At 38.5% G+C, this 60,948-nt stretch overlaps 2 protein-coding genes across 7 annotated transcripts in view; both read right to left on the bottom strand.

The window, feature by feature from the left end:
- Positions 1–5,469: 5,469 nt before the first annotated feature.
- On the bottom strand, positions 5,470–30,353 carry tbx5a (T-box transcription factor 5a). 5 transcript variants are annotated; one of them, XM_080874788.1, is made up of 9 exons: positions 30,214–30,353; positions 23,663–23,836; positions 22,777–22,871; positions 21,225–21,344; positions 20,111–20,258; positions 14,367–14,519; positions 11,486–11,577; positions 9,808–10,040; positions 5,470–8,203 (listed from the first exon to the last, which is right to left on the bottom strand). In XM_080874788.1, exons 2-9 carry the CDS (start codon positions 23,804–23,806, stop codon positions 7,611–7,613), a joined length of 1,578 nt encoding a protein of 525 aa, XP_080730914.1. In that variant the 5' UTR covers positions 23,807–23,836; positions 30,214–30,353; the 3' UTR covers positions 5,470–7,610. The 5 variants fall into 5 exon arrangements, with proteins under 5 accessions (XP_080730914.1, XP_080730912.1, XP_080730913.1 ...); XM_080874786.1 differs by lacking the exon at positions 30,214–30,353 and adding an exon at positions 24,534–25,931; XM_080874787.1 differs by lacking the exon at positions 30,214–30,353 and adding an exon at positions 24,534–25,931 and having other exon boundaries at positions 23,663–23,833.
- A 24,285-nt stretch (positions 30,354–54,638) lies between these two features.
- The window catches only part of tbx3a (T-box transcription factor 3a), an 8,690-nt gene continuing 2,380 nt past the window's right edge, over positions 54,639–60,948 (bottom strand). The window contains exons 2-7 of one of the 2 annotated variants that reach the window (XM_080866566.1): positions 60,751–60,948; positions 60,223–60,369; positions 59,148–59,224; positions 58,700–58,857; positions 57,508–58,151; positions 54,639–56,576 (exon numbers count right to left, since the gene is read on the bottom strand). The exon at positions 60,751–60,948 is cut by the window's right edge and continues 85 nt beyond it. In XM_080866566.1, coding sequence (XP_080722692.1) covers positions 56,130–56,576; positions 57,508–58,151; positions 58,700–58,857; positions 59,148–59,224; positions 60,223–60,369; positions 60,751–60,948 — 1,671 coding nt within the window. In that variant the 3' untranslated portion in view covers positions 54,639–56,129. The remainder of the gene's footprint in view (positions 56,577–57,507; positions 58,152–58,699; positions 58,858–59,147; positions 59,225–60,222; positions 60,370–60,750) is intronic. The other variant, XM_080866567.1, reaches the window with a different exon arrangement.

Below are 60,948 nucleotides of genomic sequence, written 5' to 3'. Positions count from 1 at the left end.
CTACTTCGGGGCCTAAAGTAGTCTGTGTTTAATATGGCTTTTGTGTTGTTAACATGTTTAATGCTTTGTATTTTCTTCTATTTTATCTCAAAAAGCTCCTAAAAAAAGTCAGTGATCACCGTTGACCTCCCTCGGCTTTTATTACCACTAATCATTTATTTAAGCTCAGTTTTTAAAACCTTAGGATGTAACTACAGCCCAGCCCATGCAGCAGTATATGAATGACTAACCTCGTATTGTGGATGGATTATCTCAGTTGTTCTCCTGGCTGAAGTTTGGTCCTTTTACAGCATCCTGCCATGCGATTACATTTGTTCCTGACCACTGAGAACACTCACGTTAACTTTTATCGAGTGAAAAAAAAGTTAGCTTGTTTATATTATGCTAACATAGCTGTGTCGCTAGTGGTCACGTAGCACATCATTATATACAAGCTCGCCAAACTTCAGTAACCCTACAAACATCACTGCTGTTTAGTTTTCTGTCTTCATTTATGTTGGAAGTGATAAGAAAGCTGTACGTTTTAATTTGTTTCCAAAACCCGCAGTCAGGACATGCTATATTGTATTTAGATGGAAGCTAGCGAGCTAACTTCCTGCTAACTTCTAACTCCGTTAAATGTCATAAATTCCGTTTTCATGGATGCCTGGATGTTAAACTCAGTTGTTACACCTGGTAGAGCAGAACGCTGATCATTTTATTAAAGATGAAAGACTTAAGACAGTGTTTTAACTCTCAGTAATGCCACAGTGATCATTTGATTTATGGACCAGCAGCAGAGTTTAGGCCCAGACACGGCTAGTGACGTCAGACTGAACAATCGGATAGTTAGATGCTATTTATGTTTGAATAACTCACAGGCCAATGTTAAGTAGTTCAACAGAGAAAAAAACATTTCTCTGAAAATGGTCAGGTAAAAGAACCGGACTGAAAATGAGTGAAAAAGCAGTTAATGTCCAAAAGAAAAACCTTTAAAGACCTTCAGAAACCCTGGCAAACTATTTCTCATGACTGGCTGCTTGGAAGGAAAATATAAGGAAAAAAAGAGTGGCTCAACTTTTGGGTAGTCCTGTACATCCTAACTGGCCACGCATCGCTGAAATAAAAATTACTTTCTATTTCTACAACTTAAGTGTCTGAAAATCCCCTGCTTTACTTGAAAGCAGAAATGTACAAATGTGTCTGTGTCGGAGTAGAAAAACCCTTTATTGTCACTGTACATGTACAATAAAAATGTGAGTGCTCCACACCAGCTGTGCAGGAAAAATAAATAGTAGGATAATAGGGAAAAATAAAAAACAAGAGAATGTATACAAAACAAGAGAGAGGGACACATTAAAAGGACAAGTTGCAAAATGCTTGAATTTGGTGCAAAGGACTTGGTCTGAATATAGAGTCTTTGTGTGAGTAGCCTGAGGGATGAGAGTTACTCAGACCATAGCTTAGATTTGTAGGCGGGGGTGGAGCAATGGCCCGTTAGAAGAAGCTGTGAAGAAGATGCAAATAAACGCAATCAAACAGCGATCAATTTCAGACTAAGCTCAGTCTAGCCAGCTAAAATGAATTCAGTCAGTTTGAGGTTTGGACTCAAAATGGCTCATTGCAACACCTTGATTCATTGTGCTGTAAATTTACTGTGCTGCTTGGGATCATTGTCTTGTTACAAGAGGGACTTGGGAATACTATGGTATACAGAGGAATTCATTGTTGGCTCAGTGCAAGGTACCCAGGTCCTGTGACTGTCCTTTTTTCTCTGCCAACCCTTCAAAACAAGCCAAACTTGTTCGCTCTTTTTCTACTTTAATCTTTAATTTGCTAACCGAGGTCTGTAGAAAGATTTTGCATGGTCTGATCTTGTGGTGAATTTTCTGGGAGGTCCACTCATGGGAAGATTGTGACATGGGGCACAAAAACAATGTTGCAGTCTGAAAGTGCCTTTTGACTTAAGTGAGTCCCTGACTTTAATCAGATATTTATGAAAAGTCTTTACAACTATTGGATGGATTTATAATGTAAAGACTGGTATGTCTGTGAAGGTTCTCAGTAGAGATGGACCGATCCGATATTACGTATCGGTATCGGTCCGATACTGACCTAAATGACTGGATCGGATATCGGAGAAAAATAAAAAATGTAATCCGATCCATTAAATATCACGAAAGCACCTCACAAAACTTGCAACACGCCGTAACTCACCTCAGAACGTTAGCATGTCGGAGCAGTATGCATCACGTGATAGAGCGGCTGTGGCATGCGGGACCTGTGGTCTGGATAGCATTTGGAGCTTCGCTAGCAACCTGGCATTTCATCTCCGACAAAGTTATCCCCGAGAGAAGTAAAGCAAGTGTGTAAGTCCATCTCTGAATGTTTGTAAAGCATTCCTGCGTTAAGCTTAACGAGCGACTGCCTCTCGCTCTCCGGCTGCTACTTCAATCGTGAAACTGCTTAAATGATCAGCTGATCGGCTTTTCTGTCGCGAGTCCGTCTTTGTTTTTGGCCCACTTTGCACCAGAAAGAGGAAACCAGCGGCTGAACAACAGCAGCACGTTTAAGCTTGATAAGCTGTTGTTAGAATTTATTTAATATTACTTTCTACACCAGGATCTTTTTCTACGCAGCTGACGCTGGTAACTGTGCAGGGGCGGATCTAGCAAAGTTTAGCCAGGGGGGCCGATAGGGCATTAACTGGGAAAAGGGGGCACAAAGACATACTTTTCTTTCTTATTCTCATTTAAAATATCTAGCTTTTAATAAATAATTATCTGACACACAAAGTTTTAATTTGATGTAAAATGAATAGAAGTCAATTACTGTATATAGTGACTATTAAGTCTAATATATATACCCTAGTAAGCTATAGTACTTTTTCCTTTGGGAAGGTACCATCTGTGCAGTCTGCAATTTTGTTGAAGAAAGATGTTGAATCTATTTAATATTTCTTGAAAAATAATTGATTTCTGTGCATTTTTTTTCACACTGCATCAAATTAAGGTTGATTACGTCGATTAAGCATCATGAGGTGGCGCGTGAGGGGTGGTTCCCTATTTTTTATTTATTTATTTTTGTTGTTGCTGGGAGTTGGAACCCTATTAGTTAGGTTGCTTAATATTTACGCTAAGTACTCTTTAAAATACCAGAATAGGGAGGATGGTGTAGGTCTAAGTTTATTAGATTGATCAGTATTGCTGAACTATGAAATATTTTTTTTGTATACAGGTATAACAGAATAGCTTTAGTGTAGTTGTTGTTTTAAACTTGAGTATGAACTTGCAGACTTGCAAAATGCAGCAAGATATTTTAAAAAACAGTTTTGTTGATTAAAAAACACTATATCGGATTCATATCGGTATCGGCAGATATCCAAATTTATGATATCGGTATCGGTATCGGACATAAAAAAGTGGTATCGTGCCATCTCTAGTTCTCAGTCATCCAGGTCATCGTAGTCAAAGGAGCTTGCAAAGAAAAGCATCTGGACTTCTTTAAGTTGCTTGAAGACGTTTCACCAGTAAAGACTGGTACAGTATATTCCATATAATGAATTCTAATTACATCAATCATCTTCTGACAGTTTTTCTGTAGCGTTATCAGAAGGTCTCAGAAATTCTTCCATTATTTGGTAAAGACAAGCAATGTTTTATGTTGATGGGTGACTTTATCTTTACTATCACTAAGAAGTTCACATTTCTGTTTTATCAGAATTATTTGCCATGCCATTTGCTTCAGGCATTCATGTTCCCCTCAGGATGTGATGCAATCAGCTGGGATGACCCTTTGACTTTTCTCTGTCAGGTTAATAAAAGTTCAATACTTTATGATGAAATTTGCAAAAGAAATTACCTTTCTTGAGGACTCAGTGATAACAAGTGTTTCCTGCTAATGATATAATTTTGGAAATGCTTTGCAAATTTGAAATAAAAGAACTGTTCTGTCTTTGTCAGGTAAATCAACCAATCTGCTTGTTTGATAGTAATCTCACCAGGACATGCAGTTTCTTCCCCCATTCTTTGTTTGGGATTTCTGTTTCATTTATTTTAAAGGCAGACAGAATAGGTAAGCCATGTATGTACTTCTTAGACCAATAAAGCATATGTTAATATACCCTTCTCTTTGGAGATTTACATGGATAGGTATGTGACTCTTTGCACATTTTTGTCACCAGCCAGAAGTCAACCACAATAAAATCACTATACATGGAAACTGCAGAAAATGTACATAGAGGAAACCTACACTTTGACTTACATTAAACATAACCGGTAAGTGAAAGAGCAAATCCCTAAAAAACTAACAACAAAATACCATTTGATTGGATAGTTTATATACCAAAATTTATGAAAATGGACTGACATTTATAAAGTGCTTTCCTAGTCATACTTACCAAGCAAAGTGCTCAAGTCACGTTTAACCAAACACTCGTACAGCATTTGATTCTATGAATCTTAAATGCTTAAACTACATTACATACTCAGTCAGGAGGCACAGGAAAGACCATGCAAAATCTTACACAAAAAGGCCATCCCCTTAATACGAACAGAGCATCATTTAAACATCTAATCTACCCACATAACTGCTTCCCGTAGGATATGGTGCCATGTCACAAAGCTCAAATCCTCTCAAACTGGGTTCTTGAACATGGCAGTGAGTTGACTGTACTCAAATGACCTCCACACTCATCAGATCTCTATCCAATAGAGCACCTTTAGGATGTGGTGGAACAGGCATCTATCCACACCAACTGTGTGATGCTATCAAGTCAATCTGGACCAAAATCCCAGAGGAATGTTTCTGGCACCTTGTTTAATCTGTGCCATGAAGGCAGAAAAGCTGTATAACCCAATACTAGCAAACTGTACCGAATAAAGTGGCCAGTGAATCCATACGGTGGCCCCTAAATCCACACCTGAAACAAAATGCAACCAAAAAATTTAAAAACAATCCAGCAAGTTTCTTTTTTTTTTTTTTTTAATTTATTGCAGGTATTCTGTTATGTACATGTTTATTTACAAAGATATCCACATTTTCATGTTTTCCATTCTTGTTTTGATACTTTTTGACAGCTGTATAGTAATCTCCTGTTTTCTATAGAAGCATGATTAGAAAATCCTATACAATCATAAAAAGCCGGCTATAAAAAGAAATTGAACCATCTATCTTTGATACATGCAGGAGCAAGCTGATTTCCATAGTTGTTAAATAAATACTATTGACAAATAACATTCTATCGACTACAAGCACTTAAAAATTAGCCTTTGTCCACATGTGAAACAGGCCGCTAACCCACGGTCATTTTTATGATGGAACTGACATTTGCTTCATAATGAAATCAAGTATATTTTATCTGCATTCTCAGATTTACATTCCATTTGATGTCTAACTGCTACTTTACCTGTCTCCTTGTCACACGTTAAGCGCTTACCAGATAATGGTGTTGACTGTGCATTAAAACACACAATCAAAATTTGACCCCCCCCCCCCCCCCCCCCCCCAAAAAAAAAAAAGATTTGATGGTGTTGCAGTTACAAAAAGCTTTGTCAAATTATCTGATGTTGTAGTGCTTACTACAGTAAGTTTCAACATATTCAGATGATTGTGATGGATGTGAGTGAGGCACAACAGTTCACCATCAACCAAGAACCTTATTTTTTGTAGTGTAGCTTACGCCAAGTATAGGCTCCACAGTCCAAATAAATAATGAGCTCTTCCTCCATGAGTACGTAGACTGTGGCATGGGTTTGGCAGCATAACAAAGTGCTGTGGAATGAGCCATTCTTGACTGTCAGGTAACAAATGGGTAAAATATCAAACACTTGAGTGGAGAAAATGTTTACATTTTTTGATTTCTTGACAATGTAAATAAAAAATAGTATGATTTAACATATAGAGAACATACAAACACATTCAGTGGAGTGAGTTCCACTATAATATTGTGTGTCCGGAGCACTGGAAAGACATTTTGGACATTCTTTACTGATGGCAGAATGTTAGCCCTCTGCAACAGGGATTATAACTCATAATGATTTTCCTGAAAGTTGTAATAATGTAGTTATAATAGTGTGTAGGTCCAGAAGAACACTTTAATTGCATCAGTCATAATATTGCTGTTGTAATAATACATTTGGTGGAGAAAGAATGCTGTTTTTGTCTGAAGTTGTGAGTTTGCGTATTGTAGAGCTAACTACATCTCGATCTCCAACTGTTAAATAGCTGTAATCAAACATTTAACACATTCAACGATGCATTAATGAGGCTGAGGCAAGAAGAACTCCACAAAAAAGGCCACAAACACACAGCATGAATGAAAAATGATACTGTAGGGTTGTGTTTTGGCCATGTGATTACTCGGGGTCAAATTCTTTTAATTATATTATGTAACCTACATTTATCATTAACAAAAATGTATATTTATTAGTGGATGCTGACACAGAATTTTGGATTTCTTATCATTGTTCTGTTTTTGCTAGTTTTTCGATCATGCCACGTGGGAAAAACAGGATGATATGTTGATACATTTTCATTGTCTTTTGCGAGTGGAGTTTATAGTAGTGAGTACACACCTGTGGGCAATGTGGGTGTAAAGATTTTTTAGGGCTTTTCCTGAATTCTCAACACTGGAGTGCTGTGCACATTGCAATGAAATTATACAAGTTCCTGATTAAATCTTGATTTAATTAGCTACCAAGGTCAATCACAATCATTACCAGAGTAAGTTCTGCGGTTCTGCTTCTCAACATGGTCAGTATCAGTTTTTCAGTACTGCTGCTTGGTTGTAACACCGTTGCATGTGGTGAGGGCAGTTTCTGCCTGAAACGTCTGGGCACGAATGAACAATTATTCTGTCACGTTTCACATCATTAAATTAATATAAGGTTTTTGAAGTGCATGTAAATATGCGAAAACGAAAAAACAAAGCAAAACAAAGCAAAAAACACAAAAACAAAACAAAAAAAAAAAACCCTTTTGACAGATTTAAGAGTAAGCAAGAGCTACAACAAAGGCTCACACTTGCTTATTCATGGTTTAAGTTATAACAATTTTACAATGTAACTTGTTAACTACAAAAACTATTTTAAAAATGAGAACTTGGGCTAATATAACAGAAGACAAGTGTCCTTTTTTTGTTTTGTTTTTTTACACAAATTTGTTATATAGTCCAAAAAGAGCTTTGTACTTGTGGTTGCAAACACATTTAATGGTCTGACTAAAAATCCGGACATCCAAGAAAAAGCACCGCCACACGAGTTCGCAGTCGACCTGCGGACCACATGCTTCTGAAGCATTTCTGACCTTCGCTTTTGTGTCTGCGTGCTCTGCTCTTGAGCAGTCTTTGCTTCTGCTTTTGTCCAGCTCCTCTTTGTTTGTTTGTTTGTTTATAAGTGCACATGCTGTCACAACAAGGTAAGTGATAAGATGCCTTCTCTTCTAGTCAGCACCATCCTACTATGCACATCCACTGTGAACCAACACTGGTCTCTTTAGGATGAACAGCAAGACCTTTTAAAAAAATATAAATATAAATTCATCTACACACTGCCTTGTTTTGGTCCTTTGTTGTGTTTTTTTTTTGTACCGTATTTATAGAGTGGGGGGGGGGGGGGAGAGAAACAACTTCTTTAGCTGTTCTCACTCCACTCTGGCATGATGCTTACACTATGTACAGAGTGGTACTGGTGTGGTGATAGTGTACGTGGTATGCCATGTGTATACAGGTACTCATTTCCCTGCAGACTGGCTGCTGGTGATTGGATCCCAGCCCCGGGACTGCATTGGCGGCCCAGAGTCTGATGGGTCATAGAGCTCTGGTACATTGCAGCGTGGTGGCCATCACCCAGCTGTGGAGAGGCGTGGCCTCCCACCCCACCTAGTCTGGACACCAGAGACCCTGAGGTGAAGTGAGCGGAGAAGTGTTGGTAGGGCAGTCGATCCATGGGCTGCATGGTGGTGACAGAACAGCTACCATAGGGTGATACACTGGCCCAAGTGTTGCAGCTGATGTCTTCCAAACTGGGAACAGGCTCAGCGCTTTGCGAGGCACTGGCATACATACAGGCCTGCCGCTGGCTAGACTCGCTGCGGTAAGGCCCACCGGAGAGACTGAGGCTCTGAGCGTAGCCAACAGGGTGGTAGTAATGGTCCTCCTCACTCGATGAGCTCTCCAGATATGCTTTCTTGTAGCTGTGATCTCCTGAGTGACAGTCATCATCCACTGCAGGTGGAATTAGAAAGGTGAGCAATTGTGTTATTCAGGAGATGGAAAATACAAACTGTTATCAAACAGAATGCAATGATTTGCAGATCTCATAAACTGGTATTTAATTTACAGTAGAACACAGAAAACATATCAAATGATTAATTGAGAACATGTGCCACATTAAGAAAACTATTAAGAAAAGCTCATTTTGAATTTGATGGCAGCAACATGTTTCACAAAAGTTGGGACAGGGCTATGTTTACCACTGTGTAGCATCCCCTCTTCTTTAACGACAGTCTGTACATATGAGGGAATTCAGGAGATCAGCTGCTGAACAAGCCCGGTTGAGCAGCCGGACTCTTGTTCTATGAAGCCATACTGTTGCAATAGATGCAGTTCGGGTTTAGCATTGTTGTGCTAAATATATTGGAGCATAATTGCTGTAAAACCTGTATCTACCTTTCAGTACTGATGGTGCCATTCCAGATGTGCAAGCTGCCAATTATAGGCAGTGATGCATGTCCATACGATGATAGATGAAGGCTTCTGAGATTTGTACCGTGCTTAACACCTAGGCTTTGCCTCTACAGCCACTCTCCACCTTCATTCACAGTATTTGACGTCCATGTTTTCCAAAAAGAATTTCAAATTTGGATTCATCTGCCCACAGAACACTTTTCCATTTTGCCTGGGTCCATTTTAAATGAACCTTGGCTCAGAGAAGACAGCAATGCTTCTGGATCATGTTCACATATGGGTACTTCTTTCCATGATAGACCTTTAACTCTGGATGGTGCAATGAACTCTTTTCACAGAAAATGATTTCTAGAAGTGCAATTTTTTCCATGACTGAATCACGCCTGTTTTAATGCAGTGCTGCCTGATGGCCCGGAGATCACAGGCATCCAATTGATCTTCTGCCTTGTTGCTTGCACACAGAGATTTCTTCAGATTCTACGGATCTTTTGATTCAGTAGGGCTGTAGATGATGAGACTTTTAAAGTCTTTGTAGCCTTACATTCAGGAACACTATTCTGAAATTGCTCCTAATTTGTACATGCATTTTGTTGCTGATGTGGCTTCTCTGCCTCTCTTGGATGCTCTTTTATTTTTTTAATCTCCACTCATGTTACTGACCTCTGGCAATTAGCCTAATTAGGATCTTATGTAAAATTTTCCTCATTTTCCTTTCCAGCTGTTTCTTTTTTGTAACACTTCCATTTCCAGCCTTTTGTTGTCCCATCCCAACTTTTTAGAGAGATGTTTCTGCCATCAAATTCATAATGAGCTTGTATTTTTCCATGAAATGTTGAAATGTCTCAGTTTAAACATCTGACATGTTTCCTATGTTCTACTGTGAAGAAAATGTAGCTTTATTAGACTTTCCAATAAAAGCATTTTGTGTTTATTTGCATGGCATTCCAGATTTTCTAGAACTGGGGTTGTACATGACATATAGCAATATTAAATAGCAGACACTATATTTTAAATTACTCTTTGTTTAACGTAACACATCTCACGTCATTTGTTTTAGTTTACAAATCTTCATGTACACACATGATGTGTTCAAGAATAAACATTTATTTAAAAAAAATATTATAAATAAAAGATTCACCTACCTTTCCTCTTGATACAGTGGTACTCTTGGCCATGCTCATGAGGCAGGGGGTAGGAACCCGACTGGGGCAGCATGTCCTGTGAACTGCTTGTGACACCATTTTCACACTGGGAGTACTGGGAGCTCAGGCTGTTTGGTGTGGCCAGGCCTTGGACCTCCCCGCTAAATGGACTCTGGCTGGAGCCCACTCTCTGCCGCACTGTACTGCGAGGCACTACTGGATACTCCTTGGTACTACGTGCACACACAAACGATCACAGTTGTTAGTTATTATCTTCAACTATAATTTGCTGTCAACAAAGCAGAACTATTTTAATCTTCCGCATTTCATCATAAGATCATTTGTCAAAGACAACCAACGAGGATCACCATCAGTGATTTACTTCCACTTAGGACACAGAGAAAAACGTCTGGGGGGTGGGGGGGGATATTCAGTCCAAAATATTTTGCCCCTATAAATCCTCAGGATCCATCAATAGATCATTTTGCTACTTCTAGTTCTTTGATATCAGGGGTGGATTCAGTTGAAAACCTGACCTGGTTTTGCAATAAGCTCTCCCCTTGATATTGTAACCAAGAGCAGACGTGCATTGCTTACTGTCCTCTGCAGGATTGGACAAAGGCATGAAAGATTGATAGTGTGGTTTGGACTCTCACCAGCTTCTATAGATTTACAAGTTTTGATAGCTGAAATGCATTTCACTTGAAACGTTTCATTAGCTCGTGGAACGCACCTACTTAAAGAAATTTAACGTGCGTCTAGTACAATCAGGCATGCGGTTTTTTATAAAGCTACTTCTTTTTTTACTGCAACACGGATTGTGAGGTACTTGATCATTATTCTGTGCATCAGAGTAAAGGTTTTAGAGTGGATGCATTCTTCTAACACCTTATGGAAATGCCAAACAACCTTTCCTGTTTGGTCTGATTTGGGATTTTTTTTCCCTCCTCATTTGAATTCACATAGAGTCTGAACTGGCTGCCCAAAGGGGGTTGTTTTTTTTCAAAACCAGATTTTCTCCTTTGAAAAAGTGTTTTCCACGCAGTACGGACTCATACTCCATTCCTCATCTGGACTGAATAATAGAGCGAGGGAGGGGAGAGATCAATGTGGTCGTGTAGTGCCTTGGCTGCCTGACCAAGAGACACCACCAGTTCAGCACAAATGCGTGCCCCCCCCCCCCCCCCCCCACACACACACACACACACACACACACCACCAACACACACATATATACACTGCACACACACACACAGCACAGTCCACATAAGGAGTTGGAACATCCTGGTAGAAAGAGCTCTATGGAAGAGAGATGTTACATTTGTGTTTCAGAGGTTCTGCCAGATCAGCCATAAAAGTCTTCAGCATGAAAACTGGCTGACTATCAAGAACTACACTTACATCATTGAAAATAACACTCACTGAAAATAACACATACGACTGGTTTGCATTTGGGTGATTGAGGGATTAAAGTGGGGCTCGTTAAGTGACAGTGTGACCAGGATGTCAGTAATCCCTGCCTAATTGAGGTAACATTTATCTACTCATTTCACAACATTTAGTATGGGTCAGTATTTCCATATATCAGAAGCAGGATCTATGAAAGAAAAAAAAGAAAAGAAAAAGAAAAGCAAGCAAGAATAACGTGTATTTTGATTGTTTTTTTTCCCACATTTACCTTTGCATTCTGGACATCCGGTGTAATTCCATGTCATCGCTACCACGGAATCCTTTTGCAAATGGGTTGTTCTCGATCTTCAGCTGGGTTATCTGTAAGAGCAAACACACGAAGTGTCAGTAACATACACTGTTGCAGTAAGAGTCAATTGTTGTGCTGCTTATGTCATTTCATTGTCAGCTGCGTTTAAAAGCACCCAATTACAGCCAACCCACACATGCATTGAAATAGCAGCTATTTAAAAGCAGCATTTCGCTGTGTGCCAGACTGTCAGACAAGACAAGTCCTCTTCAACTCAGGGGCTTTATGATGACAATATTAAACATATATTTTTGGAGAAAACCGGGGCTTTACAGGTTTTTTTTGGATGCATGTAAGTGTTCACAAGTTACCCAAGAGTGAAATAACAGATCATATTTCCAGAAACCTGAGATACTTTCTGAGCTGAGTTCCTGAGTGCAATAGTTCAATAAAAACATGTCTATATAAATCATCTTTCATTGCTTAATTTATGATGTTACATTAGATGATGTCTAGCTTAGGAGATAGCTGGCTCGTGCATGACAGATACAAATCATAAGACTTATTCTATGACTTAATGTTTTGGTAAAAAACGTCTCTATCAATACCAAACAAATAGAAGCAGAAATTACTTTCAGAGCCACCCATAAACAATAAGTTAATCCCAGAGTGGTTTAACCCAGTCCCGGGATATCCCTCTCGTGAGCAGTGGTTTCTGGCAGGTAATTAGCTGGCAGCTCTCGTGTGCTTCCAGCTTTTTGACAAGACTGGAAGTTTGTGTGCACGCTGGCTGACACTTTCAGCAAACTTTGTAAAATCTCTCATGTGACACTTCGCTAGCTTCTTGTTAATACGAGCTGTCTGTCAGATCATTTATACACTGTCTCATCATTTTAAAAGTTTGGCATTAAAAATTCAGAGTCTATTTCGCCCTTTTTATCCCCCTGCATGTCTTCCAAAAATACACCTAGACCAATAATTATCCAGTCCAACAATCTTATTCTCAGCTGAGTTTACAGAGAGAAAATTAAATATTTTACAAAAGATTTTGTTCTGACTAGAATTAGCAGATAGGAGGAAAAAAGGAAAAAATAATTTGAGAGTCGAAATTCAAAGGCTGTAGTTTGACTAGGCTGTGTCCAAACTGTTCTCATTAAAATAACTGAGGCTGACATAAACACATTTCCAGATGCAAAATGAAGTGAAGTAGTTCAAGTAAGATTTTTTTTTTTTTTTAAAAAGAAAAGAACAAAAATATGAGCTGGTCTTAATTCATCTTCCCAGTTTCACAAAAATCTTAAGAAAACATACCACTCCAGAAACCTCAGTTTCTGGAGAAAATGCTTTAATTACAGCTACGACAGGAAAGAGCTGAAACCAAAGACTTTGACCATTTCATTAGCTGAGAGTCTAACAGGTGAATTGGACAGATGCCTGCAGCTCGTAGCCCACTCCTTTTGGCAGGCTTAAAACTGTTTGATTAGACAAATGTGGCAAGAAAAAAAAGAGCCTCGAAACCCGAAATGCCCCTTTCTTTCCTGCAGGTCTGGAAAGCCCTAATAATTAGCCCGCAGTTACGATCTCAGCCCCTAGTAACAGGCTCAAAAATAATGAATGGTTTCTACAGAATGTTGGTCATTTGTGCTTCCTGTTCCCAGAAGCCCGGAGACCTGGATTGGCTGCGGGGACATTATGAGCTTTCGCCCCTTTCTCCCATATTCCCCAAACTAAAAACATATAGGCCTGCATGGTTAAAGGATGTTAAACAGATGCTGTTTGCAGATATTTGTATTCCCAAGATTTTTTTCCCCTCGCCCAGAAATGTGGACAGTGTAAATATTGAATTTTATTCCTGCTACTTTCACAAGTCTGAACACGCAATGGCGACTTAAAAAAAACAAAACAAAAAGAAAATACGAGGCTGTGCGGCTCAAGAAATCACATCTTTAACTCTAATCTGATGTTATAAGTTTCCAGATTCCAGATACGTGAAAAACAAGGGTGATTCCAAGGTTTTCTGTTTCCAATTAAACACGGTAAGAAACTTAATTTATAACTCAATAATGTTAATTAAAGCTCGTTAACCGAGAAAGAGAAGCTTAGAAAATAAATGGAAAAAGGCAAACATTTGAATAGCATATGTAAAATCTGGTTTCCCTTGTGCGGGTATATGTAATTAAATCTTCAAAGTTTTTAGACTGAGATCTGTTTTTTGCGCGTCTATATACGAGCAATGCGTAAGGAGAGCTTCGAAATAAAGCATGCAGTGATAGTCTCATCTACACTGAAATAGACTGAAAATCAAACACCAACAAATGAATTTAAAAAATAATTACTAGAACTGTTTCAAAGTAGGTAGTTATTTATCTCCAACAAAAGCCTTAATAATAAAATCATGCCACGGACTTGGGTCTGTGAAACGTGTTCTAGTCAGGAATCTGAAGTTTTCCTGCGAGCAGCTGAGTTTAATATCAACGATTTTTAGTGAAAAACTTTAAACTCTCAAAGAGCTATTATTTCCCCTCTCCTTTAATCCAACAGAAGACCAAGAGCTGCATAAAAAATTGACAAAAAAATTATTATTAAAAAATAATTTGTGCAAAAATTATAAACACATTTTAAAAAATAACTTCAATGTGAAATCGACCTTTGCGCAATCCTGCATTTGCACCGGGGGCATTTTTGAGAGTGCAACAGACTGCATGGTTCTGTTTGCACAACTGATTTTTTCCCTCTTTATATTTACCTCCGTTTGAAACACTGTGTAATTTTAACCACCCCATAAAATACGTAAACCTAAAGCTGCCCCTTTCGCGACAATAAATGAATAAAAATATCCAAAAATACCCCAAGGTTTTACCTTATGGTTCTGATAGGATGTCACCGCAATGAAAGATGTTTCCGGAAAGACGTGAGTGCAGAAGGCCGTGTTTTTGGAACCAAAGCCATTATTTTCATCCGCTTTCACGATGTGAATCCTTGGTTGATACTTGTGCATCGAATTGAGGATGATCTGCAATAAAGAGAAAGTGGCGTTACACACATATATTTGGCGTCATTTCTAAAAATAAAATTAAACAAAATGAGATACATTCTACCAGTCCTCAAATGTGGGTTTTTTTTTGAGTGCGCTTTTTTTTAAAGATTAAAAATCTCCTTTTGTAAGAAAACACTTTACCATATATTTGTTATAATAAACATAATAAAAATAATAAATGTTAGTAAGACATTAGCCATTTTTACGCATGAGCAACATGCTGACATGATAAGATTACAGTCTATTTTGCAAAAGGTCTATTTCAGTACTTTCACCAACGCACTGGTCTGCTTATACTTCTCAATAAAATTTTTTTGTCCCTGTAATTTTACGAATTCTGTCTACTTTGTAATGGAATCCACTTTTCCTCTCAAAACGTCTAAGCTGAGCTATAGTTTCTGAAAAACACTTGTTTGGCTAAAACACTTTCATTGAACAACAAATTGTAATGAAAGTTTTATTTTTTACCTTTTTATAGATATTTAAAATAAAGTCGACCAATTTGCATTCTTCTTCTTCTTGTTTTTTTTGTTTTACAGCACAGTCATTTAAACATTCCTCGTGTTTTAAATAGAATAAAGATTTAAAATGTTCTAATTAAACCCTTTAAAAATATAAATTGTCTCTCACTGTAATTATTACTGCAGTGACAGTGATTTACCGTGTTATTTATACAGCACTTCTCATGACAGTCACACAGATAAATGCAGGAGATAGACATATGCATGCCCTCTTCCTTTATATTCTGTTACCTTACTAAACCAGCCTATGAGAACTACAGTGAATAGAATGAACCTGTCTTTTGTTAGTCAATGCCATCAATCTTGAAGAAATATTATTTATTTATTTTATTTTAATTCCCATTAAATTCTTCTAATAAAAACGACGGCAATTGCTTTTTAATTGACTTATCCCTGCATTCGGTGCCATACCCATTCCTTCTATACTTTATCTGAAAGAGTGTTTTTGAACCTGCGTCTCAGTGCTAGCATGAGAAGAGCCGGGGGATTGCCCTGACCTCCAGTACCTATGGGGGCATCCTGCAGTATTACACAGACATAACCCAGAGTCTTTTCTCAGAGGCGAATGAACCATAGAGACCTACATAGATAATACAATAGTCATCCATTATTAATTCCCAGTTGAACTTGATCTCATTTCATGCTGGAATAGGTTTTTGTAATGGGCAGGAGAAAGTGTTTTTCAGCTGCCTGCCATGCACCTTGTAGATGCAAACTATTTAATGGAAGTAAGTGACAGAAAACATCAGTCAGGATTTGTTTAGTGGATCACTTCAGTTACATAAGCAGGCGCAGCTTTTTGTTTTTGTGGATTTTTGCAGTATTGCAGTTTTGTCATGGTGTATTTGAAAAACAAAAAATAAGCAAACAAAAAAACTTCTTTCACGTGTCTGTTAAGCAGCAGTCCCTATGTCTTAATATTTAGAATCATTAATGAGGCTTCAAAACACGACTCGAAACTATGTAAACTGTGCAAAGAAAAAGCAGGGTAAATGGCAGATTTTCTCATGCATTCATTGCCTGCTTATTTCTTAGTTTGCATATATGTCCAAGATTGGAACAAACCACAACAACTAGTCCACTGATGCAAACATGTCATACAGCACCCTGTATGGTTTAAGAGGCTAAAAATGTCCGTCATGAAGACATATTAGAAGTTGCATAGATGTCTAAATGCACATTTCACCATGGAAAATAGCATGGCCCACTAACCGTGGGTTCCTAAAGTCCAGTATTTGTGCTATTAGGATGGGATGTGGTAGTGAGGAGGGGGTAGCTGTAGACCACCCACTGGGGACTCAGCATACACCTCAACTCCGTGGCCCAGTCACTGCCCTGCCTGGTTCCCTGTATCTCTGCCTCAACCCCCCCTAGCTTCTGGATGATCGCATGTAATGATAGTGAAGGATCACTTTGGGTCCCGGGCTGCTGCCCTTTTACTTTCAAGTTCCTCCACATCAGAGAGTTTCCCCAAGCTTCAGGATTAGCAGTCTTTGTACACCACCATCTATTGCTCATCACACACTGCCATTCAAATATAAACAGTGTGATCCTCACACTCCACCCTCATGCACAAAACATGTGTGGGAAGACTGGGAGACGAGTGCAGCAGCAAACTGATGGGTAAGACAAATAACACTGAGAAATATTCTGGGAGTTGAGACAGACATCAGAGCAAAAACTACAGATTGGTATGAAACAGAAACAGAAACAAAAACAAACTATTCAGGAATTCAGATACAGAAAAAACACCACTTAATTCTGTAATTTTGTGACCAAACTAGTGCTGTTGTGGAGGTTTTGATATGTATCGACAGATATGAATAACAAGCAACAAAGCAAATACACTTTGTTAAAGCCAAAGTACAGAGGGATTAAATTTAATATACTTGAATCACAAATAAAATTACTTACAACAAAATAGCACTTGTTACTAAATATGCTATATACAAAAATTATAATGTTGCAGATGGCAAAGTTTAACCTTTAACTAATAAGAATACAGAATTTTTACATTTTGGGGCAGTTTAATGTATAACTTTTTTTTTTAAAGAAGATATTTATGTAAGTAGAATCTCATGGAAACTAAAAACCAAATAGCTAGCCAAAACTGTTACCCTGTAATATAACTAAAGTCAGTGAGTATATATACTTAGTTACTTCACAAAATTAGAACATTATGATTAATAATTGTATCTTTAAATAAATCTCTTTTAAGATACACACTTCTTTAAAATGCATTACCTAGCTTCGGTACAACTAAAACACATTACCATTGAAATAAACTGCTTAGTGAAACAGACCTCAGCCTCAACACTTTCATACGACGAATATGTAAAATATCAGAAAAATGACTTATGTGTGTGTAACCTATACATACTGTGTATAATTTAAAAATCCTGTTCCTTGCAAATATCCTTCTGCCCACTTCAAACCACTATTCTTCACTATATTTCTACACAAAACTTAATAAAATAGCATATCTACAAGATTTTCTCATAACATTTCCAAAGCTCCTTAAACTACCTTCTTTCATGATTCTCACTAAAATGTTTGTTATAACAAATTTGTTTTAAGAGTGAGGGTTACACTCCACGGTTATGCAATACAGTTCAATGGGTTATAAAACTGTCACAAACCAAAAACAGAACAATTAACCTTGCATTAAGACAAAGGCACCACATCCTCTGAGATTAATTCCTAAGCTGAGCTCAGTCCTGCCCGGCCCCCTGACGTGTATGTTTTACAGACATTTCTAGAAGAAAACCTCAGGCCAGTCCTGTATTGGTTTAATCAGCATCAGCAATATGTTTTAGTCTCATGTCTCACTGCTAGTAATTATAAATCATCTACAAGTTATTTCAACCAGCTGGACCAACAAGCTGATGGAGTATATTTCTGGACAGCCACCAGTGCTTCATTTATGAATCCCATGGAGCTCTCTCCCAGCACGAAAGAGGCCGAGCCAGGAACCACTGCAACCAATCAAACTTTACTTTAACCCAAAATTCACAGTGCTGCTCACATTCCGACTGAGACTCAGTTTCATCTCACCGGCTGTGCTTTGGCAAGGGAGCAGTTCCTTTAGGTGCCATGTGGACAGATAGTAGCTTGTGTGTGCTAGAATTCATATTAATTTTTCCGTGGGTAACTTTGAAAGCTGAAACCAGCTTCACTTTGATTCATTACCACACTGAAACCAACACCTTAAGTGGATGCAGAAGTATAAGAATATAGTATAATGGCAACAATAATATATAGTATAATAATTGGTGTGTGGTCATAATAATAATTGGTCATATGCAATGAGATCGTGTTTTTTGTGGACTATCGAGCATTGTGGAGTAATACGTCTCTAAAAGCAAAACCAAACAAACACAGCTTGCGTTAAGGAATGTTTTCTCATGAAAGCAAACCAGCTGTTGAGGTAACCTTTGCCAAATTTATAATTGTGTTTTCCTTTAATGGCTAAGCCTGTTAGTAAGAAAGTTTCTACAAAAAGACATCTAATTAGGCCTAAATGTACCCATCGAGATACCTTTCTTCATGAAAACCTGCTGCCAAAGGGCCCATTTGTTGATGAAGTAAGTGATGTTTGTACTTTCTGCTTTGGGTAAGACAGGAATCACAAAAGCCTGAGGCCAGATAGGGAGTTTAGAATAATGAGGAGTTAAAGCTAGGAAATAGGTACCATACAGCCTCTTACTGCTGAGAAGGGTGAAGGAGATGGTGGGTGGTGGTGCAATTGCCCTTTTCCTTTTTCCTAAAAAAGTTCCCAGTTGATCTCTTCTACTCATGCAAGCTGAATTCCAGGAGGTCCATGGCTAATGCACCTAGGGGGTGCTATAATAACACTGTGCTACAAAAGGTATGTTACTAACACCTTCATAGCAAACATATTACATATTAAAGAATAAGATGATGGCACGATAAGAAAGAAATATTTGTCTCAATCTGGAATATTTATCTAAAGATCACAGAGACTCTTCAAAACATTACCTTTACATCATTATGTTCAATAGTAAAAACAGAATATCACCAAACTTTTTTGTAATCTCAGGAGATTCCACTTTGGAAAAGTAAAGTAGAAAAAACCTTCATATGGCACAAAATTTCCTCTATATTTCTTTTTTTGTGTTTAAAGTATATCAGGCTTACTATTATTATTATTGCTATTATTATTATTATTATTATTATTATTATTATTATTATTATTATTATTGTTGTTGTTGTTATTATTATAGCAGTAGTATAGTAGTGGTAGAAGTATTTGCATCTAATTGAACACCACAACTATTTCACTATTTAAAATTAATTTTGTGACGTTTTCAACATCAGAATGCATTTCATTACTTACTATTTTCGTATTCATTTTAACACTGCAAGTTACATTTAACAAAAAATGGAAAAAAAGGACAAAACATAAAAAATATAAACGTATCTATATAATAAAACGTATACCCTCCACCAAAGCGATGGATGGATGGTTAGATGGAATTTATCAAACGATTTACTTTCACTAAAACACATCTTTACAGAAGCAACTTAATAAAGTTTGGGCTCCACAGGTGCAGTGAAAGAATGACTGAAAGATTATGTTTAAGTTTTAATGCACATTTAACAGATCAAATGCAAAGTTTTAAGCAAATAAATAAATCAATAAACTGGTTGCCTCTCTTTAAAAAATATGACCAGGCAGGAGCATTATCTTTAATCAATTTAAAATGTGTGTAAAATATTTAACCTCAAGAAAACAATAAAACGTACTTTTAATTAGCTGCGAGTAGCAACAACAACAACAACAACAACAACAACAACAACAACAACAACAACAACAATAATAATAGTAATAATAATAATAATAATAATAATAATAATAATATGTTAGGGATTTTTATATAAATGGCGATGCAGAGACCTGCAGATAAGCATTTAGTGCCATCATGTAACACGTCGGGCCTTAACGGATTCTCGGGATTTGGGTCAGTGCAACACCAGGTTAGCAATCATGTGGTTAAATAGTATTGATGACAGGCAGGCACCTACGTGTCCGAACGGGTCCAGGTGGTTGTTGGTCAATTTCAGCTTCTGGAAGGAGACGAGCTGCCTCATCCAATGAGCCCCCGTGGCGGGAGAGTCCGGGTGAACGTAGAGTCTCCCGGGCATGGCAGGCTCTGCCTTCCCAGTCACAGACCTGATACACAGCAACACAGTCACACGCTTTGAAACTTGCTGGACTAACACTCACATGCTAGCCGCAACTGAGTCGGTCCTAACAAGTCGAAAGAAGCAGAAGATAATGACTGTGGATAAAATGTAATAATAAATTAAATTTTTATTATAAACGGAAAACTTAAATTAGTGGGGCACTGTTTCTAATTATTACGCACAAAATGGCGCAATATGGGACTTTCTGCACTTAAAGTTCTAAACTATGGGTGATTACGTCTTTTTCAAAACTTTGCTTTATTAACTTTAAACTTCAGTACATAAGGAAGCCTTCTGTATCGTGCCATTGTCGGATATTGATTGCTTCTAGTCACGTTAGACGTTAAAGGCACTGTTTTGCAACATATGTGGAACGAGGGGAGAATTAGTTTTAGGCCGTACTTAATGCGTCTTCAGTGGCATCATTGGCATGTAGCTAGCAATATTAAAGGCTCTGACACAAAGAAGAAAGACCCGCTTGGAGAACGACTCTAGACAAACAGCCGTGTGAAAAAAATCTTTGATGCAGTGCAAGGAAAAGTTTATCTCGTTGCTTTCAGCGCAGAAAACTCAGCACTGACAGAAACATTTCTGCCTGCTGACTTCATTTCTTGGCAAATATTAGAAAAAACACAGTTAATAATTCTCCCGGAAATAATATATTCACTTCCGATTCCCGTCCATCACGACAATATAACGCTCCCCGCTGCAAATAACTCCAGAGAGAGCGAGAAAGCGAGAGACTAGCTGAGATCCCCCTCCCCCAACCCCCCCCCCCCCCCAAAAAAAACAAAAAACAAAAAACAAAATCAAAAACTAAAAAAACACACACACCAAAAAACAAAAAACAAAAAAAAAAAACAATGACCCGGATTTTCATCGGTGCGTAAAAGTATATGTTGGCAAGGCAAATCCTTTTAGAGAAGCGTTGCTGTGTTATGTTTTTACGTACCATTTATTATCGGCGAATTTGTATCGATGGTCGTCAGCTGGAACAACGTCCATAAGTAGAATGTATTTCGTTTTAGGGTTTAATCCTGTGACCTTCACTTTGAAGCTGGGAAACATTCTCCTGTACAGGAAAATAAAGTGTTGTGGACACGCGAGAAAAAAACAAGTACATGACTACTCACACCTATTAACACACACACACACACACACACACACACACACACACACACACACACACACACACACACACACACACACACACACACACACACACACATATGTATGTATATATGAAATCAAATGCTTTCGTAATAAAGCCTGTGCCATTCACTCTTTAATAAGCAAACCAAAAGTAAATAATATTTTGAAGCATAGAGAAAGGTTAAGTGGGAGGATTTAAAACATATAAATATCCGTCTTTGGTGTTTGGAGAGGAAAATCTTACTTTCAAGGCAGGGCGTTGGATCTGAGAAGAGCCATTATAAAAAATTTTTTTCAATATGTTCCAGACCTTTTTTTCATACGTGCAACATCCCTCTAGTAAATCTTTTGGATATTTGGTAGCTGTCATATTGCAGAAAACACACACATACACGGAGAGAAACACTAAGCTCTCCCACGAGTGAAAGGGAAGGGCTAACGGACGAGGATGGATGCTGTGTAATATCATCTCTTGCCAAAAACAGGAGTGAAATGATTGACGGGAATATAATGGAGACTTTTTGCAGCTGTAAGAAAACAACTGCCTTCTGCCCGCGCTGGAGAGCACATCGAAATGCAGCAATATTCAACTGTAACTATTACTCATTTGTAGGAGCCTGTGCAAGCGGTGCTCCGAAGCTATTTGACATAAAAAGTCATGGGCGCATATAAAGGTTCACACGCAGGCGACATGAGCTGTTTTGACTCGATACAGTCTGAGGGCGACCGTGGAGCTGACAGCAGGACACATTCACTCACGCGGTCCCTGCACAACATGCTGTTGCACACGTGTTGGATCACAAGAAGTGTCTGCACGCAGTTACACACACACACACACACACACACACACACACACACACACACACACACACACACACACACACACACACACACACACACACACACACACACACACACACACACACACACCTGCAGCGGATACAGAGAAAACGGCGCAAAAGGCAGCCCTTATGCTCTTTAATGTCTTTATTTCAACGCAAAGAAACAATCGGTAACATTTTACACAAGGGGGCACGTTTTGCACGTTGGCTCTCTCGCTGTATCGCATTTCCCAACAAGGCCACCCAGACTAAAATATGGACCGGTAGTGCTGCAGAACACTAAAGCGTCCACCAGATGCTCTTGTGTTTTCTCTGTGGTTCTGTACGGTTCCAGATCCCCACGCAAGAAAATTCCAGTCTGGTTTATAGTTTATATTTAAGCTCGAAAATCGGCCAAGATAACTAAAAGCCTCATCGACAAGCAGACACGCAGTCAATGAACCATTAGTTCTACTGAAATCTTTCTAATCGCGATAATAATAATAATGAAAATGTTTTAGATGCTCCTACCGTCCCGCTTTGGTGATGATCATCTCCGTCCCCACCTCGTGAAACTTCGTCCATAGTTCCCTTTCGTGCAGGTAGACCTTTATTCCCTCCATTCCCTTCAAAGTAAAACATTCTAGTGTGTATGGTTTTTCTAAAGTTGCATTATAGATAGAGGTGTCATGCACTAGTCTGCATGCATTTAAGGCCTTCTGAGTTCAGAGGTTGTAAAAAATCAAAACTGTAGGTCTAATATTTAGTGTTTGATTAAAACACTTTAAAAAATAAAATGCAAATACTTTGGACAACCGAGTTGTACGCTGAGGGCTAAGCTGTAAATAATGCAGAGGATAATAAGCTTATGAATTAACAGTTTAAACCAGCCATAATACCGTAGCCTTTAACTTGTTCAGCCTTTGCCGTGAGAACTGAAGCAGCAAACACGATTTTATAATAGTCAAAGCTAATGTGCAATGAACATAAACCCACACAGAATTGATCTGTATCCCCTATATGACTATAAACTATAACACACACAGTTACGCTATGAAGCTTAACAGAAACGAAAAATTTGCTGAGACTTTGCTGAAGTTGTTTCATTTCACAAATTTAAAAAAAAATCACTAGTGGACTAAATATCAGATCCAATCACATTTCTATCTCCAAACAGCGTAAATATATACGCCGAAAGAACTAAAATTAGCAGAAATACTCCATTCACTGTGCGGATATTTGTTTTTAAGTCATGATTTATATTTTATATTTTTAACGCCAAGAACAACAGGGTATCTGCCTGCTTCTGACAAAAACGCCTAGGCTATTTTTTTCCTGCAAATGAGTGAAAGTGACCCCTAAATCCGCAGCTTCCAGCCTGAAGCAGTGAGTGTGAGGCCTGCAAGCCGGCACTGACCTGCTGGATGTAAGTTGTCTGTGATGACGGGGATTTGCTTGAGGTCCCGTTCTGTTTCTCTGATTTATTATCGCTCTGTAATTCTCTCGAATCCGAGCCACCTGGAGAGTTTTGGAGGACAAAAGTCTCCTCTTGGTCCGCCATGACCGGAGCTCCGAAAACTACACGTCGCTGCTGGGAGACGGAAACAGAGATGTCAGTGTGTGCAGCCCGACCTTCTTAACTAACCGGATAACTGAAGACAGACTTTCAGGACATTGTGTTAATATGAATTTAGAGACACACAAATAAGCTTCATTTGCACTGTGTAATCACATTTATTGTTCTTGCTGTTACTATTTTGTCAAGTGAAAATACTTTTTTGATAGCTCAGAAATGAAAGCATAAAATATGTAAATATAACACACATGATAGAAAGCCTTCATGTTAATGGCATGAGCTAAACGTTTAAACCCAAAGCATTTTAATACTCTTAATAATTGCTTAGTGCAATGTGTTTTTCACAAATACAGGTCATTTTATTCTGCATATGTTATTCTTAGGAGAATAACTTCAATATTCACAACATTACTAAACTATTAGGACTTTTATTGTGACACACTGAAGCAGGCCCTCGCCTTTTTCCCCCTGCATGCTCCCAGAACTAAACACATGAGCTGTATTGCCCTGCGAGGCGGCGATCGAAGCAAAAATAAATCGCAGAGGTGCCTCCTAAAGAAAAGAAAAAAAAATCATTTACACTCAGACGGTGTCACTTCAGCAGACAGCTGCGATTCCTGCAACGTGGAGTAGCATTTACTACGATGTGGGCGAGTTATGAAATGCAGTCACGGTGGGTACACGCAGTCGGTTCAGATCAGCATCAGCTTACCTAAAAACCAAAAACAGGTCGCAGGCTGCAGCTGGCCCAGCAGAGAAACGCAGTGTCGCCTTGAAACGTCCAAAAAATAAGAAATCAATCAAAAATCAGATAATCCAGGCGTTTTTCTCGAAGAAGCTGCACAAACTCCCCATGAATCCCCACTGTTTCTCCCCTCAGTTAGTTCCTACACAGCGGAGTCAAAACCACGCAGATCCTCGCGGAGCTCGCTGACAGCTACACGGCGCTGCTCTGTGCCTTATTGTTGCATTTTACAGCGGAGGTGCGTTTTGTGAGCCTACTCTGCCGATGGCACTTAGCAGTAAGCTGTAGCCTATTCCCAGCGGAGCAGGTCTGTCACCTCCTCCGTCCCTCCTCTCTCTCCCAGCCTCTGGTTTTTCAGGAGCTCCCTCTCCAACTCTCCGCTGCGAGTCGCTGACCAACCGTGCGAAGCGGAAACTGAGTCCGCTACGTAGAAGTGCCGGTGTGGGGCTATGAGGGAGGAGGATGGGGAGGTGGGGAGGTGTTGCCTTTGCAGGAAGAGCATTGGTTTATGTCCGCGGCAATAATTCCTTACTGGTACACACCCCAGTTCTTCTTATTTATCCACTCCAAACCTCTTCTTGATCCCAGTCTCCAGCCTCTAATTCATTTGATATTGACATATTCGTGCGCCGTTAAGCACCAGTCTCTTCTCCGTAGATCTACACACAATAGAATCAAGTTCATCAAGCGTGACGCTCAGTCATGCATGCATTAGTAGGCATAGGCCAACAGGTTGCCCTTCTTTATTATTACAACTTACTAATAAAAGGATCATAAGCTATGTTTTGTCTGTGCTTGCACTGATGTCTGGGCAATTAACAATATCAATTTACCGACCGAATTTTGTCTCTGGGTAGGGGAGACCGGGGATAGTTGTAACGTGGGTCAGTTGTAACACTTCCAATTTCTCCAATCAGGGCTAAGTTTCAAATGATGTGACTCATCCTGTGCATGCCCAATTCAGTTCTGCTATCACATGTGAAAAATCAGCACATTTTGTCAAACACAGACAATTTAACACGAAAAAAAGTAATTTGTATGCCAAAAAGTAAGTTTTTCTACTTTATTTCAATTTCTAATAGCATTATCTGCTTTGCAGTTAAACTCATCAAACTTAAATTATGTTATTTGTATGTCTATGGGGATATATTCTGTGTAGGTCTTTAGTGCTAATGTTTTAGCCGTTGGCTGTAATGTTAGCTAGTTCATGGCTATAGGAGTCTGGGTCAGTTGTAACAGCAACAGTCTGGGTTAGTTGTAACAATAATGCAGATGTTACAACTTACCACACTATTACTTTAACTTATATTAAACAAGTTGGGGCAACGACATCAGCAGAGAGAGGTTCACTGGTCGCTTTTGTATGTGTGGTTAATGCCATTGGCAACACAATTCCTCCACTGTTTGTGTTCCCACACATACATTATGCAGACCTCTGTGTCAGAGATGGACCAGTAGGAAGTACTGGTAGTGGAAATAAATCAGGATGGGTGCAAGAAACAGATTTCCTCATCTTTCTGAAGCACTTTGCAAACCACACCAAGGTAAGCCATGATAAAAAGTAATGGAATTGCGATGCTGGTGAACAACTACATTTTTTCAGCTTCATTGCTATGTTCAAAATTGGTGCAAGAGTTGTAGGTTATAATGCCCACTGAGCCAATGAGGCCAAACTCAAGGAAGACCAACCAAAATTAATTAAATATTCAGTTGCAGAAAATTCCATAATTTGTCTTTTTTGGGGGGTTGGAATATGTTCAAAAGCTAGATTTCTGCATTCTGTCACACACACACAGAGCTACATAAATGGATGTAAGTGCATTCATGTGTTGAATAAACAAAGATTACATGTTAATGTTTTGTTAGTACCCTTATTTCATTGTGTTACATTTTACCCCAGGATATGTTACAACTAACCCAGACTATGGGGTTAATTGTAACATTTCACTCTTCGTGTTTGAGACCATACCATGCAATGGGTAATTGTGCTGCAGAGAAAATAGCTGCACTATTTAATAGCCGAGACATGTAAATACTTTGCATTACATTTTGAATCCACTACCTTAAAAGAGCTCCAATTTACAGACAGAAATGTCAAAAATGTTACAACTATCCCCGGTCTCCCCTACTTTAAACCATTATTTTACTATTCAGTTAATTATTCAAGAAGAACAAGGAACCAAGCTGGGTTCATAGAACCGAGGAAAAAAATAAATACATTTGGGATATAGTTATCTCTCTTTCTCTCTCTCCCTCTGTGTGTGTGTGTGTGTGTGTGCATGTTGGGGGGCGAACATGAGGAAGTCTAGGCCTTTGGCTTCACACAGGTTTACCCCGCACACCACAGAGGGATTAGATGGTAAAAAAACAGCATTTTCCCCCTATATTACATCAAATTGTATTGCACCATGTATACATAATACTGTACATCACCCTAATGCGTATCTATCTGACTTTATAATGGCTTTGCAAGTACACAACAAACTTACAGTGCCAAACTAGTAACTTTTAAGCGTGAATTTTGCAGATGAAATCCCTCTATTCTCATGTTCCTCCTGAAATAAGACCAAAGAAGAAGAAGAAGAAGAAGAAGAAGAAAAGAATAACGATTTAACTCGACCATTAAGGACAAAATTTAGTTCTGAAGAAACACGGGAGCAGTAATCTGCAACTTTCCAAACGCATCATTTTTTGCAGTGTGCCCACTTAAATGTCTCATTTGCATTTTAGGCTGTTATCTCATTACGTAGTCACCCCCAGGGTGACTTTCCTCACCAGTCAGTGTTGCACACGGACACCACTCGAGCTATGTGTTTGTTCCGTAGCGACTCGGCGATATTTGCACTACTTTAGCAGTGCTCACAGAGGCCTTTGAAAAAGCCATAAACATAATTAATTTGAATTTGTTCCTGATAAAAGCGAAGGTGGGCCTATGTGCTCACTTACCCCCATTTTTTTGACTGAAAAAAGTGCTAAATTTGGTTCGTCTTTGCCATATGATAAAATAATATACACATATTTTTGGGATGTAGTCTTATGCCATAGCCTTTGTGTAACAACATTTTCCCGCGGAGAAAAAACGAATCGTCTAAACTTTGTAATCATAATTTTCCAGTTTTCAAATGTATTTCTGTGAAGTTTTTGCAGATTTCGTGAAGCTGTTTATTTGTTTACATTTTAAAGACAAAACAACCCGGCAAAGAAATGTAAAATAAACAAAACATTTTGGGAAGCTGCCACACATTTTTTCGCCTCGAAGTTGAATTTTTTGCTTGGTCGAGTGGGTGCAGGTAACTTTTAACACAGCAGGTGTGCACACAAACAGCGAGCAGGCGAAACGAAGAGTTTGCAGAAGACCGGACAGCACTTTTAAATGACACGGACGCTGTTGTCAGTGCAGACATGACTATCAGGCAGCGTTACTGCATAACTGATAAATGATAAAGACGGAAATTTATTCAGGGATACTCCACGAGTTTACAAGCCACGTGTGAGAGTGAAAAAATAAAACAAATATATATATCTATATATCTATATATCTATATATCTATATATATATATATATATATATATATATATATATATATATATATATATATATATATATATATATATATATATATATATATATATATATATATATATGTATATATATTTTATTGGCCTCGTCCACAGAGAAGTCTGCGCGCTGATGCTGACAAATACAAGTAACTGAAATGCAGTCTAACAAAAATCCATTAAAACAGTCTTAGAATTAAAATGTCAGCAATGGGAATACAACCCAGCAGTGTGAGGTTGTGCATATCATTCTGCAAAGTGAAACGTTTTTTGGTTGTTTATTTACTTTTTAATGAGCACTTGAAACGATAGGTACTGATACAGGAGCTGCAGGTAGATGAAACCCAAATTTTAAAGCCTGTGTGAAAGAGAAAAAAAGCTATAATCTTACGTTCTTATGTTTTAGGCTATTTATGAAACGTAAAAACACTTCGAAGCTCGGTCCTGGAGAACCTGGAGTCCGCGGTAATCATTAGATAATTAATAAAGCAAACTAATCATGAATTTAAAGTTTAAAGGCAGCCATCTCAAACAACGCGGATAAAGACGTATTTTTTAAGCCTACAGAAATCAAAATTAGAACGAAAGCGTCTTTAAACAGTCTTTGATTTTTACTTTATTTTTAATTGTATTTTTTAGTAGCCCACTCAAGGAAAAAAACGTGTGTATTAACGAGTTTATCCTTAAAAAGTAAGCATCGCAGATGGGCTAAAGTTCCGCTTGTCTTGCCTTTGCGCACATATATAAATGATAGGCTGATACTTACATACATGCATTTAAAGGTTAAATGGTCTATGAAATATAAAAATAAAACTTTTATTTTGTAATTATTCCGTTTAAAATAACATAAAAACTGAACAGTGATATATTAAAATATTAGTATTTGTCATCATATTGGCAGAATTTCGAAAACAATACAGTCATTGCTTATCATAAGAATATCACTTTAAGTCACATTGGTTGGCTTGCCTCAAAATGCCTCAGTTTTAGATCACGTGGTAAAAGGTGAGTTTAGAGTTTCTTGTTAACCACTACAGAGCTAACTACAAAAATAACTGTAATGATTTTCTGCAATAATAATAATAATAATAATAATAATAATAATAATAATAATAATAATAATAATAATAATAATAATAATAATAATAATAATTATTATTATTCTTATTATTATTATTATTATAAAATTTATCGAGCACTCTGGGGAACAGAGACAGGACACGGAACAGAAACATACACAATTTTCTTACATATTTACATTAAGGACAATGGTTACTTAAATAAAAATAATTACAGGTAAGAGGCAAACCAGGTTGTAGTGCGAATTGGTTAATTAACTAACTTATTGCAGTTACAGCATTGATGTAAACATCAATCAACATAAATGTGCTATAAAAATGAAATGTCCTTACTTACATTATAAGATGTGCAACATTTTCTTACAAACGTCCAAAATTTTGACAAACATTGCATATAAATGTAATTGTAACAAAATACATCCCATCAGCAACCGAAATTATTTAGAGAGACTAATCGTCACGTCTACATTAAAATAAAATTAAGAATTCAAAAATCGAAATTAATACAATGCATTTGAAATCCGAAATTGCATACACAGCGACGAGTACTTTGTTGAGCATGACAGAACACGTGAAAAGTCCGGGAAGATAAAGTTATTTTTCATCAAGAGAAACAGGAAATAATATTCATATAGCTGATGAAAATGCAAGACAGAGGACACTCTGAGCTTTTCACAGTATGTTAGTGTATTCTTTAAAGCACGAAAAAAAACTCTCCTCGCAGACAAACAAAAAACAAAACTAAAGTCTAAATAAGCTCGGTGACCATGTTGGATAATTAGTGTTTACTCTGCAACTTAAACTCTTAATACACCCCGAAAGAAATCCGAGCAACAATATACTGACCACCACCTCACTCCTCTCCTTATAGACTCAGAATGTGGAGTGTTTAGGGTCCACAAAGACCTTAATATTATGTATGAGAAAAAAATCCTGTTCAGAAACTACAAATCCCACTCATCCAGGTGCAAATGAAAAAGTGCCAAACAAATCAGAGCGACACACCCTACCTTCCTCCTGACTGTCCCAAGCTGCTTGAGTGTGTGAGCTGATGTTGCCACTTGTTTGGAGCCGTTTAAAGTCTGGTAAGACTTAAGCAGTCAGGCAGGTGAAAGCGCTGGTGTGGCTAACCACCAGTCCAACCAGGAACTCCTGGATCACGGAAAAGTGCTGCCCAGATGCTCAGCGCCAAAAACCGTCTGTGAGGTTTGTGGCTGAAAACCCATCCACAGTTTGGCTATCATGAGCTGAGCCAGGAGGAGAGGAGACAGAAGGAAAACAAAAGTTTTCATGTTTAAGGCGCAATCTTTTCCAAGATCTGAAGGACCAAACTAGCGGCGCTTTAAATGTGATTAAACAATGATGAATCTACACACACACACACACACACACACACACACACACACACACACACACACACACACACACACACACACACACACCTATTTCACCTTCATTTAGAATGTTAGTGCTTATGTTTACACACCTCTTCCCTATCTGCAGATTTAACGGGCCTCACAGAAGCATGGGATGGATTTTATGACTAATTTATGACCAAACACAAACAACTGAATATCATGACACCTTCTTATTAATCCTCCGCACTCAGCTGTTGGTTTATTCGGCAGAAATTTCACCATCACAGGAGAAAACTGTTACTTCATAATAAAAGAAGAGAGTATATTTTTTTTCTGACTGCTCCTTTAAAACCCAAACCCTTGAAAAACCTCGTTCGAAGCCAGGGAGCCAAGGCAGTATCAGTACCTAACCTTAAAGACTATAAGTACTAATTTGTGGCAGCATCGTGATGAAAAGCTTCATGAGAGCAAAATGTGTGTCAGAACTGCTGATTGCGTTGTTTGAGTGACCGGACTTAAGTTTCACCGACTGATGACTCATTTGCTGCTGAGTAACGTCCACATCCTCACTCAGCCACCACTAGCCTCCCATGTCTTTCAGTTTCTTGCATAAGGATGAAGAGTTACAAACTCTAGCCTAATCCACTATGGTTTCACCCTCCATAGCCACACATGGGCCTGTGGTCTGCCACCCGCTCTGAGTCTTTTTTGGCTGTCTTGTTATCCACTCCCCTCCTCACCGTCGACCTCGTGAATGAGTTTACCCTTGTTCCACTAGAAGAAACGAAGATAAGGTATCCGAGCCTCCATGGCAACGCTGGGCTGAGCGGTATATTGTGTATATATATATACGTGTGTGTGTGTGCGCGCGCGAAGGCATGCATGTTCATGTACAGGGCTCTACTTTTACAACCTGAGCGGAGCTGCGCGCACAGGAGTGCTGGTTGGTGGTGGTGTGATGGTGGCGGTGAGCTTGGGGCTGACACATTTCTGCTAACAATCACATCACACACAAGGACCCACATTCCAACTTCCTGATCAACAGTCGTCGTCCTCCTCCCCCCACAGGCACAGCGCTGGGGGCAGCAGTGCAGCAGACTGTATTCAGATCTAGGAGAGCTAAGATTTTATGTTTTTTTTATGAGGATGTTTACTCAAAACCATACTGACTGTGAGTTTTACTTTTGGAAACCTCTCTTAAATTGAACACATATATTAAAGCAGGTAAGGATTGACAGTTAGATCGAATATTGGAATAATTTAGATTAACGTGACTGGAAATAAATCGATTGCAGCACATCTGGATCTAGTTCATCTTCACGTGTAGCTGGGCTGTAATCTTATGTGCGCCTCTGTAGCGGCTATACTTCATGTCGTGTATTCTACTGCCCCCTAGTGATCCTTTTATGAGTTCACCATAATAGGTTTTGATGCTGAAATTTATTACAGTTTTTTCTGATTGCTTACAGTTTTTTCTGATTGCTTAAGCACATTTTTTGTAACTATTGGCTAATTTTGCAAAACTCTTCACACAAATAAGAAAACCTGTCACCCAATAATCAAAACATTGTAGTTCTCTTGCAAAAGCAAACACAGCTAGATTAACTCTTCACACCTTCGTAAAAATGGTGTTTCCGTATCAAACAGTACACACAAGCCATCATCTACTAAGCACACAATGCGCCAACTGCACACTGATGGTATGAATATAAAACACATCTGGCTTTTGCTTTCTCTGTGCACAAGGTAGGCTATGTCAGTTTGAGCTCATACTTCTGTCATAGATCCATAAGCATAGAGGGATCCAAACTTCAAGTACTGGTGTTTATTCAAACACATCAAAACAAACACAAGTGTTTATTTCCAAGTATAAGATTATTTGCAATCGCCATAATGACTATATGGGTTACTTGGTCTGCAGTGAACATGCTTCCTCTGCCCCAGCATCTGGTCATCTAGCAATTCTGTAAAGTAACAATTTCAGTATTTTTACATCAATGGTATTGGTGTGTTTCTCATTGGCATATGGCAGTGCTACAAATCTTTGTGCAAAGTGACTGTACTCACCGATTCTCATTTCAAGATGTCCTTATGGTACTTGCTACAGTGTAGCGGCTCAGTTTAGGCTGGACCCGTTGGCCAGCTACCCTCAGGGTCATTCCACGGTTGATGACATGGTCCACTATTGTAGCTCTGATGTCATCAGCAATTCTATTTCTTACTCTTCCTACCCTTCCTCTCCCCCCTCCTCATCTTCCTCTCCCCCCTCCTCGTCTTCCTCTTGCTCCTCCTTGTCCTTGTCGTCCTCTTCATCCTATTTCTTCACCTCCACGTCCTCTTCCTCGGCCTCCTCTACTTCTCACTCTTTCTGCTCCCTCCATTGTACTCCGCACACACAGCTTACCTGTATTATAGTGCTTAGGCTGATTGCAAAGTGAACTAATTATCTAAGAAAGTTTTCACATGTGAAAGTGTGCCAGACAGTTGGCAAATTAGTGTTAATGATAGCCATACATGTGTATGCTTTTGCTAGGAGTGTGTTGGAAATTTGGTAATTGAGTGTTGTGCAGTGAATTGTGCCTACAGTTTTGCAAAGTGTGTGTTACAAAATTGCAAACTGAGTGCAAAGCAGTTTTTGTGCTTTTAGTTTTGCAAACTCAGTGAGTGGTTTTGCTATAAGTCTGAATAGTTTTAGAGATTGTGCTACAGGAATCACAGTTAGGGTTTAAGCATTCAGAAAAAACTGTAAGCACATTTTTTGTAACTATTGGCTAATTTTGCAAAACTCTTCACACAAATAAGAAAACCTGTCACCCAATAATCAAAACATTGTAGTTCTCTTGCAAAAGCAAACACAGCTAGATTAACTCTTCACACCTTCGTAAAAATGGTGTTTCCGTATCAAACAGTACACACAAGCCATCATCTACTAAGCACACAATGCGCCAACTGCACACTGATGGTATGAATATAAAACACATCTGGCTTTTGCTTTCTCTGTGCACAAGGTAGGCTATGTCAGTTTGAGCTCATACTTCTGTCATAGATCCATAAGCATAGAGGGATCCAAACTTCAAGTACTGGTGTTTATTCAAACACATCAAAACAAACACAAGTGTTTATTTCCAAGTATAAGATTATTTGCAATCGCCATAATGACTATATGGGTTACTTGGTCTGCAGTGAACATGCTTCCTCTGCCCCAGCATCTGGTCATCTAGCAATTCTGTAAAGTAACAATTTCAGTATTTTTACATCAATGGTATTGGTGTGTTTCTCATTGGCATATGGCAGTGCTACAAATCTTTGTGCAAAGTGACTGTACTCACCGATTCTCATTTCAAGATGTCCTTATGGTACTTGCTACAGTGTAGCGGCTCAGTTTAGGCTGGACCCGTTGGCCAGCTACCCTCAGGGTCATTCCACGGTTGATGACATGGTCCACTATTGTAGCTCTGATGTCATCAGCAATTCTATTTCTTACTCTTCCTACCCTTCCTCTCCCCCCTCCTCGTCTTCCTCTTGCTCCTCCTTGTCCTTGTCGTCCTCTTCATCCTATTTCTTCACCTCCACGTCCTCGGCCTCCTCTACTTCTCACTCTTTCTGCTCCCTCCATTGTACTCCGCACACACAGCTTACCTGTATTATAGTGCTTAGGCTGATTGCAAAGTGAACTAATTATCTAAGAAAGTTTTGACATGTGAAAGTGTGCCAGACAGTTGGCAAATTAGTGTTAATGATAGCCATACATGTGTATACTTTTGCTAGGAGTGTGTTGGAAATTTGGTAATTGAGTGTTGTGCAGTGAATTGTGCCTACAGTTTTGCAAAGTGTGTGTTACAAAATTGCAAACTGAGTGCAAAGCAGTTTTTGTGCTTTTAGTTTTGCAAACTCAGTGAGTGGTTTTGCTATAAGTCTGAATAGTTTTAGAGATTGTGCTACAGGAATCACAGTTAGGGTTTAAGCATTCAGAAAAAACTGTAACTCACGAAGATTGTTCTGAAAAGGAGAAAATTATTTGATGAGCAACAGTTCTGTGGGCAGAAGTATCTTGTTGACATTAGAGGTCAGATGAGAATGGCTAGACAACCAAAATATGCAGAAGAGCATCTCTGATTGCACAACACTGAAATCTGCAGCAGCGGAAGATCACATCTGCTGTCAGCTAAAAACAGGAAACGTAGTTTTTATCAATTCATGAAATTGAATATTAGACAATTAAAAAAAAAAAAACGTTGCATGATCTGATGGATCTCAATTTCTGCTGTGACATTTGGATATTTGGACCATAATTTGGCATCAGCAACATGAAAGTGTGGATCCTGCTTTGTATTAGATGTTCAGGCTCCTGCTTGTGGTGACCTTAATAGCATTTGGCCCATGTTTAAACATGGATTTCTGAATACTGTTGCTGACCATGTCCATACTTTTATGACCAGATGTACCCATCTTCATATGAGTGTTTCCAGCAGAATGATACACCATGTCACAAACCTCAGCTCTTCTCAGACTGGTGTGTTTGAACATGATAATGAATTCCCTGTACTCAAACAACCTCCACAGTCTCCAGATCTCGATCCAGTAGATCTCCTTTGGGATGTGGTGGAACCAGAGATTTGTATCATGGGTCGTGCAGCCAAAAAATTTTTAAAAAGTGTGTGATGCTGTTATGTCATTAATCTCTGAGGAGAGTGTGTTCACCACCTTGTTGAATACACTAGTAAGGTGGGCATTGACCTGAATGTAAAGTTTAAGTACAGAAAATACTAAATGTATTCAGTTTCATAATTTAATTGATGATTTAATTTAGCAGCAATAGTTAGCAATAGGCCACACAATGTGTTAGGAAGTGAATAAAATGAAGCACGCACATAGGAAACTCATATTTTTAATCAAATATGTACGTATCCATGTAGTTAGTATAAAAATATTCTGAATAGTTATACAAATTACATTTAAAGTGTTGCATCAGAACATAGTGAAGACTGTTGATAGGCTGTGTGATCTTGTGAACTTACAAATTAATAATAATAATAATGGATTGCATTTATATAGCACTTTTTGGGACCCTCAAAGTGCTTTACAATTCCACTATTCATTCACACACTGGTGGAGGCAAGCTACAATTGTAGCCACAGCTGCCCAGGGGCAGACTGACAGAAGCGAGGCTGCCGTATCGCACCATCAGCCCCTCTGGCAATCACCAGTAGGCGGTAGGTGAAGTGTCTTGCCCAAGGACACAACGACCGAGACTGTTCAAACCAGCAACCTTCCGATTACAAGACAAACTGCCAGCTCTTGAGCCACGATCGGCAAATTAAAGAAAAGGGCAATAAAGAAAAGCTTTAAGGTTTTATAGCAACAAAGCAAATATGCACAGTGCAACTTCAGATTAACTTGTGATTAAAGTTACATCCTTAAACCTGGTGTGCATTATACTGCTTTGAATCTGAGTTGTCAAGATATTTGTCACACACACACACACACACACACACACACACACACACACACACACACACACACACACACACACACACACACACACACACACACACACATGTATATATTCAAATATGGACCAGACACAGTCATCTGACTGCCTACAAATCTGCGGTAATGAGAATAGGAGTCGTGTAGGGTGGTCTGCTCCAACATGGGCGCATTGACAAACCTGGAGGTCTGTTGGCCATCACGTCTCACTTCGGTAAGGTCAAAGCACCTTCAATTCTGACACGTTCAAATGCACAAATTATGACTGTCAAATCCACAAGTTGTGCATTAGGTACTTCCTTTGGCCTGTCTGAACCCTTGGTATGTCCAAGAATGGTCTGAAATACTGGTAAGTTATTTTCAAGCCCACAAGAGGGATAAAATATACCATTGAAAAACAAAACAAAACCCCGAAACACTGCTGCATATTAAATGCATGTGTTGTGTTTAAGGTTTCTTACTCTGAGTGTGACTGGGCTGACAATTGCACCAAATCTATCCCCATAGGATGTCCATTTCACACTTTGCCTCTCCAAAACATGAAATGGACACGTATGCAGAAGTTGCATTACTCCATGCAGTAAACTGCAGTAACAGCAGGGTGGAGATAATATATTTAAAGCAATGAAGTTGGTAGTAAGCAAAAAATGTATGTAATACATTCCAGGGTCCTTAATCATCAGAAACCATTAAGCTAGGTGGCAAATGTGCATATACATGTAAATGTGTTACAGTTTTTTACAGACGCTAGGACACATTTCTCAATACTTAGGTCACGTTTGCAAAACTCCTCACACAGTGAGCACAACAGAAGTCTATGTGGGCTAAACTGAGAACCAGTTATCATTGTTTTGGCACAAAATGCATTCAATGACTACATCTCTCAAATTTCATGAATTATCTTCTCACTCAGACACAACAACTGCCAAAAATCTTTGTACGGACAGGACATTTTGCATGTGCTTACATACTGTTTTCAAAACTGTTAAACTTATGGCCAAAACAATAACACAATGCAAAACTTGAAAAGACAGCAAAATTCAACAACAATATTTTATTGAAACATATTTTAAATCTAAAAATGCAGTTTAACCAGCCACAGCTTATTCTCATTGTAGATGAACATCTACACAGGTGTTACTCCTTCAATTTTTCAACTCCTTCAATTCTGGCAGCCAGAAGATTCTTTCCTAGGTGTGTTGCCCTAGATGACATAAGATGTGATGTGGATGAGAACCTGTGGCCAAATGGAGAAGACCGAGTAGATTAGCATTACTATTGTATGTGTATCAGTGGATGGTGTGTATACAAATTCTTGTATTTTGGGATTACTTAGTGCAAAAAAATAAAAAATTACATAAACAAATATTAACGAATTCTGCATGATGTCTGATTCATTCCAGTAACATATATTGAAATTATAAACAGAGATGTGTCCTTGTTTTACACAAGAAAACACTGTGTAATGCTACATGTTGTTAGTGTTTTTTAGGTCATTGTTTTGTGGGTGACAAAGTGTGTTTGTCGGCTGTCAACCTTTGCTAGTGTTCTGGAAGAATGAGGTTATTTGAGACCTGAATGAAGTGTTTTGGTAGTTGTAGTGCATTTTGAATGTGAAATGAACTGCTTTGCCAAGCTGACGGTCAGTTAGGAGGATTGTGTGAAGAGTTTTGCAAAAGTGACCTAAGTATTGAGAAATGTGTCCTAGCGTCTGTAAAAAACTGTAAAAGTGTCGGTTTAAATGCTTCCCTGTGTTTATTTTCATGTTGGTTTAAAAAATATATCTCCCTCTGCTGTTACTGCAACTTACTGCAACTTTTTCATGCATGTCCATTTCACGTTTTTTAGAGGCAAAGTGTGAAATGGACACGGTGGACCGGCATGTCTATTATATGCCTTGCTGTGATATTGGGTTGCTCATTCATACAACATCAAAGTAATAGATGAGCATTCAAACGACAGAAAAGTTTCACCTTTTTCAGTAGAAATTTCTTCATTTTTTATTTTTATTTATTTATTTTTACAGCTGGTCCATATAGTTTAAAAAACAAAAAACAAAAAAGGAAGAAAATAATTTTAAAAAAGGAAAAGCTAAGCAAAAACTTTCTTTTATTATTAGAGCACAGTGAGCTACTTTTTCACACTTTTACACATTTCTTACCTACAATTTAGTCCCAAAGAGTCGTGCTGTCAGACTTCTTCTTCTTCATCATATAGAAAAACTGAGACGAGCTGCTGAAATAGAACCTTTTTCTTATATGAAGATAATTAAGGGATTTAATGTGTAGTTAAACTTCTTTACACTGGCAGAAAGGGGCATTTCACTGGTCTGGCCCACTTAAGGTCAAAGTGAGCTGTATGTGGCCCATGATGTAAAATGAGTTTGACATCCCTGGTGTAGAGTCTTTATATGCCAGTATAAAGTACACTGAGATGACTATTGTGAACGTGCTATATAAATGAGATACATATCAAAGTTTAATCTGAGATAATCTACAAGGAGAATCTGACGATTTTACAAGCACTCCAGTTATTCACAGCACATACAGTATGCACATAGATAATAGAAACACTCTGTATGCAGCACAAAGACAGGTCGCAGAGTCAAAGCAACAGAAAGCAGAACAAGTAAGAAAATGTTGCAAGTTAAAAACAATGTTGGTGTTAAGGGGTCATATAGCACAGGGCACTTTTTAAAAAATAATATATATATATTTTTAAAATAATCAAAGGTAATTTGGAAAATAATACGGTAATCATTCTTTCCACGAGGGGGTGGTAAAGACACCTAAATGCTGTGAAGAAGAAAAAGAAGAAGAAGAAGAAGAACTGATGATACTGGTGGGAGAAGAAGTGTGGGATACAAGAGCATGAGTTTGAACTCTGCAGGGAGCACAAAGTCAACTTGTTTCTTCTTTTGGAAGACTCTTGTTTACTTTGAATCTAATACTAGAATCACAAGACATTTTTATGCTATGTTGATTCATCATAGGGTACTTTTTTCATATTAACAGTTATTGTGAAATTGCAGATAAATAAGTATCAGTATCAGATTATGTTCTAACTCTTTCCCTCTGGTACGGGCCACAAGCACAGTTTCTATCCATAGGTCGTCACCCTGATGAACACTTAGGACACTCACATTTGCTGTATATTCTGCTTGCACACACACACATATATATATATATATATATATATATATATATATATATATTAGGGGTGCAACGATACACAAAATTCACGGTTCGGTTCGGTTCGATACTTTGGTGTCACGGTTCGATATTTTTTCGATACAAAAAATGTTCATGCATTTTTAATTTGTCATTTATTAAAATTATAAATATATATTTTAACTCAAAAGTACAGTTTTTAAATTTAACCCTAACCCTTGTGCGTGTTTTTTATTTTGACAGCGAATGCGCACCTGCGGACCACTTATGTGCAGCCCTGGTTATTTAGCTCATCATATCGCAGCCACAGAAATTCTTTTGTCCATGAAACCATAAAGCTGCACTTTCTTTTTGCCTTATAGTCTGATTTGTCATAACTTCTCCGTTTTGTGGTAAGCTTTTCTTTGGCTGTCACTTCTTCACCCTGACCTGTCTTATTTGGCTCAGCAGAACTGAAATGCTTTTACACGCTCACTCACATAAGCTCAGCGATTCTCTGCGCGATCAACCTCTCACATGTGTAAGCTGCGGGAGATTTCACTTGTCATGTTTGCATAGTAAGCTAACGATTAATAAGACGATGTCAGAGGAATTGGTGCACAAATTATCATCACTCACAGATCAGTGCTGTCGCTCTCTATACACAGTTCGCACGATTGCAAAGTGAAAGCAAAAAAACAAGCCCAAATTCAAACGCGATTTCAATATGTCACATATTGACAGTGGCTCACCGATGCCAATGACATAATTACCCAGCTACATTTCTGAAAGAATGCAAAAGCATTGACATATATTTTTCCTACAATAGCCCGACGGGCAGGGAAGAGAAAGATTTTGGTAGCCCGACTGAAAAAAATCGCTAGCTCCAGGACGTCGGGCTAGCGATATTGCGAGCCCTGTATCTGATTGAGGAATCACTCATCTTTGGAAAAGAGAGTTTATTACAGAGAAATGGCTCTTTCCAAAATAAAAGCTATACTATCCGCTTCTTCTGATTTTATCTGTTTTGATTTTATATACTGTTGTTTGTTTGTTTGTTTGTTAATTAGTTAGTTAGTTTATTTGCTTGTTTTATTCAATTTTAAATCATGCTTTTTATTTGTTCTTGTTTCTAATGTCTCTGTAAAGCACTTTGAATCACCTTGTTGTTGAATTATGCTATACAAATAAACTTGCCTTGCCTTGCCTTCTTCTGGGCTATATTCTCAGCAGCATAAGGAGAATCATGTGCTAACAGCTGTCTAAATGACTCGGCTAAAGTTAGTAGCATGCTTGCTTTTTTTTGTCTGCTTCCACTTGTCTTTGCACTAGGATGATGTCGGTGTAAATGTGCAGTCGTATTCGTTGTGTTCCCACTAGTGCTTTCAGGTTAATCTCGTTGAAATGACCTTAACGCCACAACACGGCAAATCTCCGTTAACGAGCTACCGCCGATCACTCCGTGCATGGGGCTAGATGGCCAACACGTTAACGAGCTAACTGCGCTAACACACTAGTTCACACCAATGTAATTGAGCATTGCATGGCACATCCAACATACTGTTTTACTTTAGTCCATGACTCGCTTACCTTCAGGGTCATACGTCACATGAAAACCAAAATAATTCCAAACGCCAGATCTGAATGAGGTTCAATTTGCCTGTTGCAAGTAGAGCTTAACTTCTGTCTCGCTAGCTTGCCCTGCGCTCTTCCTTCTGACTATGCTGTCTGTGTTGAGCGCTCAGTGGATCTGCGCTCGACAGTGCAGCCTAGGCGGAGTAGTCGAACGCAGATTCACTGAGCGCTCAACACAGACAGCATCGTCGGAAGGAAAATTGATAAAATAAATTACAAATGTTGTATTGTTCGATACATATGCGTACCGAACCGAAAGCACTGTATCGAACGGTTCAATATCGATACGAATATCGTTGCACCCCTAATATATATATATATATATATATATATATATATATATTTGCTGACAGGACTATTGTAGTCAACAGGGCAGATAATGGCCACTATCGATGTTTGACCGATATACTTTTGCATCATTATGTTCCTTCATTACAAAAATGTCTATAGGGCTAAATATTGAAAACACTGTAACAAAAATGATTAGAGGAAGCTAAGCAAATATAATAATAAATTATCATGCCATATTTGACCTCTGACCTCTGCTTCATGGTCAGTAGATTGATATGAATGTCAAATAGCTATATAGAGATAATTAAAATGACAATAAGGTTTCAGACTGACAAGAACATGTTGGCATGGGGTATTTTTTCGGTATAGTTAAATAATTTTATTATGATTTTGTTATTTGTGTTACAGTAACCGGATTTAACAATTTCAATATATGTACAGTGTTCCAAGTATATATATTTTTGGGAACAAAATAAACTTGAAATAAAAACAAATAAAAAGAATTGTGCTTAAAATTATGTCAAGTATAGTAAAAACGATTTTAACAGGGCAAATAACAAAAGCCTGCATTTTGCACCCATTTTTATTGCGATACAAACTGTGTATGTTAAAAACAAATAAACCCAGAAAAAAAATGAATATATACAAAATACAACACTATTCCTTTAAAAGTAAATTCTACCCAGAGAGTGAGCTGCGTTGGTAGAGGTTTCTGTCTATGTGTTCATGCTCTCTGTTAGATCATCTGATGCTCACCCTTTATGCTTTTTTTGTTGCTCCAGTTTTTCCACCTCATGTTTGATCTTTTACCATGTTTGCTTCTTTGTACTTCAGTTTAATTTCTACAAAACTGGTTTTTATCCTCTCATGGGTTTTCCTGTCAGTTCTTTTTTTTAAAAAATTTTTTTTGATTGCTTAATAAAGTTCCATTCTGGGGTTGTGTGGGGATTTTAAAGAAAGCTCACACCCAGCTTAGAATTTTTTTTTCTTTTTATTTGCAAGTCATGTATCATATAGTGGAATTTGTAAAAGCCCCTGAGACTTATTCTCACTCCTCATCCAGGTGCAGTGGAAGCACATATGAAATCTGAAGTATTTTGACTTGGAAAACAACTTGGAAGCATTTAATTATACAACTGGCCACTAACAGTGTCATTTCCTAATATTTAGCATGTAATTATTCTGAATTTATTAAGTTATTAGGGGTATGGTCTATGTTGTAGAGCATATTTTGAGGTGCAGGCTTTAGTTTTAGGACATGCTATATAATAATAAAGCCTGGATCCTTAATACAGTAACCTGTAGTTACAATATGAGAAGGGGAACATTGTTTTTCTTTAAAAGATAATCAATACATAAAGAATGCTTAAAATGTTTACAGTTCGAGATCCTACGTTTGCTGACATTGAGTTTGTACAATTCTTTCTTCAGTGTTTCCTGGATCAGTGATTGTTCCACAGCTTCAGTGGAGATTATTTCCAGTCACTTGTTTTAATAAAAGGTGTTTTCCCCTGGATTCAGTTCACTGTCTTCCACCAATTTACACATGATACTCCATGACAAAAAAGAAATATGTTTTTGGAGTGTTTTATAAACTGATGAGGGCTAATGTGCTCTTGGGCACTTTTGGTATTTGACCAGTTTTCTTGTAGATCTGTGCATAAACACTGTCCTTGCTTCAAGATCTAACCACAGTTTTCTCAGACTTGTGGCTTAAATTCCAATGATCACACCTTCAACTGTGAAGTCTGCCTAATTATGTCTGGTGATTTCAGCTGGTCACTGGCCTACAGACCATTAATAGGCTCTCTTCTGAATGCTTTCAATCTTTCAGTTTTAATAAATCCATAAAACATATTTTTGTTTAAACGTTCTTTATAGATTGATGAGAAAAAAAGGACCTCAAAACTTTCTGAATGAACTTTCCTTTTTGGTGATTGTGGATGAAGGGCTAGTTTTACTTTCATCTCTGCAGCGTTTTTTTTTCCAAGTCAGCTCTGGCTTATCCAGATGTTTTGCTCTGCAGTCACTGACCTCTGTGATGAGTCATAGGTTTCCTTCTAGACTGTGTCAATGCACAGTAGAACAGTGCTTTTGTGTGGTTTTGCCTTGCATTTCTGGTCAGCCAATGTTCACTTTCATGTGCAGGTATTTCATTGTATTGTTAGTTAGCAAGAACTGTAGCTCTGACTTTGACATTTAAATGTTATGGACAACTATTCCTTCACAAATGAAACACTCTGCTGTAGCATCTTCATATTACCTTGATTATGTTTTTCAGGATATTCCCAGTACTTATGTATGTCTCTATGTGGCCTTTAGTGAGTGTACTAAAAGAGTACTTAAGTATATGGGTGCTCCGTTGTTTACATATTGAAACAGCTCTTAGTTAAGTTGAGCAGGGGGCTTGTGCTTGAAAAAACGACCAGAAATCCCTTGGGAGATATTGACACAGAGATGGGAGTGCAGAGCAAGAATCAGATTATGCAAACAGGAGACAGTGCAAGCTTCTTTTTTTTTGTCTTCCATCATTACACTGTAGGTAATGGATGGGTTTGCAGTGCTGACAAAGAACCCAAGTCTATTTTGGAAGTGCTGCATGTTAAACTTTATGGAGGCATAGCAGAGAAGACTCATTCTGCATTCCTTTTTAACTAACAAGGAAATGTTGTCATAAGCAAGGTGAGAACAAAAAAAAATCTATGCCACTGTTGCACACGCAGTTTCTGGTTTTCAAGTGTTCGCAAAGACGTAACAGGTGCTAGAATAAGGTTTTGCTCATTGAGTTTTTATATTAAATTCCACACTCAGCATCAAGATCTGTGTTACCTTCTTACAGAATGAAGCTGAAGCAAAAGTCTGTGTGCATCTCTACCAACAGGCTTGTGATGTCCAACCTTTCTGTCAAGGATCACTGGTGATGAGTGTTGTGTTTACAACTCTATCCAAGAGACCGAAAAGCTGATTTTTACAGTGGAAGAGCCTCTATAGTCTCCAAGACCTTAGAAGATGGGTCAGGTTAGGAGTGTTACCAGGAGCATTGCTCTTGTTTTGTTTGGCATTCACAGAGTTTGTGCAAAGTGAATGCACTCCCAAAGGACAGACTGCCAGCACTAAGTAATGCCTTTAGACATCCGAGGAAGAACATTCAGTAAAAAAAGCCTGAATTGCTCAGTGCACAAAACCTCCATCATAAAAACTTGCTCTTTCACAGTATGTTGAAAACATGCAAGTTTCTTTTGTTCCTCCAACATAATGGTGGCTCCTACCAACTTTATTTTGCAGTTTTGGGTCCAGGCAACTTCATCTTCTTCATTAAAGGGAAATTCAAGTTGAAGAATTGCTATTTTAACATGTGAAAGAAATTGAACATGCATTGCAAATGCTTACAAAACAGAACTTCCAGGGAATGTTCCAAGTGTGGGAGGAGCACTGGGAGCTGTGTATTTGTGCAAAGAGGGAGACTACATCAAATGAGCGGCCGAATTGAATTCCACTGTGGTTTTTGCTTTTTATGTGTGCAGGCACATAGATTTTAAAATATTACCAAAAATAAAGAACAGTGCCACTATAGGTGTGGTGTCTCAGTCTTGTAAAAGATGACACGCATCCTGGCAAAAAGAAAATACAAATGAACCCATGTGTCAAAAAATACTGATACTGAAATGCTGATATGACAGAAACACATTTAAAAAAAAAAAAAAACTAGGATAAAATGATAAATTAAAAAAAGAAATTAATCTTTTAAATTAAGGAAAAAATGACTTTGGAAACACTCATACAGCACACATAAACACTGAACTCTGCAAATCATAAGAAGTGGGAATAGCTATAAAAGATCAGCTATTAAATAAAAGCTTGCAATTGTTTGCAGCAGTTCAGTCTGCAAACACCCTCAGAATGATGGTTGTGGGAATGTGACAGTGCACTCTAGTGGCTTAGTACCTGAAATACAAGCAGAGGGCAAAGTGGAATGAAGGTGATACAGTGCCACGAATGTGACAACAAGAAATTTGGGTTAATGAATGGGACTGATAAAATATTCATTATTAATATTGCATTTACAACTGTAATCGTGACAGCCGGTGTCATCTAACCCCAACGAAGCAGAGATCCGATTTTAACTTCTGATTTTAAGCCAGAGTTGTTGGATGCCAGACCCTAATTAAACATTCACCACAGTATTGTCACACACTGAAAGTGTGTGTGATTTATGTCTAGTTTACCTGTGACACATTTCTGGCTACCAGTATGCTCAGATTATGCCATGATCAGTTTCTAATGAGGAATATGTGTTTACAATCAAGAATCGTTGCAGGGAGTTGTCCTGGGTGTTCCTGTTTTTTGTTTAGTGTGCGGGCCCTCAGACAGCATTGAGGAAATATTTTTCTGTGATGTGGGTTTCAGTGATACGCCCTGAGGCAACTGCGCAGGCAAAAAAAATACGGAATGAGGCAACTGTGGGTTAGACTATCACTTCATTTCAAAGTGCTACAAGATCATACAATAAAATATACAGACCAGCCCAGCACACTAGTCACGCATGTTTTTCTTTCAGCCTTTGCACACTCAATAAGAAATAAAATACCAAGTCTCACCTTTAATTAGAGTCAGCCTAAATCAGGGGTGTCAAACTCACGTTAGAGATGTGGTCCAAGTCAATAAAACAGTTGCTCAATAACCTAAAGGAAACTTCTTTGGGTTTAATGAAACCACTCATTTACGAAACAGGTGATGAACAGCTCGTGATCACTTAAGAAATTGGAATGCGCTTTAAACAGTGCACATGTATATTACAATTTTCACATCACAGCAAAGCTGCAAAAGCCAAAAGAGAAAGAAAGAAAGAAAAGAGAAAGACAGAATAAAAGTACAAGTACTTGCGATTCAAACAACTCTTCAAGATCTAAAAATGCTGACCTTTAGATACATTTCCACCCCTGTGTAGTAACACTGGAGTCCTCAAACGAGGAATGGGAGTCTATTTTATTGAAAAATTTAATATTACGGACTTCTCTGTTAATATGACAATTTGAAAAACCACCCAGAGAGCTGGACTGGACCTTTGAGTTGGCCCACATGCCATATGTTTGACAACATCCTTTTTAGGTGTGTGTGGGTTATAACTCTCTTAGGGAAATGTCAATAGTTGCTGACTGGCCAAAAATTGGGTTTATTTAAAGAAAAACTAGAAACTGACAAATGAGGTAGTCCTGTACATGATCAAAAAATCCATCAAAGATAACTGTGGTTTATTTATAGCTTGGGTATATATGGATTCAAATAGAACTGACACACTGCTGTTTACTGATGTTGGGAACAAACGGAATGAATGGAGAGATGTATGGGAGGCAGCCTGTGTGTTCAAATTAGCTACATTCATCAAAGCCTGACAGAGACAAAACCAAACATGTTTGTAGAGTGAAGACGGGGAACATCCCAAGATCCTAAAAAAAGAAAGAAGAACAGATGAAACAGTAAAGTGCAGAAAATGAATCTTTGGGTATGTGTAGCTGTAAAGCACTTCACCTTGTTTCCAGAGTAAAGAGAGTTGGGTGGTTTCAGCAGCGTTCAGATGCAAACGATCACTGGTGTTACTACTCAGAATCAATGTGGCTGCTTTAAGAAGATGTGCACGTCTTCTCTGTCACAGCCTTCATCTTATAGATAGATGATGGGTAAGAATATGAAAGAGCCACAAATCTCCAAAAAGGAGAACCTGGAAATGTGATATCAATTTACAAAGATGGAGTGAAAAAAGCTGCTGTCACGCAGCCACCAACATTCAACACAAATGAAGTGCATGTGTGTTTGTGTGTATGTTTCCGTGTGGGTGGATAGCTGCGTTACTCACAAGAAGGTCATCACATGTAAAATCACATGCAAATGTGTATTTGTTTAAATGCTATACTCTGTATATTTACTCTGTATACGTGGGATTCAGGCTTGTGCATATACTGTGACTCCACTCCTGTATTTACTAGTGTGTGTGTGTGTGTGTGTGTGTGTGTGTGTGTGTGTGTGTGTGTGTGTGTGTGTGTGTGTGTTTGTTTCTGTGTGTCTGTGCATGTGGTGAACCTTCTTTTTAATCTGCCAGCCAGTGGTTGTGTATGAAGTGCTGCTGACGGTGGAGACTATTAGGTCTGTGAAAGGAGAGTTTTCTGTCTTCTCCTGTTCCCCACAGCTCATTTAAACTTCCATCTCACGGTGGAGATTAAACGTCTTCTCTTAGAAGGAGGGATTCTGTGGCGAGATTTCGGCTCCATTTAAGAAACTCGAATGAGTGAAAAGCATGTAAAGAACCCATTTAGTAAAAGACAAGAGAGCGGCAGTGGGTTTGCATGTGCAAACAATGTATCATGCCTCACACGACATACAGTACCACACATATGGCCTGGTTTTCCTACTGATTTGGAAATCCACTTTTAGGGTTTGCAGATGCCATGTACACATACCACAGGGTAAAAAAAGTTTGTCTTATATGTTATTAATTAAAAGAAAAAAAGTTTGTAATTTTTCATATTTCTACATAAAACATAATAGGAAAAGACCGGGTAAAACCAGTTAAAGAAATCAAACTATTTAGCAATTTACTTATGAACACTAAGTTCATTTGAAGGTAGAAATAATTGTCCTTTAATGCATGACATTAATATCAGACATGAGTGAGTGCTCTAAAGAACAGAAATCTTGTTAAAAGTCTAAACTTCACAACACACTGAGCGAGTCTGGTATTTATTTCTATTGGAAAGGTTTACAAACCTTTTCCTGCATCTGTAAATCTTGTAATGCTCAACAATTAATTTATGTTCATTAGAAACATTCAGTTGATAAAAAATAATTTTCTGGATTTTCCAAACTTAAAATTAGGAAATTAAGCCAGAATAAAGAATGGTGTAGTTTCTTCTTAATTTAATAACATGCACACATTATACTCTGGAATGTTTATATGCATCCTTACATTTATCTTTAAGAAATCAGCTTTAAAATGATACACAAATACAGCAGATCGAAATACAATGTATTAATGTTAAGTTGAATACTTTAAAACAATTAAGTCACTAAGACATTTCGAATCACTTAGAATCCAACGGGAGGAACCATTATTATGATTAATATTTAGTTATTTAGTCCTTTGCATGAACACTACATTTGAATGTGATGATAACATGAGCATAATTGTTAACTCATATTCCATGATAAGTTGTTCACTTCAAATGTTGACTTAATCAAAGTATTATGTTGCGTTAAGGCAAGCATTATATACTTGTAATGTGACAAATGAGGATTTGCCTACAACTGGTTTAATCTATTTTCTATACTTACTTACAGGCTTGTATTTCAGTAATTGAACATTTCTGACAATTTGATGGCTTATGTAAAACCTTTTTGCTACTTTAAGTAAACAAAAACTGAATAACTATTTCATAGAAAGTTTTTAAAAAATTGTTTATAGCTTCACAAAATCCCACAAAAGCCAGGAAAATCTTATCTATGTGCCTTTATAGTGAAAGGTAAACTTACTGAATCTCAGTGACATGGCATACCTACTGGTATTATCCGAGAAAAGGAAGTTGCCTTGCACATTGTGTAATATGATCTGACCAGATTCAACTGCAGATTCTTGCACTATCATGTTCTTGAGCGAGCCATGACACACCTCCACAGCCCCGGGGTAACACATTGTGATGGAGTAGACAGCAATAGACATGGAGAATTTCACTGACTGACAGGTAGGCAAATTTAGAAAGCTGCAAAAGTCTCAGATCAATGCAACTTGATCCTCAGAGGTGAGATTATGAGCAACATCTTCTCACAACAAAAGTCCAGTGCACTCCTCCCGGGCTTGTTCCTTTAAAACAAGCAATCACGCAGCTAGGTCTCAGTCTTTCATCCCACAACCGCTCTGGAACGTTTCAGTATCGTCTTCTTTTCAATATTTGTTTAAGCCTGACACGCAGTGTTATTATTTTTTCCTTCAGGCAACAACTTACATAACAACACAAAGATCATCTAGAATACTTTCTATTCATCAGTTATACCAAATGTAGTTGTCCACATTTTCAGTGACACCATAAATTGCATGCATCTACAGATTTAGTTGCCCGTAAGACAGAAAATAGACTATGGGTGTGACGTGCAAGGCCAAACCCTTCAAGAGTCAAACCACTGAAGGTATTTTCCTTCCCTGCATCTAACCACTTTGCCACTAGATTGCCCACAATGGTTTTTGCACTTTCTTTCCATCTATTTTAAAATAATGTGTCCAATCTCAGTTGCCCCTTTGTCTTAAGCTGTCTATAGAAATACATTTTTTGTACCTCTCTCTGTAAACCAATACAGTGAACACAGGAGAAATATAATTCTATTCCTCGAGAACAAGATTGTGAGCAAAAGATGTTTAAGTGAAATTCACACTCCAGGTCTGTTTTGCATGTTTTGCCAGAAATCAAGCAGGAGACTGCAGGTTGAGAATAGTGTGTCACTGTATTTGATAACTTAAAATACTAAAGTGCTACAAGTAATTCTTGAAAAACGGCATTATCTGAAATTAAAAGAAAAAAGAAACACCATTTAATAATTTTGTTTGTATCAAAACTGTAACTGCAGTAACGTTCCTTGGACACTAGAGTGCAGTGCCACCACATGAAAAAAAAGGGAAGTGGACATGAAAAATCAACTTATTTAGGAAAATTTAAAAGAAAAAATATACATTTTTGTTTATTTTTACATGAGAGGAACACACAGATCTTTCCTTTTCGTGGCAATGCAAGTTACTAAGTTTAAACATTTTTCCCAATTCACTCATACCATTTGAGGTGCTTCAAGAATGACACGGAGGAGGGTGTAGATCCACTAACATCATGTTCATTAATGTTGATGTGACGAACAACCAAAGTGTATCAAATGTAACTGAGTTGTATAGTACATCAAATATATGTACTATTTTGGGATTCAAACTACAATAATACTCTTCAGTGTTTGCAAAAATAAATAGAAAGGAAGCTTCTGTCCACCATTGATTTTTTTCCCCATGTCATTCATAAGTCAAACCTTTGGGTTATTATCTCAAATTTTTGACTTAATAACTCAAAATTTCAAGTTATTTTCTGAGAAGTGTATTTTTTGTGGTGTTTCCATAGAAGCACATTTGTGAACACGATTTTTATCATTTCAAAAATTAGTATTTGCGCAAAATATTCAGGTGGTACTAGACTGCACCAACTTGCAATTAGATTAGTTGTGATGTTTCTTTTTCTTTTTACAATTTCCCTTTGCATGTATACTCAAAGTCATACACATATTACACATATACTCATAAATCATCACAGACCCCTCACACCCTGCACACAGACTTTTTGATCTGCTGCCCTCTGGCAGACGGTACAGAAGCCTGCAGACCAGGACCACCCGACACAGGAACAGTTTCTTTCCCCTCGTCATCTCCCCCCTCTTACAGTTTTTACCGAATGCCTAAACACTAACTGTGATTCCTGTAGCACAATTTCTAAAACTAGTCAGACGTATAGCAAAACCACTCACTGAGTGTGCAAAACTAAAAGCACAAAAACTGCTTTGCACTCAGTTTGCAATTTTGTAACACACACTTTGCAAGACTGTAGGCACAATTCACTGCACAACACTCAATTTCCAAATTTCCAACACACTCCTAGCAAAAGCATACACATGTATGGCTATCATTAACACTAATTTGCCAACTGTCTGGCACACTTTCACATGTGAAAACTTTCTTAGATAATTCGTTCACTTTGCAATCAGCCTAAGCACTATAATACAGGTAAGCTGTGTGTGTGGAGTACAATGGTGGGAGCAGAAAGAGTGAGAAGTAGAGGAGGCCGAGGAAGAGGACGTGGAGGTGAAGAAGTAGGATGAAGAGGACGACAAGGACAAGGAGGAGCAAGAGGAAGACGAGGAGGGGGCAGAGGAAGCATGTTCACTGCAGACCAAGTAACCCATATAGTCATTATGGCGATTGCAAATAATCCTATACTTGGAAATAAACACTTGTGTTTGTTTTGATGTGTTTGACTAAACACCAGTACTTGAAGTTTGGATCCCTCTATGCTTATGGATCTATGACAGAAGTATGAGCTCAAACTGACATAGCCTACCTTGTGCACAGGGAAGGCAAACGCCAGATGTGTTTTGTATTCATACCATCAGTGTGCAGTTGGCGCATTGTGTGCTTAGTAGATGATGGCTTGTGTGTACTGTTTGATACGGAAACACCATTTTTACAAAGGTGTGAAGAGTTAATCTAGCTGTGTTTGCTTTTGCAAGAGAACTAAAATGTTTGGATAATTGGGTGACAGGTTGTTTTATTTGTGTGTAGAGTTTTGCTAAATTAGCCAATAGTTACATAACATGTGCTTAAGCAATCAGAAAAAACTGTAACAGTTGACCTGTCACACTGCTCCCACTGCCAGACTGCAACTGCACCTTATGTACATTTTGTAGTATTCATTCCACCTCATTCATTTCTGTATTTTATGTATATAAGTTAGATTCGTTATTTATAGTTGGTTTACACAGCTTTGTGTACGCATGTGTAATGTGTATATATAGACACGTGTGTGTGTGTGTGTGTGTGTGTGTGTGTGTGTGTGTGTGTGTGTGTGTGTGTGTGTGTGTGTGTGTGTGTGTGTGTGTGTGTGTTTTACATTGCTGTGCTTGAGAGCCACCATCTACCGGAACCAAATTCCCTGTATGTGTCTGCACATATACTTGGCCAATAAACACGATTCTGATTCTGATTCTGATTCTGAAATACATGTAGAACTGTGAAACGGCAAGAATCTAGTCTCGAGAGAAAGGTGTAACTCAAAGCAAGCCACTATTTCTCTGTTTCTCTCTGGGTGTGTGTGTGAAGAACAATGCGTTATTAACAGACTCCTGGGCTTTTAAAAGAAGACCAAAATTACAACAGCAGATATAAAACCTTTATGATGCAAATAACATCAACAACGAAAGATTTAAAAGCTAGTTTTTCTTGTTTAACTCCACGTAGGCCACAAGTTAGACTATAGTGTGACTGGACCACTTACTGCTGAAAAAATATATGCAGATTTAAAGATTCAGTTTGCAGTTTGCTCTTCCATAAGTGTGGATTATGTGCAGTCATAAACCTTTACAGTCAAAATGTATATTAATATACTGGTTATAGTGCTAATTATTACAAATGATTACAGTGATATTGTGAATACTGAGTCCTTGGACATGATGTGAAAGATTTGATCAACTGTACTATATGATAAATAAAAATATTTTTCATGAAATGTTATACAAAAAAGCAAAGAGTTTAGCATTAATTTCTAATTGTATACACAAACATACCTATTCTGCAAATTCAAAGATCAAGCTGAAATTCATTCTCTGAATTATTATTGTTGTAATTCAACTTAAGCATGTTTTTTCGTTTAAGTGTGGTTCAAAAATTTCTTTGGCAGTGGACACTGAAGGTTTTCAAGTGACTCGTGACTTCCTGCCACTAGATGGCATAACTGGCTCGTACATAAAAGCGACCTGTTGAGCCTCTTCACTAAAGGCAACTCTAGGAAACTTCTAATACTTCTAATACCGTCTTGTAATACCAAACTGTTATAAGTTCAGGCTATATTATAGGCATTTGAGCAAACCGGTACAAACTAAATAAATACATAAAAATAAGGGAACATTTAAATCATACATCATATCGCGATGAATGAAATGTTAGAAATAAGTTCTATTAACAGCCAAATTCAGTAATAACAAAATGACTTTACAAAGGTTAATGTAAACGAAAAGCATCATTCCAGAAAGAGATGCATAAATAGAGTGCTCCCTAAATATTTTTTATTTCTGCACTTTATTAAAAGAAAAACTTCTGTCTGTCGGTCTGTCTGTCTCTCTCTTATATATATATATATATATATATATATATATATATATATATATATATATATATATATATATATATATATATCAGGAAGAAGGAACACGAGAAGCTGGAGAAATACCAAGGGCTCAGAGAAGAGCTCGAGAGGATGTGGAGGGTGAAGGTAACGGTGGTCCCCGTGGTAATCGGAGCACTAGGTGCGGTGACTCCCAAGCTAGGCGAGTGGCTCCAGCAGATCCCGGGAACAACATCGGAGATCTCTGTCCAGAAGAGCGCAGTCCTGGGAACAGCTAAGATACTGCGCAGGACCCTCAAGCTCCCAGGCCTCTGGTAGAGGACCCGAGCTTGAAGGATAAACCGCCCGCAGGGGCGTGCTGGGTGTTTTTTTATATATATATATATATATATATATATATATATATATATATATATATATAGTTACTGTCACTGTTTATTGTTCATCATCATGCACCGTTATATTGTTATATTGTTATATGTCCCCTACAGTATCTGTGGTCGTTCACGTGGGATGGGGCTATCAAGCGCACAGCTTTTATTTCAGTGTGTTTGTGTGCTACTTTTGTTGTATTAAACAAAGTCATTACACACTCCTTTATTAGCTATTAAATGTCACAAATTATTGAAATTACAGTAGCTGTATGTTCAAGTCAAACAATCGTTATCACTTTATCACTGGCCCCTCAGAGAGCTCTCACCCAAGATTTGTCATTTGGCCTAGTGTGCAGTTAATAAACCTGCGCTGTAGCCGCTTGGGGGCGTCGTATCTCGGTACTATTACAGACGCATTGTCGCCTTCCGTGCAATAAAATGGCAGATATGCCCATCGAAGGCGCCAGGTGAGCAATAAGACAGGCCAATTGAGACAGTTTGTATGATGTCTACACCTATTCACTAGCGCCAGGTTTGCTACATATTAACCAGACAATATACGACTCTTCGTGTCGCTGATAAATTCACGACACGAAGAGCAATATAGAGGGTAATCAAGGGATGTCGTAGTCTTAGTCTCTGTCCGAAAGTAACACACCTTCACCACGCTGCCTCATCAGCAGTGTCAGTTTCATGTGGCTCCTCTGATGCTGTCCTTTTCCTTTTCTTTTCTTTTACTAAACCGAAACTAAATTGCGGACCTGTTTGGCCAAAAAGGAACTTTTTCAAGATATTAAATCCAAAAATTGCTGGCCTGAAAACCCCCAAATTCTCATAGCTTGTAAAATTATTTCAAGATTTTCTTTTAAACTGCACCACCTTTCTTTCAGATTTCCACAAAAAGATTAATTCATAGTATATTTGTAAAACTCTAGCTTGCATTAGACGTCAAGTGAGACCCATAAAAACGGCGCTGAATTACACCGTGAGGCCTCTTATCCAGGTAGCCATCCCAGGTTCTGACTTATCTTAATTTGACTTTTTGAACACAGCCTAGAGAGACTTCACTCACCTTCACAAAGTAATCAAAAACATGGTGGCAGAATTTTTTGGGACTGTATCGCACAATCCCAGCCTTCTACAGGCCGGTATGCGAATTTAATTGCGAATTGTAGTTTAAAATAGTTCTCCGCTGTATTGGATAAAACGAGAAAAAAAGAAGAAAGAAAAGAAAAGAAAAGAAAGGCATTTCGACATTTTATTGAAACTTTCAAGAACACGATGTCGATGTTGTAAACTAGACATAACTCCAATACAACATAACCCACTGACAACTTAAGAAACACAAAAAGAAACCTTCATTTTTTCGAGTATGCGGCACTTTTAAGATCAGACTCGCAAAGTATGTTAATAACAGAAAGATTGTCCACTTTTTTCACACTTCAACAGCACTTTTTTTCTTTTAAAAACCCTTCTCCAAAAATAATATATACGTTTTTTCAAGCCATTGGTGCAGTGCGTTGTCGTTTTTTCATTCGTCTTAAACAGTAGGACTTCACACACGAGGACAGGTGAAAATACAATGGCACATGAGTGTGAATAACTAGCTCAGTGGATATTTGGGAAGGGGGTAAATTCCATATTTTAAATGGGGTATAAATGCAGATGGCAACAAAAAAGGATAATAGTCCACAAACTATCTTTACACAGGTATATCGACAATAAATTAAGAACAGATCCCTAAAAACAAACTACTCAGTTGTATTTACAAGCAATAACAATATGAAATAATTACATAAATATTTTATATATTCCTATTTACAGCGATGATCAATACGACCTTTCATTTTCATTTCTTTTTTCTTTTATATTTACTTTAAATTCCTGCTTCCCTTTGCCTGCATGCCTGGGTCACACACTTGTCTCGGAGCACCAGTCATTTTAGAATCGGCCTAATCTCATTAAAAAAACGCATGAAGAAAAACAAATTTCTTTCTTTCTTTCTTTCTTTCTTTCTTTCTTTCTTTCTTTCTTTCTTTCTTTCTTTCTTTCTTTCTTTCTTTCTTTCTTTTTTTACAGTTCATAACCTAATTGAAAAGAAAATTAAATGAATACCTGATAATTATATTCAAATGGAATATCTTCCCACAATTTTTCGTTTAACTTTTTTTAGTGTTGAAATGACATTCGGTTTCTTTTAGAGGGCATGCAACGTTTTCAATGAATTAAGAGCTACAACAAAATACAGCAGTCTTTCAAAGGTAGGTCAAACGGTAGTGAATGCAGATAAGTCAAATCAAATCAGAGTGCATATTGAAAAAAAAACACTTCACCCCCCGTGTGTACAATAACGTTAGGAGACAGGACACAGCAGCAACTTCTCCTAAATCTGTAAGTCACACCCATGCCAGCGATTCAGTTTCAATACTTGTACGGTATTCATATGACAGGATACGAGTGATGTTTAATTTAACAAAAAAAAGAAGAGCAAGAGAAAGAAATATACAGATCAGATGATTATTAAACAAAGTGCATTTCAGAAACGAAAAAGGTCCAACAGTTCACGGTTTGAGCTTTTCTTTAAAAAAACAACAACCCTGCATTAGTCTACGAGGGTCAGTGATGTCATCACCTTCAATGTGTCGATGTGTTTCTCTTTTCAAGACAACAAAACACCCCATAAGAAGCAGATTTGAAAACAAACAAAAAAAAAAATCCTAGGGGGACCCGCTCCGTGGCCTGTCTTGGTTTGAGTCGAGTCCACTGACCAGGCGCTGAATGCTCTGAAGCTCGTTGGCCGCGTCTTTCTCCGTGCAAGTCTTTGGGGACATGGAGACCGATCCGGAGGATATTGTGGACGAATGACTGGTAACTTCCGACGTGGAATCCAGGGTGACAGCGGACACTGGGCTCGCTGGTACGATGCCTTCCCCTTTCAGCTCGGCCCCGCCGCTGGCCATGGAGGGCATGGCAGTGGTGAGCAGCGTGCTGTCCGGTACCGTCATCGGGAGAGAGTAGGGGCTGTACCTGAGTCGGGGACGGACTGCGTTCAGGAAAGGGTGTCGGTGCACTGTGGAGGAGGCAGCAGACGAGGCTGCCGCGGCTGCTGCCATGTACGTGTACGGATAAGGGAATAAATTGCCAAAGGGAGACATGGCAATGCCCTGCGGGTAAATGGGAGAAACTGAGAGTGAGCCACATATCACACCGCTGATCACACCATTCAAACACTTCTAACAGAGTAAAACAACACGTGAGCCTCCCAAAAAAGAAGGGGAAAGGCAAGAGAAATGCATTTGAGTTATGATTTTCCCAAAATTTAAAAGCTTCATTTTATCACACTTCATCGAATCTGCTTGGAGATTTTACGTTCACTGATCCAGAACGAGGATTTGACTTGTAAAGATCGTAGTAACTTCCATGCATTACAAAATATTCAGCCGGAAAGCTTTACGATCCACTCTAAAACACTTGTTTAAGAATTAAGAAAAATCGGGTTCCCTGATACTTCCGCTAAAGAAACCATAAGGCTTGCTTTGATAATAAATAGGGGGAAATAGACACTTTGTTGTCTATTAAAACATAATGATCTTTCCTTATTTGAGTCATACGGTTTTTTATTACTCACCATTGTGGCTCTAAAATACTAAAATTATAATAATAATGACCTTTTATGAAAACAAAACTAGCAGAAGAAATGATAAAAAGCTTTTTGTAAGGTTGCCTCAAATCCAGCCTTTTTTAACCAGACATAGTTACTCCAGAATTAACAACAAGAGTCCAAAGTGAAATCTAGTAAAACCATGCCCACGACACCGTGCTCAGTCAAAATACAGCTGCATGACTTCACTTCGAATATTAGCCCATTTGGCCTTAAAACAAAATAAACAAACCCCCGCAAGAACAATACAGCCGCACACGCACAACCACACGCACACTTTCTCAAATCGTGTTCACGCTAACTTGTGAGCATTAAATGCATAGAATTATCTCACACGATATTAAATCTGGGCCTAGTCGGCTGTGTTGAAATGCCAATCACATGTTTGCGCAAAGCTGGCGGTAGGCCCACAGGCCAGAGAAAACGGGTTTTACCTGTGATGCCAAGACGTGTTGCTGCAGATGAAAGGGCAGACCTGGCGCCCCCGTCAAGCTTTGCGGAGGTGATGCCATACTAGCTGTGTCCATGGTGCTCACCCCTCCCGTGGACACGGCTGTCAATAGTGGTCCCATGCCTGCGGCCATGTTTGAGAATGCGCCCCCCATGTTGAACTGACTGGGGTGCAAGAGAAACGGATGCGCGCTCCCTAGGTGATTAAAAAACTGTTGTCCTGTTAGGCCTGTAGGAAATCCAAAATTATGCAGGTGGCTGTGACCTATGTGTGCGCTGTCAGTCTGAACGGTCAAAGGCATGAAACTGTCCTTGCTTATTGACCTACATTCGTCCGTTTTGGGATGGTCCTGGTTCGGGCTCTTGAGTTCTTCTCCAGAGCGGGTGGTACTGGAGATAACAGTGATGGGGCTCTGCCGTGAGTCTGCCTGGCTTTTCTCAGTCCTGGGACCGCTTTCGCGGGTCCTACTAGTAGAGTCACTGCTACTGAACGGATGCCCTTTAGCTGGACTCGCTTCGTGATCCTTCCCGTCCTCTGTGGTGGTGGAAATCTTGCTGGAGTCCGGACCATCTTTATTGTGTCCATCTTTGCTCTCGTCGTCGCTATCCTCATCGCTGTCGCAGAAGTCTGTAAGTAGGAGGAGTAGAATATCAGTTTCCCTTTCGCACATGGGTGAATCATGGCAATAATAATAATAACTCCTACTATCTGAGGTAGCCCGCTACAGCTGACCCTCAGAGGTCGAATAGAAAACAAACACGCAGGACATTTATTGCACAATAGGAATCCACACCGATGAGGTTTATTTGCATTGCTTCCAATAATAGATGGCGGTGTGTTACACATTCTCACATGGCCTTTTTTGAGTATTTTAATGTATTTTTGCAAATTGCTCCAAAACAGCTGTAGCAGACACAACAGCACCAACTATACTGAGGCTAATCCTTGTTTAATTGTTTATTGTTAATCTGAACGAGACGGTAATTGTAGAGACTTTCCCTATCAATTTTCCTCATGTAAATGATCAACTATTCATTCATAGCTTGGCTTCGCAGATTTAATTGAACACATTACGTTCAGCTACCCTGAAAAAGTCTTGGCATAGTGGAAATTTTACGAGTTGACACATAACTTGTGATCAGAGCTGTGACTAGTGGTGGGGTCTGTCAGCCTACCTTTCAGGTGTGGGGGGCCCACTGTAGACACGGCAGGGGACGAGGCCTGGCCGAAACACTTAAAAGAAGGCTGCTCTCCAGAGGAGTCGTCTGAAGCCCCGTTTTCCTTTTTCTGATGCTCCTCGTAGGAACGCATGGATTGCAGGGCCAGCTGTTTCCTGCGCGCAAGTAGCTAGGTTATAGGTGGTAGCCACAGTTCAGGTTAAAAAACATAACAAATAATGCAGAAGCTTAGTAAGATTATTTTTATTCAAAAGATTTATGACTTTAGAATTAGCCTATAGATTTAGAGTAATCTTGTGAAGAGTCGGACCCCCTGCGGTTAATGTGGAAGCTTAGACGTAGTTTTAATCCAGCAAGATCACTGTCTGTCTACATGTAGCCTAAATGCAGTAAGTCTTTTCGCCCTTTATTTTCACGTATATTCCCGTTTTTCCCTCTAGCTTACCTCTTTTCCCTTCTCCCATTGCCCGTGTCACGGAATCCTTTAGCAAATGGATTATGGTCGATTTTCAGCTGCGTTATCTGAAATAATTGAAACTGTGTGTAAATAACAGTAAATAGGAAAGGAAACATCCCTAAAAGTCATTCAGTGCCGCTTTAAGCCAGTTATTGTTCCAACTTTACAAGACACAATGATCACTGGTCCCAAAGGCCAAAGTTTTGTGGAACTTCTCTTTGGGGGTTTTAGAGGTAAAACACGCGATAAACAAAAAGACGCATGAACAAAAAGGAAGCAGCAGTCCTACTATTGGCACGTTTCTCCACGAGTGTGAAGTATGCAGCGTTGTTTGTGATTTTTGCAAAACTTTATTCACTCACCACTTCCCCTCCAGCTGGCAGTGATAGAACTGCAGATGGGAGGGCAGATGTGGTGCCAAGGGGTTTCCAGCTCTTCCAAAGAGCCACTGAGACGATTTTTATTTTTATTTTAATTTATTCTTTCTCTTACAAAAAATAAAACGCTACCATGCACTACAGTCTGAAGCAATTTCCCTCTTTCCCCCCTTTACGTTTCTTCGCCCCCCTGTACACACACTGTAGCTGTACACACTGTACACACTGTACACACACACACACACACACACACACACACACACACACACACACACACACACACACACACACACACACACACACACACACACACAGCCTGCAATCACAAATGCAAAGACAGGGAGAACGAGAGCGGGTCTGGGTCTGAGCCAAATCCCTTCCACGTGATTAAATAAAAGAAAGATAACCTGCACAACATTCCTCTGAATTATGACTTTCCTACCACAGACTGGTGAATGTGGCACTTAGTCGCAACCCCCCACCCCTCACTCGCCAAACCCTGACCCACGCTATGATACTACAAGCTCCCAGCCTCAAACAAATATGACGTCTTTCATATTTTATGACAACAAAAAGGTGCAGAGCAGAAAGGAAAGCGCGTCTGGCACGGCTAGGGAGGCTACATTTGAGAAAAAAAAAATTCAGAATATAAGTTTAGCAGACCTCTGGGCAATAATTGCGCTTACCTTGTCATTTTGATAAGCGGTCACAGCAATGAAATCCGTTTCAGGAAAAACATAAGTCCTGAAGGTACTGTACGGGAGTTTGAGAATATCGTTGGCCCTCACAATGTGAAACCGGGGCTGATATTTGTGCATCGAGTTAAGAATGGTCTGCAACACACACACAGTCACAAACATGAGCAATTATAAAAGGCTCACAATACAAAGAGATTTGTTTATTCTGTGTTACTTTTTAGGATCGCTAGTTTGTTAAAACATAAGCTCTCTTCGTATTAAAATAGACAAATCGAGCCATATCTGCACTAAAACAAGTTTAAATGTCAAGCTTAATATTTGCAATAAATAAAAAAAATAACTCTTACAAAATATCTCAACATGACCACGTTTGACATTTTTATTTTTGTAAACGGGTCTTTTAGGTGTTCATTTAAAAAAACAAACAAACTGTACTAAAATAAAACAATCAATTTTAAATCATGACGACATGTGTTTACTAAAGCGGTAAGTTGATAAATAGGGAAATTGACATACATTAGTTGAACTTACAAATCCATGCTTGTCAGAGATGTTATTTGTCAGCTTGAGTTTGTGAAAATTGACGACTTTTGACATCCACTGTTCACCAGTAGCCGGACTGTCCGGGTGAATGTACATCCTCTTTGGCATTTCGGGGTCGGCCTTTCCTGCCACCATCCAGCGGGAGTTATGAAATTTGTACCTGCAGTCGTC

Source organism: Rhamphochromis sp. 'chilingali' (assembly GCF_963969265.1).
Source record: "Rhamphochromis sp. 'chilingali' genome assembly, chromosome: 2".
In the NCBI taxonomy this organism is placed as follows: Eukaryota; Metazoa; Chordata; class Actinopteri; order Cichliformes; family Cichlidae; genus Rhamphochromis; species Rhamphochromis sp. 'chilingali'.
This window is presented reverse-complemented; position numbering and strand designations above follow the sequence as displayed.

What these genes read in the sequence shown, in the direction of transcription:
- tbx5a (XM_080874788.1), bottom strand. Translation starts at nt 23,806, where the DNA reads ATGGCGGACCAAGAGGAGACTTTTGTCCTCCAAAACTCTCCAGGTGGC. An exon ending in ATCATCACCAAAGCGGGACG is followed by an intron (nt 21,345 to 22,776) that starts GTAGGAGCATCT and finishes TTTCCTGTACAG; the next exon opens with GAGAATGTTTCCCAGCTTCA. An exon ending in CCACTGTATCAAGAGGAAAG is followed by an intron (nt 8,204 to 9,807) that starts GTAGGTGAATCT and finishes TTCCACCTGCAG; the next exon opens with TGGATGATGACTGTCACTCA.